The following is a 72089-nucleotide window of genomic DNA, read 5'->3' as shown; positions in this document are numbered from 1 at the left end:
AGATAGTGGTGATGGTTGTACAACGTTGTGAATGTAGTTAATGCCACTGAACTATATGGTTAAAATGGCATACTTTATGTTATGGACATTACCACAATAAAAGAAAAAATTTTAAGTATCTAATGAAAAAGAACCTACAGCTTTGGATTCCAGCTTTCAAGAGGCTACAAATAACCTCAGAAGAGTAGCTACAGTTGTTTTGTCTGTGGTTAAAATGTGGAGGAAAATGTTCATTTGTAAAGGTCTTTAAGGTCTGAAGATGGGGATGTTTGTGATCATCTTGAAGGAAAAAAGTGGAAATTTGGAATCATCATAGGGTGCATTAAGAACCAAAAAACTTGATCTATCAAGCATTTGTCTAGTAACATAAAACTTCCACCAACTAAACTACAGCTTGCTTCCCACACAAAAGCTATAAAAATATAGAAGAATCAGCACCTGTTAGCAAAATTATGAATTGAAATATCTTGAGTTCCGGTGTTAAGTTCCTTGATAATTTTATGATTAACATTCCTCCTCTTTAGAAATTTTGTAATATGATTTGCTTGCATATCTTGAACACCTCTATAGAAACACTGATTTTGCTGAAGTGGTCAGTTTTTAGGAAATGTTATCAAAATGACCACTTGAAAAATATCATTGGTTTATTTTAGACACTTCTAAAGCACATGGAGACGCGTTCATTTTATGGATATAAAATACTTACATGTTCTTCCTCCGCTTGGTGGAAATTACTTAAGAATTCACGTCCTGGTGTCTAAGATGATTAAAGTTACATAACAAGTACAGAAGAAAAACAGTTTTAGTGGTCAAATCAGTTTGACTAGCATGTAGTGTTACCTCCTATCATAAAGACAGAATTAAAAGATACCCAATAGTTCCATTAAAAAGGAAAGTTTTATTCATTTCTTTCTTCTCCATTCCCCTCTCTACTGCTTCATGGCAAACACTGAAGAAAAGAGGAGGCGTGTTAGATTCCGTGGTGGCATCTGCCATGACGTAGAGCAATGCTTTGCCGTCTGCTACGTATTTGGGGGCTGGTAGACTATCTAAACCTTGAATAACTTATTATCAAAATACCACAATGATGAGTTTCTCTCCCTCAAAGAATCTGATTCACTTTACAGTTACTAATCAGCAAAGAGCACAGGGAAACTTTTATGAAGAAAAAAGCTAGATATAAAGTGTATTATTTTCTTTACAAAATACATAGGCTAAAGCTTTGAATGGAATACCTGAAGGGAGTTTTGCAAGATATTTTAAATATTTCAAAAAGCCCAATGAAAATTCAGTAGATAATAAGAGCTACCTGGCTCTACTTTTGGCTTGCATTTTTTTATAGCATGCTGATTAAGTGCTCTAATTAGGGGTTATATATGTCTAACTAAGGCATTACATATGATTAAAAATGGAAAAGTATATTATTGCATATAAATATAGTTTGTTTACTAAACTTATTTTTTAAAAAAATAATGAGGGAAAAGCATAATGAAACAAATACGTGGTGATGAAAACGTTGGGAACCATAAATCTATACGAATCATTTGGCAATTAGTCATCTTTCTATACTGCTGCTGCTTTAGTGAGTATTATTAATTTGTGATTTATACCTTATATTTTTCTGAAAGAATTTAAAGTGTCTCATGCTAGCTAAATATTGTTCTTTCAATATTTTGGTTACTTTCTTATGCGTCCGATGAGATTATAGAATCCTTAAGGAAAAGAAGCACCAGTCTTAGATACCCTTATGAACTTCATCCTGTTTTTCTAGCAGGCATTTTCTGGCATAGAGTAAGTGGTTTCCCCTTGTCCTACTCATTGACCAATGGATTGTTGGTAGAATTTTCTAGTCAGATCCACTTGTTGCCCTCATTCAGCAAATACTGATTCAAAGACTACTATGTGTCAACTACTGTACCTAATGTCAAGTGTAATTAGGCAAAGGGAATAAACATAAAAGGAGTAGGCTGAAAGTGTTCAAGGAAAAGGGAACAGTTTATGCAAAAGCCCTGAGGGGGGAAAGAGCTGGGCTGGTCCCAGGAACTGAAAGGACAAGAGGTTTAAACTCTGTGGGCGAAGGAATGAGATGAGCTTGAAGAGGCTAGCGAAAGCCACATCATGCATGGCCTGGTAGGCCATGGCATGAAGTTCTTAAAATTTTACTTTCTGACTGTTTGGGTGAAGAGATTGGGGTCGGGGTGAGGGTGACAAGAGGTGTATCAGAGAAATCAGCACAGAGGCCAGGTGTTGGCTTAGACCAAAGTGGTAGAAGAGGAATAAAGGGAAATACATTTAAGATTTTTTGTGAAGGTAGAACCATAGGGCTTACAGATGAGTTAGATGTAGGAGATGAGGGAAAGGCAGAGGTTTCTGGCTTGCACAGTTGCATGAAACTGAATATACCACTGCCTGAGTTGGGAAGACTGGGGGAGGACAGGTAGAGCTGGGAAACTTTGAAAGAGAATCAAGAGTTTGACTGGGGCTATGTTGTGTTTGAGATGCCTGAGAGAGACTGAGAGAGAGGTGGCAAGTTAGTAATTATATTTACAATCTGGAGCCTACTGGATATATGGTTGATCAGCATATATAATATTTATATACAATGTATATTTATTTAATTAAAATAGTATTTAAAGATATGTTAGCGGGACTCCATATTTCAGAGATTGAAGATGATAGTGTAAGAAGATAGAGAAGGAACGGGGAAAGGAAATAGAAAGGAAACTGGGATGTGTAATGTACCAGAGGTCAAGAGAAGAGAATGGTCAACTGAGAAGTGTGCAGCTTGAAGGCTACTGAGAAGTGAGCGTGAGGATATAAAGTGACTATTAGATTGGACAACACCAAGGTCACTGGAGGCCTTAACCAGGTAGTTTGGAGAGCATGACAGAGGTGAGCAATTTGAGACAGTACAAGCAGATAAGTCTTTGGGGAGATCAGGATAGCATATAAAAAGGAAATTCAAAAAAAAGAGACAGATCTGGGGAAGGGAGATGGGGCTGAAATGAACTAAGTTTTTAGGTACGGTGAGCTTCAGGTTGCTATAGAACATCTGAGTGATAATATGTTACAGGAGGCTGGATTATGAATTGAGAACTTTGGAACCATGTATGTGCAGCCAAAGCTGGGACAGGCATCTCCGGCCCAGATGCCCTTTTAACATACCAGGTCCCCTCGTACTGTCCCTGCTCAAGGTCCTGATGTAAAAGAGATTTAGCATCTAACCTCTTTTCCAGACATGAGGCTTGAACTACTCACCTCAGCTAGTAGCCACTGACTCCATCCTCTCTCTAGAATCTACAAGCCACCTTAGCCCTTTCCGTGGCCCTTCAGTTTTTTTCTGTAAGCGAAATTTCTAGAAGTAGCATTTCTGGGCCACAAGATATGTCTTGATCTGACAGGTCAGAGGCATGACCGTGGCAGGTTGGAGAAAGCTGAATGAGATATGCTGTCTCTCTCTGTTCCTGCTCTGAGTGGTACCTTACTTCTGCTTGGTTTCTGTAGCCTTTGCTAAATAAATCAAGAGCTTCATCTTTCTTGGGTCAGTTAGTGTGGTCTCTTGAGCCATGCCATGGCCTAAGACTTTCTTTCAGTGTTGGGAAGGAAAAAATAGCTGTGAAAATCAGAGGAGGTGGGAGGACTTTTGGAAGTGGAGCCCATTATATATGATTACTGAGAACTTTTCTCAGCACTTTGGCTTAGACTGTTTTAAGATTCCTCATGGGAACACTTTCTTGTGAGAGTCGCATGCAGGTATATTTTACAGACTCCTTTTCCTTTTTTCAAAATAACTTTAACATACACCTACTCAAATAAGCCACCCATCTTATATGAACTGACTCATTTGTCAATAACAAGTGCAGAAGCCAGTGTGGAGGCTGACTGCTCCATCAAGAGCACAAAGTGTATTGTATTTCAGCTTAAGCATGTCGAGCAGTGAACTTTCCCTTGTTCATGGGACATCCATTGACTTACATGTGGGTCCTCAGTGTCCTGAGAGAGACTGTAAATTCAATGCAAAGGGGACAGGGACACAACATGGGTAGAACGTAATAGAGATGATGTATGGTACATCAAAAAAGGACCATCTCATTGTATTCGTTATTGTATTAGTGTCCTAGGGTGGCCACAACGAAGTACCACAAAGGGGTGGCTTTTAGAACAACAGAGATGTATTGTCTCCCAGTTCTGAAGGCTGGGAGCCCCAAATCAAGGTGTCGGCAGGGCCATGCCTTCTTCTGAAACCTGCAGAAGAAGTCTTCTTTGCTTCTTTCTAGCTTCTGGTGGTTGGCCAGCGACCTTTGGTGTTTGTTGGTTTACAGCTGCATAATTAGTCTCTGCCTTCATCATCACGTGGCATTCTGTGTCTGCATGTGGCTGCCATCTCTCAAGAACACTAATTATGTTGGATTAGGGCCCACCCTACTCCAGTATGACCTCATCTTAACTAATTATGTCTATTTCCAAATTTTTGTGACCCTATTTCCAATTAAGTTCACAGCCTAAAGTACAAGGGATAAGGACTTCAACCTATCTTTTTTTTTTTTTTTTTGAGGAGACACAATTCAGCCCATAACACTCATGTTCACATCAAGGAAGGGATGGGAAGGAGGAAAGGGGGAAAGAAAAGTGATAGTTACGGATAATGAGTTGGAAGGCTAGTTGTCCCCATTACTGTTTCCAGACCACTACTTCCCTACCCTCTTCTAACAAAAAATTGCTTCCAGGGGCCCCTGCTATTTGGCTAAACTACCCTCTCTTCCTTTCTTCTTCTTTCTAGATATTGTTATGTACTGAACAGTCTTCTGTTCTTTGCACTAAATACTGGGCAGTGGTTCTCAAACTCTTCTGGATATTCCAGATCACCTGGGAACTCGGTAAAAATACACAGAAGTCCAGGCCCTATCCTACTTCAACCAGCCTGTCTCTGTATCTTCTAAGGCTCCCTCAAGTTTGAGAACCACTGGCCTTGGACACGTGGCTTGCAGTCTTTACCCCAACCTTTGCCAATATCGTGGGTACGTCATCATCCACAAAGATGACTCTGCCAGCACCAGACCTTTCATTTCTTGACCTCTTCACCCTCAGTGACCTTCTACTCACTCCTTCAGAGCCAGCGTGTCCCACAGCCACAGCCTGGACCTTGTCGGCATTATCTCACTAATGTGAGGAAGCAATGTCTCTTGCCTCCTACCGGCTTCCTACAATTCCTTCCTCAGCCCCTGGCCATCTGGTGGCGGCTCCCTCCAGCCCGTCTTGAAATCTGAGATAGCTCCAGACTGCCTCTTCCCACAGGCCCCCATGTGGTCTAGGAGAAATACCCACCCCACCCCACTGCGGGGAGGGCGCTCCCAATGCAGCCTTACCGCTCCCCCCTCTCCCCTTTGGTCAGAACTTCTCTTACCAGTCCTTACACTTTTCAAACTTAAGGAGGCACATTTGAAGCTCTTCAGGTTGCTTCCTTAAAGTATCTCTCTCACTTGGTTTAAGAAGAGAGGAGAACCATTCCCTTCACCTGGGGGGGTCGGGGGTGGGGGAAGGAAGAAAAAGCCAAGGTATTCCAACAATTCTCCAAAGAAAACTTCTCTCAATTTTTCAACTCTTGTGCTTATACAAACTCCAGTTGGGTGGATTAAAGGTCACAAAACCAGTTTGACCCCTCTTTACAAGTTCTTCATTGGTGGTATAGCCCCTCATTATAGCACCTATTGTTTTCTTCTCAGTCTTTAGGGCTTCAGCCAAAACTAAAATAGAAAGAGCCCCAACTGAACATCCTGTTTACATAGAACACTGCTCCCTAATTTAGGAAATGGCTAGTTTGTTTGTTAAACAATTTTCACTAGGACCATTCCTTGACCTTAAGGGGACCCTTCCCTAATTCATGGTCCCATTTACTTTCACCACTAGCCTTCTCCCGCCTCCCTGCATCACAGGTTAGATTTCATGGTTCCTACTCTCAGTAATCCTCTTGCCAATGCCATAAATTTCCTTGTCTCCTTATCTTTTCCTCACATCAATCTGGAAAAACCTCCATCCTGGATGAACTCAACAGCCTACAGCCTCCATGCCTGCACCCAGGAAGCTGTGCACCACACTTTAGAAACACAAAAGGGCAAGTTGATATGATTATAATTTTAAGGTCACTAGCTCTAGGCCCTTACTGCCAACAATTCTGTTCTATTTCTTGGAGAACACAGAAGTCATTATACTGTAACACCTTCTCCCTAGCAAATTTGCCACCCAACCTTCAACTGCACCCATCCTATTCTCTTTCCCTCCTGTTAAAATAGAGATATTCCCCCTTTGGTCCAAGACCAATGCCTCTGTTTCTTCTTTGGATCTCATTCCCTCTCACCTTCTTAGGAACCATACACCATTAATTATCCCTTCTTCCATCTGGATTCCTATCGGTGTCTAAATATACTAAAGTCTCCCCTAGATTAACAAACCTGTAACAGCTTACACTTATAAAGTACTGTGCATCACTATTATGCTAAGTACTTCATATATGCAAATTATTTAATCATCATATTACTCTGTGAAGTTGGTAGTATTTTTATCTCCATTTTTTAAAGAGGAAACAGATTCAGAGAGATTACATAACTTGCCCAAGATCACACAGCTGATGAGTAAAGTGGGATTCAAACCCAAGGAGTTTGGTTCCACATCCTTTTCTATTCTCTGGATTCCCTGTTGGTCTGTTTTTGTTGTCTGTTGTTTCTCCAGATTTTCTATTTCATTGTCTTGTCTCCTCCATGACCTGCTTATTCCCCCCATCCCGCTCTAACTTTTATTATGATAAATTCAAAATTTACAGAAAAGCTGCAAGAATAGTGCAGTGGGCCCCTATATACACTTTATTGAGATTCACACACATAAATAGGTGTATACACACACACACACACACACACACACACACAGAGGCAGTTACACAATGACATGATTCAAATTTCAGTTACCATGGTATACTAACTGTAATTGCATAAAGACTTCCCTAACAGAGCTTCAAATAGCTACATAATGAACAGATGCCCATGATGATCGGTGACAGTGACCAATCATGACACTTCTTTCAAAAATCCATCAGATTGGTCACTGCACATCTGTTACTCAGTTCATGCACAGACAGCAAAGCATGCAATTGTGTTGCCTCCTTGTCTCTCAGTGATAAACTCACATGACATTTTATAAAAATGGATATTGGTCAAAAAAGATGAAAGTGCAGGAAAGAAATTAAAAGTGATAATGCTAAAAGTGAAATTCCAATCAAACATAAATGGAGTTGTAGAAAACAGAACTGGGAATATTGACACTGCCACCGTTAGAAACACTCTAGATATGCAACCAGAGGAACTTAGTGAAGGCAAATCTATAAAGATTAATGAGGAAAGTGGTTGTGATGAAAAGGATGAAGATGTCCCGGGGGAAGTGACATTAGCAAAAACTTCACATTAAAGGAGCTTTTGGAGATATTTCACAACATTGTAAGTGCAAATGATAAAAGGATACAAGCTGATCCAAACTTAGAAAGGAGTATGACAATTTGCAAAGGCATAGAGAAGATTCTATATAGTTAGTTATATGATCAGAAGAACTGTTCAAACTACTCTAAGTGTTTTACAAAGAAATAAAATATTTTAATCCTCAATGTTTCTAATGGTTTAAATTACAGTATACTAAATAAAAATTAGTTTTACTAGTATTTCATTTTCCTACATTTATAACTGACCATAAGAGTTCATAGTGTTTTGACAAAACTGTTTAAAGGTCATGCAATAGTGGTAATTTTCCCCATTGATTATTAAAAATAAGTTTGCACAGTTTCACTTTACACAGTCATTTTTGAGTCCTGTACTACCATGCAAAGTGAGGACTGCATATATGTATACATATTTTTTTTTTTTGCCTGAGCCATTTGAAAGTACTCTGCAGATATCATGATGCTTCATCCCCTAAACATTTCAACATGTATGTCTATCTCTTAAGAACAGGGGCATTCTTCTAGGTAATCACAATACCTCTCTTACCACTCTCAAGAACTTTACCATTGATACCATATCTAATATTCATTATGTATTCAAATTTTCCCAACTGTCTGAATAATATCCTTTGTAGCATTTAAAATCCAATGGCTACACAAAGGCCAAACATAGCCTTTAGTTGCCTTTAACCTAGAATAGTTCTGCTGCTTTTTTTTTCTTTTCTCCTCCTGACATTGATATTCTTTAATGAGTTCTGTAGAGTGTCCCACTATTTGGATTTGTGTGATTGTTCTCTCATGCTTAGATCTAGATATTTATGTTCTAGAACTTGTTTCCTTCACCTGCCCTCCTCCCATTTCCCAACCAGTGCCCAGGTAGCTATGGTAAGGTATGGTGAAATTTCTGTAATGTCCTTCCCTCCTTTTTATTCCTTTCTCTCTCCTTAACCAAGTAACCAACCAATCCTCTTCTCTCAAAAAAACAAAACCAAACTACTCTGTAAGTAACTCCCTCAACCCTCCCACACATTCTTAAGAATGACTGAAATTCCATCATCCATTCCCTTCATTCTGTTGTTTCTAGCAGAGTCTCTTTTCACCCCTTGGGTGCTCAAATGCCTGCACATTCTCTATCCCAATCAAAATCTACTCTCAAGAAAGGACTGAAAACCCTTACATTCAAAGCGAAATGACTACCAGCAGTTTAAAAAGGCACATCTCCCAGGGGAAGATGTGCCTTTTAGCAACGTTCTGTGGAGATATATGCCCAGTGCTCAGCCAGTTGCCAGGGCATAACAGAGTCTCTAATTTTTTGTTGAATTAAATTGCCGTATAGCTCAGCAGGCAAATTAGAGATTTCCATATCAAACTCTGTCTTCATTAAAGCACTGCTTTCAGTGGTAACTCTTTCTACTGATAAGTTCGTATAGGAGGGCTAGAGTCTTGGATGACCAGGTGGGCATTTGAAGAGAATCTTTGTAATATTGTTGTTTTATTCTTGGCAAACAAAGTAATTCTTGTAATATAATTTTCATGGATGGCTTGTCTCATGAACTAGTTTATAAACTTGAATTCAGAGAAAACAAAGTGATGATATCTTAAGGTCTCATTCTCCCACGACTCCTAACACATGCCTTACCTGTAATCAAAGTTCAACAGATGTATACATTTGACAAGAATACTACATAGAGGATGGTTTGTCCTCTTTTGTTCATCATATCACAAGGTATATAATGTCTGTTCATAGTCATTTAAGTTTTATCATTGGCTTAAGGTGGTGTGTGAGATTTCTTTAATTGTCAGATTACCTCTTTCTTTTAATTATTAATGAGTACTGTATAAGGAGATACTTAGAGACTATGTGAATATTTTATTTTCCAACCTTTCACCCAGCAGTGTTAACATCCATTGATAATCCTTCCCTTCTCAGTTATTATTTTGGTGGTTACAAAATGAAGATTTTCTAATCCCATCAATCCATCTACATTTATTACCTGGCATTTTTCTGTAAAGAAGAGCTTTCCTTCCTCTCTTGCACCCACCCCCACCCCTTGCCTGTTTTTTGAGTATTTTAATTGACTCATGGATCCTTTTTCATTCAATATGTTATAATGAATTGCCATCATTATTTTTATCTTTAAGATTGCCCTGTTTTGGCTAGTAGGAGGACCTTTAACCTGGCTTCTGTGTCTTTTGACATATCCCATTAGTTTGGAATGCTTATCTGGTTGCTTTTAATTGAGTGCCAGATAATTGCATTTGGATAATTGTACAAATAGTTGGAGGCCTACAATAATATTATCTTTCTCCAAGGAGGATTTATGTTTGCTTCTGGCAAGAGGTTAAGGCCACTAGCAATCCTAGATCATTTTAATCCAATTGGAGAACCTGAGAGGATTTGAAGCTGGGAGGGCTGGTCTATTTCTGGTTTACCCTCACTCCCAATGTAGTCCTTTGGGTCCCAACCCAAAACCTGGCGTCACTCCCTTTGACCTTCCCTGAACTTCAGTTTTTATACCCCTATCCCTGCTAGTCTGTCAAAAGTTCTGTTCAGCTTCTTAGCCACCTTTTTGGAAAAAGTGGCTTGAAATGTTCTGCTCACCTCTGAGTTTTCTTCTCTCAGGTCTTATTACCTTAAATCTTTATGTTAGCTCTTGGAGTAATTTTTACAATATTTTTTTTCCAGCTTTTGTGGGTTTTCTGGGTAAGGTGCTAGCCTGAATTACCTAATCCATTACTAGAAGTGGAAGTTCTCCTGACCCCAGAGTTGACTTTTAAAAATAAAGTATGGTCACATCATCTTTCTAATTTAAACACTTCAGTGACTGCCTATTTTTCTGCAGAATTCTTAATTAGGCCTGAAAGTCTACATCCCCAAATCATCTCCAGCCACTCTCCCTCTCACTTTCTACTTTCCAAACCCACTCGCTCTTTTTTGCATGCCACACCTTCACAATTCTGGCTTTGCACTTGCCGTTCCCATCTCCTGACCATTGTTCATTTCTCCCACCCATCTCCCTCTGAGCTAGTTAATGCTTACTTAATCATCAGAGCTCAGTCAAATGTTTCTTCACCAAGGAAGCCTTCCCTGGCTCTCCCAGCCTAGGTAGGTCTCAATGATGGCACCATGCTCTTCTGCAAAGAACTTAGTGAAATTTGTAATTTTAGGTTGTTCTGAGTGATTATTCAAGTAATACCTGTCATCTTCCATATCCTATATGAAGGCAGGGATCATGTCTGTTCTGCTCACCATTGCACACTCAGCGACTGTTTGTGGCAGGCATTCAATAAGACAGAAGAATGAATAAAAATAATTGTCAATCAGCAAGTCCTTTTCTGGGTCACTTATCTATGCAATTAGCCCACTTATTTTTACCAACAGGTCCTCATGTAGGGTTTCGTTGATGCAGCTAAAATTTCCTGGCTTTTAACTTTGAAGTCTGATAAAAAAACAGTTTCGGTTTCCATTTCTCTTACGGTCACATTGATTTCATGTCTATAGAACATTATTTTTAACCAAAGACACATTGTTTTTTTGACGACTTTACAAAACTTTGAAACCGAGAGTTTTCCTAGGTTCCAATAATCATCGAGAAAAAGCCAGTTCAGATCCTTGATTTCCAATTTAGTTAAGTCTTCAGAAAGTGAAAAATAAAAGTCAGAGTCTCAGGCAGGTGATGAAGTCAAAATAATACAGCAAATAATGTTGCAAATATTTTCTTTTGTTTAATATAGATTTCCCTGATAGAGTAAATTTCCATCTGTTTTGCATTTGAAAATAAAAGACAGCTGTTTTTTAAAGTTTGTAGGCAAGAAGTCAATAAATAATGGGAACTCTAATTGATACTACAGGTTTCTGTTTTAAACCAGACTTAGGCTTACATTGCTAGAAACTTGTATGCACCTGTACCAATTGTTAATTTTCATATTGTAATATGCTTGACTTGGACTTGGATATTCTTCTTTCTCTAAACTCATAGAACACACAAATGTCAACTGTTTCTTTAAACTCTAATTTCTTACTCAGCTTCCCCGAATGGGGTCTTCATTGACAAAGTTAGGTAATAGGAACTGTAAATTAGCTTAGATTTATAGGGATTACAGTTTGCCTCAGCTGGAGAAATATGAAATGAGTGGACACCACTGGGCAACACCTCACTTTCAGGCTTTGTGAAAATAAATCTCCCTCATCTACAAATGAAGAATGCAGCCCAGTACTCTTTTTAAAAGACACACATTTAGGGACTTCCCTGGTGGTCCAGTGGTTAAGACTCCGTGCTCCCAATGCAGGGGGCCCAGGTTCGATCCCTGGTCAGGGAACTAGATCCCCCATGCCACAACGAAGATCCCGTGTGCTGCAACTAAGACCCAGCGCAGCCAAATAAATAAGTAAATATTTTAAAAAATAAAATAAAAGCTAGCCCTAGTCCCACCAGGGTCCCTAAGTTAAAAAAAAATAAAATAAAATAAAAGACACATATTTAGGCCCTCCTAATTAACCTTTATGTCAAATGGAGGAACAAATGTGTTCACCATGTAGGTTTAGAAATGGGGAAATTCTTAGATATGATAGCAAACAGTCCCAACTTTTCTCCTAAACTCTAGTCTTCTTATCTGTCTACTAACCATCTCCTCTTCTTTTTTGCTGCGTTGGGTCTTAGTTGCGGCACACGGGATCTTTGCTGAGGCCTACCGGATCTTTCATTGTGGCGCGCAGGCTTCTCTAGTTGTGGCGTGCGGGTTTTCTCTTTCTAGTTGTGGCGCACAGGCTCCAGGGCGTGTGGGCTCTGTAGTTGTGGTGCACGGGCTCTCTCGTTGAGGCATGTGAGCTGAGTAGTTGTGGCGCATGGGCTTAGTTGCCCCGTGGCATGTGGGATCTTAGTTCCCCGACCAGGGATCGAACCCGTGTCCCCTGCCTTGGAAGGTGGATTCTTTACCACTGGACCATCGGGGAAGCCCCTAACCATCTCCTCTTAATGTGTCCAAAACTACACTCTTGCTTCCCTTTGCTCCCAAAAGCCTGCCTTCCGCAATCTTCACCATCTCAATAAATGACAATTCCATTCTCCTAATTGCTAAGCTGAAAACTGAGGGATCATCCCTGGTTCTTCAGTTTCCCTCATAAACTATGTCCAATTCAACAGCAAATACTCTCAGTTCTACCCTCATCATGCTTCCAGAATCTAATCACATCTTGCCACTGCCACGGTTAGTACACTGGTCCAAGCTGCCATAATCTCTTGCCTACACCAATAAATGATCTTCCTGCTTTTACTACTGCCATCCTACAAGGCTCTTCTACACCAAGTAGCCAGAGTATCCTTTTACAATGTAAATTATATAGATTTCTGTCTCAAGGTGGAGTCCAAAGTCCTTACCATGGGCCTAAAAGATATGAGATCTGGTCTCTGGCCACCCCTTTGACCTCTTCAGCAGAACTTCCTTTCATTCATTTCACTCCAATCAAACTGGCCTCTCTGATTTTTTTTCTAATATGCCAAGCTTGCCTCTACCTCAGATGCTATTCCATCTACCCGGAATGCTCTTCCCCTAATATCCTCATGGCTAGCTCCTTTACCTTCCTCAGACTTCCGCTTAAATGTTTCCCTTTAGGAAATGCCTTTCCTGAACAGCACGTCATTTTTATTTACTTATTTATTATTATTTTTTTTTCAGCACGTCATTTTTAAAAAGCACCATCTTACCCAGAGTGACTACACATCTCGATTTATCCAGGACAGTCCTGGTTTTATTTGCATCGTCTTAACATAATTGTGAATAATTACTCTCAATGTGTCCTTGTGTGATATATTATGTGGTTGTCCATCCTTACCATGTCTTTTTACAGCTTTCATCACTACCTGATATCACATGTCTGTCTCCTCCCATTAGAATATTTGATAAGAGTTGACCATTTGTTCTATTCTCTAGTATCCCTAGCACTTAGAAATGTCTAGAACATAAATACTCAGTAAATGTGTTGAATGAATGAATGAGTGAATAGGACATTAAGTACCTGATAATGTCAAGTGCTCTCCTGGGAACCAGAGAGAAAAAGTTAAATAAGACAGTCTATATTCAATGCACCAGCCCCACCTGAGATTCTGGTTTGACTGGTCTTGTGTAGAGACTGGAAACAGATATATACATACAGGGGGGGTGTGTGTACACATGTATATAGTCAGTGGCTCAAGTGATTCTCATAGACAGGCCAAGTTGCAAACCTATGGTCTAGGAGCTATATGCCTGTAGAGGAGTCAGAGGTGAAAGGCAGGTGCGCTTCAGAGCCATCTCTTTTCAGTGAATGGCTAGGATATCCAATCTGCCAAAATCACCATATTGAGTTTGGACATTAGCATTAAAATTTATGCTCTGTACATGATCTTGCCCAGTGTGGCTGGCCAGGGCTACTGATGAATTAAATTCCTAAATTCTGTTTTTGTCACTGGAAAAAGTGTTTACTATAGAGATAGAGTACTGGTTTTACAGAGCCTGAACAGCAAGACTGGGAACTATTTATGGTCCAGAATGTCTTAAGACAATATAAAAAGTAGGGACAGGGAAGTTGTCCATGGAGAACAGATTCTGGGACTTGATGAAAATGAGCACTTGGACACAATTTATTTGCTGCAGGGAATAGCTTTGTAATCAAACCTGTGCATAACCCTAATTATATCCTTAGGATAAATTTACACAGTAGAAATGCTGTTAACTCAGATGATCTCTGCATACAATTTTCAAGATCATCTTTAATTACTTGGGAATTCACTTTTTTAAAAAGTAAACTTTTTTCTTATTAAATTTAGGAGTACTTCAAGTAGAAACAATTGAGTTGCTTAACATTCTAAGGAATAATAATCCTAGATACTTCAAGAAATCTTGGTAATTCTCTCCTCTGACAATTTATAGTTAGGCTTAATTCTCCCTCACTATATAGTCTTAGCACTTTGCAGGTATGACTCTTTTATAGCACTTACCACACTATAGTGTATTTATTTGTTTTCCTCTTTGGCCATACCCTCCACGTCTCCTTTCCCTACCAGCACTACTACCCCTGCTCCAAGTCTACCTCCCCAACCCCAGAGTGTTTTAGACTCTGAACTCTTAAAGCAGCAGTGCCTAGAACATCTTCAAAGTGCAGAATCCTCTGCCCTCTGAGATTTTGATTCAGGAGGTCTAGGGTGGGGCTGGGGAATCTGCAGCCGACTTTCCCAGGTGATCTGGGTGGTCAGTTCACAGACAACTGACAGAAAGTGGGAATTATCTTAGTCATCATTGCATAACTAGTACCTGGTACATACACACCCAATAAATGAATAAACTGAATGAATGGCCTGGAAAAAATGTGGGACTTCTCTGAAGGAATCATTTCATATAGACCAAAACCAGTTACATCAGAAAGCACTTTGATTATGTGCTGTGTGAATTACTCAACAGGTCCAAAATGAAGGGGATTAAAGAGCACACTTGGCTGTCATGGATCCTGTGAAGATAAGAACAGTCCAGCAGATGATGAGGCAGTTTACAAATACAAATCTTGGCTAAACAGAATAGCTGGTGATCTGGCATAAGCATTTTAGAATTCATCCTATTCATATTTTATCTGTATCATTTTCCAGTAAGCCTTCACTTTTCCTAGACATAGGTACCTTGTTGCCTCATCAGAGGTGGAGAAAAGAAGTGAGTTTCAAGAAAAAGATTATAAATGAGAAATATTTTTAAAACTTGGAAATGGTCTGCAAAGCGAATATTCTATCACTTTATGAAAATATGAATCTTAAGTTTACATTTATCAAGGCATGTTCATGTCAAGCTCTAAACCAACCTACCTCTGAGCTTTGAATTAATTCACCCTTCATTCATGCTGACGAAATTCTCTACTTTTAGTTGCTGTGACATATTCTCTAGTAGCTTTTTCCAATCTTCTCCCACCAACACCATATTTAAGACCCACTTGAGGTAAACACATTTCAGCCAAAATCTTTTCTTACTCTAGGATCCAAGGGTGCAGAAGTGCCTCTCAGGAAACTAGGAAATCTTCCTTCAGATACATTCCAGGAGTTGGCCCATTAGTAACAACATCAAGACAGAATTTTCAATAATAGATTTTATGTTTTAAAACATCAGTAATTCAGTTGCATAATAACAATTTGGCTTTTCTTTCACTTTGAATATAGTACATACATGCACTTTGAGTTAGGAAATAAGTTGTCCTTATGTACATAGAAAAAATTATAGCTTGGACTTAGCACTCACAGATAAGGAATTGTCAATCTGCCATTTATGCAAATTGGCTGTGTTCTCAGAACAGCATTGCTAAGAGCCAAGGCCTCTGCTTTCAAATCTCAGGTCTTTCATTGTGCTCTCTGAGTCATGCTAGTCAGTTTCCTTCTTGCTGTGGTAACCAGAAATGATTATCTTTCCACCAGAAGGTTGTTGGGGAATTAAGTATTACTGATAATTGTGAAAAGAGAAAGCAAGAAAGAGATATTAATACTTTGTAGCATGTATTCTGTTAATAAAAATGAAAACAGGAGGTCTTTGGTCACTTGAAATTTCAAGTGGTCTCAGCTTTTACGTGAGTAAGTTGTTCATTGGAAGTGCTATACTGAACTGATCAGTCACGCTAAAGCAAATCCAGCAGACAAGGATAACAGAAATTATCAATAAAAGAAGTACATGGAAAGGTAATTAGAATATTTCAATCCTATAAGCATATTTAAAAGCAATTAAATGGCTTAGGGCCACATACAGAAAGTGTGCACATGCATATGCTATATATGTCGAATGTTATGTTTTGTCTTTTGTAGTTCTGAAGAGCATTCAAATAGGAGCCACTTCTTCATGTACATGTAGTTATAATATTTAATCCAGTGACTTGAATGTAGTAGATACTCAGTGAATAAATGATTTTTTTAAAAAGTGAATTAAGTTCAGTGACAAGAAACCAGTTAGGTAAAACTTATTATAGTTACTTGGAATGTTAAACAGCTATTTGTTTAAAAGCTATTTGTTTCCATGTGTTAACATGGAAAACTGCTTATAATATAGTGTTAGGTAAAATAGGAATACACTGTAATGTTATTGTGAAAAACCTGTGAATAAAATAAGACAGAGCATAACTATAGGAAAATGTTAAAATGGGACTTGAGAAGTTTCAACTATGGGTAGTCTTATGTCTCCTCTCTACTTTCTATTTTTTCTTTAATAAACATGTATTTCTTAATCATATAATTTGGCATATCTGGAATTGGCACCAAATCCTATAGGAGTTGATGTATTGTTTTGTGGTAGCTCTTATATTTCTGACATACTAGGTCATGCTGCTGCTGTCTAATTGGTAGAGCCTGCAAGCAGGAAGACTAGTTAGAAGATAACTTATGACAGTTTATGTATTAGCCAAGAATATGTTTAGCTACACATAACAGAAAACAGTTTAACCAAATTGGGGTTTATTTTTCAGACTTACTAAGTCCAGGGGTAGCCACTCTAGGACTGCTGCAGCAGCTTTAAGATGTCCTGAATGACCCAGTCTCCTCCTATCATTCTGCTCCAGGATCCTTAGCTTATAGACTCCATCTTCATATTTTCCACATCATGTTCACCTTCATTTTTGTCATGAGGGTCCATCTCCATCTTCATGTTAGTATTCTAGGAGGAAGAAAAAAAAGGAAGAAATGAATTGGGGTTTCTCTACATTAGGAAAAAAATTCTTTTTTAGAAATCTTCACCGTGTGTCTAGAACTATATCCCATGGCCGCCCAAAAGTGTACGGGATCTAGGGAAAAGCATTTGCGGCTAGGCACATTGCTAGCCCTTCTCCTCAAAAAAAAAGTGTCAGGATCTTTCTAATAAGAGGTAACAAGCAATGTCTTTCCCTTCTTCTCATATAAGGAATACTCATCCCCTCCCTTAAAGAAAGAAAAAAATCCCAAAGTCTCTGCAATGAGCTTAGAGTCCAAGATTCAGAGTTCCAATGATGTGGAGTACTCCCCAGTAAGAGTGTGGATCCTCATGCACCGGCACCAATTAAAAAAAGTTATCTGCCTCAATACTCCTATTAAGTATGATGGATAGACAAGGTACATGATGTTGGTAAAACTCCTATTCAGAAAGGCGAAGATGGAAACACACAGTGGTCACTGGCCCACAGAACATCTCAAATCCTGTTGGAAAGAGCAAAGATTCCATGCCCTTGCTTAATCAGTCAATTCCTGGTTCTGTTCTTTAGGAGGATCTTACTACTCCATTATGTTCCAGGGATCACGTCTGAGGCAGACAATGTGGAAGATACATTTTCTGGAGCAGTAAAATTTTAGCAGTCTGAGAAGTCTAGATCCAAGAGTGGTGAGTCCAGAATCTGGTGTCATTTTTCCGTTTGGGCCAATTGACACTCTGAAAGCAGTAATGGAGAGGTTGAGAACTAGCTAGAGTTCTCTATCGCCTCAAGGGGAGTAACTGGGGAGTGGAGGGTGAAAAATAAGTTGGATTCCAAAGAGCTACATCCTGGGAGTAACTTTTAATTATTAATCCTTGATTGGGGATTAAGGTGATCTTCTCTTAGTCTAAGCATCTCCTAATATTCATGGCCTCAAGCAGTCCCCTCCCACATAGACTTTGAGCCTGGTAGTGTGACTTGCTTTGGCCAATAACACATTATTAAGCATGATGTAAGCAAAGGCTTGCATGCTGAGGCTTGTCTTCTTGGAATGCTCCCTCTTGGAACCCCGAGAGGGGTCCATGCTGTGAGGAAGCCCAAGTTAGCCACATGAAGAAGCCTTGTAGAGAAAAACCAGGGAATTCAGCCAAGGGCCAGAACAGAGGTCCAAGACATATGGCCCTAGTTGAGCCAGGCCTCAGCCATCTGAGACACCCCAACTGAGACTTCAGATATCATGGAGCAGAGATGAGCCATCTGCACTACGCCCTGACTGAATTCCTGAGCCAGAGAATCCAGAATCATAAACAAACAAGGGTTGTTGTTTTAAGTCATAAGTTTTGGGGTCATTTGTTCACAGCAATAAAGAACTAAAACACTACTAAAAGAATAAAGAATGTATAACAAATAACCTAATTGTTGAGAGAGAACAGAATTTAAAATACTTCAAAAGAAGGCATGAAAGGAAAGAAAAGAACACAGAACAGATGAAACAAATAGAAGCAAACAGTAAAATGGTAGATTTAAACTCAGATACTTGCTTCTAGGAAATTCCATATGTGAGTAGGCACACATCAAGATTTTGTCTCAATACAATTTGTAAAGCCTGGAAATTCTTGACTTTTACTTAGTAGTCTCTGAATTCTGTCCATATTATTCTCACCTTAGTTTAAATGGCATCAAGGCACCTGCCCTGATGCCATTTGTAATAAGCCTGCTGGGGGAGGATACTACCCTTAATCTATTCTTTGCTGATGTGTCACTCAGTTTGGTTTAGAACAGTTTAAGAAAGGCTTGGAACCCTAATATTTATTACTACCACCTCTTATTTTTTACAGGCTTCCGTGTTTGGTAAGGTAATAGCTGACTTTTTCAACCCAGAATGGCTCCAAGTTACAGAATTAAGTCACTTTACATTTCAGGCCACATGAAGAGAGTATCTCTTTGCGAGCTGTGTTCCTTTTGCTGCCAGCTGTTGGGGATACAGTCGTGATTAATTTTCTTTGATTTTGACCAGGGCCTCTTCCCCCCGACACACACACATATATGGCGATTATATGAATTTAACGTAGTGTTTCTTCCTCCACCGCTGAAAAACTATTCAACAGACTCACCATCCAGGGCATTTTACAATCCAGAAAATATGGCAAATTCACAGGCGGTGTATATTTTAGAGGTGAGTACATGGTGCCCCAAAAGCTCCATGAGGACAGGCAAGGTGTCTTGGCTGATCAGGCCTGTAGTCTAAGCCTCCAGCTCACCCGGCATGCAGTAGGCACTCGACAAATTTGTTGAATGAATAAACAAGTCACTGCCGTGTTTGTGGCCTTTAAAACACATATACGTGCTTCTACCGTCAAAACCCAAAGCTAGGTTTCTCTTCTGCAGTGGTGAGAATGTTTCCCGTGAAACAGGAATGCCTGCAACCAGGTCGGGCAAGCGCAGGCCGTGGTGCGCCGCAGGGGCTGCCCTGCGGAACGGGGCGGGCGACCCCGTCTGGCCGCAGCGGCCATAGCAGCTGATCGCCTCCTCTCGGGGTCGGTGGCGTCAGGGGTAGGAGGCCTCTGGTGAGGAGGCAAATAAACAAAGCCAACCGCACAGAAACGGGTTGTTCCGTTTCACATCCTCCCTCTCCTCCCTCGGGTGCCTGAGTTTCCTCCGAACAAAGTGACCCTCCATCTGTCTGCAGGTAGGTGGAGCCCGCCGCACGGCGCGAACCTCCCCTTCTCACAGCCACGCGATCCCAGACGCTTGCGGACGCAGACCCTCCGGGACCCAGCTGGCGGCGAAAGGACACGCCCCCTCCAGGGAGCACGGGGCCGCTGCACGCACACCTCGCGCGCCTCCCCGCGAGTGAGCGCGCATGCGCATGCGCACGCGGGGCGGGCCGCCTTCCCGTCACCCACTGAGCTCCCGGTCCCCTCACCCCACCCCACCCCCCTGCCTCTCAGGCTCCGCCTCCGCGACGGGGCTGCCGAGAGGAGGCGACCGGAAGCCACTTTAAAGCAGAGCTCGAGGTGACAGGCGAGCGAGCCGGGTCGGGAGTGCAGTCGCGGATTTCTGCGCTCCCGGCGGCGGAATGGCCCGAGCGCCGCTCGCCGCGTCTCCGGCCTGCGACCCCTAGACGCCCGAGTCCGTCCCCCACGCCCATCCCCACACACCCCCCCCTCCCCCCACCCGGCGCGAGCACTGTAAGCCGGCGGCTCCGCGACTCGGCTCCTGTGGTCCGTTCTCTCAGGCTGCCCGTTCAGGTAAAGGGCTCCGGGTGGGCTCTGAGGGGCCGTTGAGGGACCCTCTCTGGGAAGGCGGGCGCGGAAGGGGTCGCCGGCCTCGCTGCCGGCGCTCACGGATCTGGGGTGAGTGATGTTTAGACTGCCTTTTTGTACTGAATTCACTCGGATCCCGTCAGTATCAGGACGGTATTGGTTTACACTTCTTAGTCACTTCGGGCCTCTGGCAGGTGTATAAATTGGAGTAATTCGCTGAAGGGTTTAGTCTGGGGCGCCGGCGTCTCCCCATTCCCACTGGGTCGGGGAGACTCGGGGGTGCGTCTGTGCGGTTGCCCCCGCTGGGCAGACCCTGCGCGCTCTGGGGCGCAGATCGAGGGGGAGGGCACGGCCGCTGAGAGGAGCCTTCCGGCGGACCCGCGTTCCGGCTGCAGCCCAGAAGTTTGAAAGCTGTTTTCAGTTTAACTTTGAAGTCGTCGCCTTCCTCCCTGCCGGCCCGAGAAGCGCCCGCCGCGTTTCCTCGGCTCTTCTTGGGTCGAGCCTCCGAGACTCGCAGGACGATCTTCGCGGGAAGGTCGGTTGAGGAGAGAAAGAAATTAACTGTGGAAGGCGCCGCGAGTGGCTTCTGGAAGGGAGGGCAGCCAGGGCGGGAGTCTCTCGTTGGGTGGGAGGAGGCTGGCCCGGGGGTGTGAGGGCAGGCGGGGGCAGGATGCTCGGGAACACACGGGATGGGCCGCGCTGCGCGGAGTTGGTGCGGCCCGGGGGGGGGGGAGGGGGGCCGAGCTGAGCAAACTGCCGCGGGCGGTAGGAGGCGTCGCTCGAACCCGAGCGTTGCGCTACGCCCGGCCGGAGTGCTGAGTTTGGAGCGGGCAGTTTCCCCGGATGGTGCGAGGGGTCGGGAGTGCCCGAGAACCGGGGGCATCACGAGGTGAAGGGTGGAGCGGTAGGTCGCCTACAGCGGGGACTGGAGGAAGTGTCCTTCCAATCTTTATTTTTCTGTTATGCAAACTAATTGAGGAACTAGATTCTAGTGACTTCCCCACTCCAGCCACTCCTCCAGTTCTCTGCCCCTTTCTCGGTTTTATTTCTGAGGTTGACAGAGGGCAAAAATAGGAAAAGTTGTGGCGTGTGTGTATGCACCCATGTAAATGAACTGGGTTTCGTCTGTTTTGCCTTGATTGGGTGTGATAGGAGTGGTGTGTGTGTGTGTGTGTGTGTGTGTGCGTGCGTGCGTGGGGGAAGGCACAGGCCGGTTTGGTGTGGTGAAGAGGGAATACCACAATCTGTGCCAATTGTGCCTTGAGGCAAGAGCACCAAATGATGAATAATAACGCCTGGTTTGGCTGCTTTCCAGTTGATTTATGTCTTATGTCAAGTCCCTCCTTCTTCATGAAGCTTTCCCTAACAATGCCAGCTCACACTGAACTCTCCTTTTTCTACCTTTTCTTTTGTACTTACTGTGTGCATTAAAACCTTGCTATATCTGTGTTTTTAATTTTTTTGAGTTTGATCATTATGCACTTTTTACACATGTACATTTATGAATCTCTCTAATTAGTTCTTTAATATTCACTTTTCTGGGTACTCAATTTTATCATTTTGTTGCTATTGTTGACCCATAAAGCCTCACAGAACTAGGCATTTAATAGGTGCTTTTTCTTCAGTAATTCAGCAAAAAATTATTGTGGAGCACCCACTATGTGCATTGTGCCAGGCACTGTACTGGGTACCTGGGATGCATACTTGATGAAGTCATGAGGCCTTGCATCAAAGATTTCTTTCAGTCTGTTGGACAAGGGAGAAGATTAATTGCTCATCACCACCCCTTTACCACCTGGCACAATGCTCAGTAAATATTTTCAGAATTAGTTAATGAATGCTAGATTGTGGAGGAGACACCATTCATCATTTTACAAAGTTTTCTTTGCTTTTTACTTTAAGTTCCAGTTTCTTTCAAGGGGTCTGATTCTTTGAAGAAAGCACTTTTTTAGTCACTGAGTAGTTCATTAGGGATCTGAAATTTGTTTGTTTTTTTTCTTGTGTTAGTTTTCTATGCCTTCATTTGTCTTTTTGAAAAAATGCATATATGTAACTTTTCTGAAGACAAGGAGGCCCCTTTCTGTATTAGGAAGTTGTGTTTGGTTTCTAAAACAGTGTGCAGTGGTTGTTGCTGATGTAGCTTCTGTTACTAACAAGCCCTGATATTCTTCCTCCAGTAGTGGTAATGTTTGGGGATTGCAAAAGTAGACCCTTAACATCCTTGGGGAATATATTGGAACTTTCTGAATCTAGAAATGCTTCAGTAGGCTTTCTCCCATATAATATTTCGATTGAGAGCCCCTGTTTCCTGAGTATATCCTCACACCCCAAATTCACTCACAATTAATTAATTAAAAACTGCAAATAACTTTGCAGTTTTTCCTACGTTTGACAAACTTTTTTTTTTTTAACAAAGAAATAGTTTTTGTCACCTCATGAGATGGGCAATACATAAACAACTGTGAAGAGAACCACAAAGCAGTAGAGATTTGGTTTCCCCACTATCATTAGATGCACTTATTTCTACCCCTCACCCTCCACCCCATCCTAGACTTACTGTAAAAATTCATACCCCAGCAGAATTACAAATCATATATTAAGTCCACAAATAAATGTGAAGAGCGTATTGGAAGATACTATCTCTCTTTCACCTTTATCTGTTGTGGGCTTTTGAATAACCTTGGCTGCTTTGGAGCCTTGATTTCTCAGTAAAATTTAAAACTGACCTTATACAGTATAAGAGGAATGATTTCAGGGACTTAGAGACTAGAACAAAACACGTTGATGAATGTATAGGATTCGGTTGTTGTCAGCTTGTAAATGATCTTCTTTCCTTTCCTGGTAGGATTTTTTACACTGAGGAGCAATTGGAGCTAATCCACATCATGGAAATGGAAACCACCGAACCTGAGCCAGACTGTGTAGTGCAGCCTCCCTCTCCTCCTGATGACTTTTCATGCCAAATGAGACTCTCTGAGAAGATCACTCCATTGAAGACTTGTTTTAAGAAAAAGGATCAGAAGAGATTGGGAGCCGGAACCCTGAGGTCTTTGAGACCAATATTAAATACTTTGTTAGAATCTGGCTCACTTGATGGGGTTTTTAGATCTAGAAATCAGAATGCAGAAGGGAGCAGCTTACATGAACCTATGGTGAAAAAACCTTTGGAAATCAATCCATCGTGTCCACCAGCAGAAGACAATATGTCTGTCCTGATTCCTGATGGAACAAATGTTGGGGGCCAGATACCAGAAGCCCATCCTACCCCTGATGATCCTGAACAAGTGGTTCCAATCCAGGATCATAGCTTTCCACCAGAAACCATCAGTGGGACGGTGGCAGATTCTACAGCAGGGCACTTCCAGGCTGACCTTTTGCACCCAGTTTCAAGTGATGTTCCTGCTAGTCCTGACTGCATAGACAAAGTCATGGATTACGTTCCAGGGGTTTTCCAAGACAACAGTTTTACAATCCAGTACATTTTGGATACCAGTGATAAGTTGAGTACCGAGCTCTTTCAGGACAAAAGTGAAGATGCCTCCCTTGACCTTGTGTTTGAGCTGGTGAACCAGCTACAGTACCACACTCACCAAGAGAACGGAATTGAAATTTGCATGGACTTTTTGCAAGGCACTTGTATTTATGGCAGGGATTGTTTGAAGCACCACACGGTCTTGCCGTATCATTGGCAGATCAAGAGGACAACTACTCAGAAGTGGCAGAGTGTATCCAATGATTCCCAGGAGCACTTGGAAAGATTTTACTGTAACCCAGAGAATGATAGAATGAGAATGAAGTACGGGTATGTATTTATAACTACTTTAAAGCTATTGTTAAATCCTATAGAGAAGGTAAAGAGGCTTTAGTAGGGTGGTTTCTTTCAGTAGTAACCTAACAGGTTTTATTTTTTTTGTCTACTGTTATTCTTTTGGCTGTATGCTATTCTGATTTTTCATGGCAGTTGAATGCAGGCTATTTATCTAACCAGACAATGAAGGTTTTATGATTTGAACAATTCAAATGTCACTCTGTGCAATATGTGTGTGACTGAGAAGTTGCATATACATTGAGTGTTGTGAATCAAATACTATTTTAATCACACAGGAGGGCTTGCTTTTGAAAGAAAATCCATGGAGAATCTTATAAATTACGAATGCCTAATTTATCTAATTTTAAAGTTTTGTATATTGAGTAGTTCCTAGTTTTTAAAGGAAAATAGTATTATTTGGAGATTTTTGTGGCCCTCTTTACATTTTGAATGGTCCAAACAATTTTTCTGTGAATGATTCCGAAGTACCTCCCAAACTTCTGAATCATGCCCAAACATGTTAAATCTCTTTTTTAGTTTCCTTAAAGCTTTTTACCATTAATTTTATTATTCTATTTATCTTACAGATAAAATAAATTGTTCCACAACTCAGGGTATTTTTTTAAACCTGAAAGAGTCTTTTAACAATGAGTGAAGGGAAAATTTATGTTAATGGACATATTTGTTTGTCATTTACATAAAAAAAAGTTATTCTCATGTTTTTGTAGGCAAGACATGTATATAAATAATTTGGTTCTTTTATGGATGTCCAAGCATTATTCACTGATAGGGAACTGAAATTTCCACATATCAGTTCTTCTTTAATGAACTTGAAAGTGGAGAAAATAATACTTGACACATGTAAAGTTGCTAGTGCAAAAATGGCTGTATAATAAGCATTGATCTTTATATTCCTAAGTTGTTTCTCCTGTAGTATAAAGGGACTTAAAATAGTAGGCTGACTATCCTAACCCAGAAGTTCAGGAGAAAAACTTTGTGGAGAGTCATCTTTGTTCACAGATAAGTCAGGTTACACTACCCAAGTGTCTGGAGAGTTAGAAGGCAAATGGTGGCAGTGAACCATTTTCATGTTGTCTAATTCTATTAGTTTTGATGTTAACCTTCCGTGTTCTAACAGTGCCAGAGCGTTGTTGGCATTACAGTAACCTGGTCTTCATTTAACTTCTCTTGCTCCCGTTTAGTATTAGCTAGGTGGTTTTCTTTGAATATTTCAGTTGTATAGTACACAGATCTATGTGTCTTTTTAGCAACTTAATTGCCATGAGACTGGAATTCTGCATCTTGTGTTTCAAAAGGGACATATGGAACAAGATGAGAAACGATATAAAGCCCAAGTTTAAAGGCGTTATTATGTAGAAGACCTCTTCGGATAAAAGTAAAGCTTATATCAAAAATGTCGTTTTCCTGATCATAAATGCATTCTCTTGATAATGTAATGCATTCAAGATTCTGTCTTGCTTGGGTAGCAAAATTCTCAGATCCTGTAACAAAGCTAAGTACTTCTGACTTATTTTTTTTAGCCAGCATTGGAAGAGAGAAAAATGTTTTCCATTTTGTCTTAAAAATCTTTTTAATAAGGTATTGTCCAAAATCTCTGTTGCCCATGAGCTAGCAATTCTGATTGGTATGTCAAGGGTAATTAATTTTATATACTTTCAAAGCCACTCTAATCCTTCCATCTCTAGATTGCAAAACTGTGCAGAAGAGTGGCCTCCCACTTCACTGTTATAAAGCAAATTTCCAGTCTGCTAAGCACTTCAGCATCTTGGTACATTAAGTTTCTATCTGTTTGAATTGCTTAGGAAGAAACTAGCAGGATTATTGTCCAACACATTACGTTCTGTTACCTTGAGCAAGGCAAGACAGGTATTTTGATTCCCAGAAAATCCAGGAACTCTTAGGATAGCAGCACACTGAGTATTTTATCCTTTGGTAAAATTTCTTTGCTGAAGAATAGACATAGATAAAAGCCCATACGCATTCATTGTTGGATCAGTTATAAAGTAGTTGCAGTGAGTGCTTGATTTCCAGATCAGTTTTAAGGCAGTAAATTAATGTTTATTTGACACTTGAGAGAAGTATGAGTGAATTATTATAAGTGGTCCTGCCCTGATAAAAATGGCAAAAAGTATTAACAGTTAATTACTAGTAAAGTGAAGTTCTCTGTGGACTACAGTAAGAAATGTTATAAGATTGTAGATAGCTAAATGTCAAAAATTAGGCTTTTGGGAAGTTGACCTGTAGTCATTGCAACCTGGTTTTCCTTGTATTCCAAAGCGATGTTGTGTTTCCTGGCAACAAGATGCAGATAACGGCATGTTGAGCCTTGCTGAGAGATTCACAAACAAGCTGGAGCAGCCCAGGTTCACATGGTTACCACATTATTTGGCTAAAGCTATTAATCTCTGTGGTCAGGCCTGTAAAGCTGGTCTATCTGTGCAGATTGCACATAACCAGGAAGTGTGTGTTCAGCTGTGTATATGCCCAAGTCGAACCAGTCTTTGGATTCAGGAATAATGAATGGCAGTTGTTTATCCCACTTGTTTTCAGCAGTTTATATGACTTGGTAAATCATTATTATATACTATACCCATAATAGTTCATTGTGTGGAACTTGGGGAAAGTTCATAGTTCTGAGTCTCTAGCAGAGACAAAAGTTCATAGTTTCAAACTGTGTAGATAAAATTCTTTGGTTTTTGCAAATGGATTTAACATCTAACTTAATCCAAATTAGATGTGCAGTGTTCATTTTATTCTCAAGAGTGAATGGAAGGAAAGTTGAGCTAGATAAGTTCACAGGTGCCTTCCAACCCTTTAGTCAAGATGCTTAGATACTAAAAACACGTGTAAAAACAGGATTTTAATAATAAAAGTGCCTGCTTGGTTCATTATAATGAAATTAATTACTCTTTTCCAATTTTGCCTTCACCCCAAATTATACCATTCCACTTTGCTTTCTCATTCCTTTTGTACATCTGCAAAATCAACTGGAAACTAGTTGTATGTATGAACTCCCCATATTTAGATGCTAAGGCTTTTGCACACGGGATGGGCTTTGGAGAATTTCCAAATTCCAGATAAGCAGTTAAGAAAACAACATCGAATGTTGTGTTTTCCATTAAGAAAACATAGTCTCTGACAGTTTAGGCACTCATCCTTAGTAGAAAATGATATTAAATGGCAGGACTAAGCAGTTTTAAAAGGGTCTCAGTAACTGTGTGGAATACTGTTGTGGATAATTGAAATTGTGGAGGATGTGCAAATCTCCCTTCAGCAACTGCGATCACCATTGGTTTTCACATTACATTCATTTTAAAGTGTGCCAGGATAGTCTTCTAGTTATTATCGCCCATAAGGAAGAGGCGCTGTGCTGACCTTATTTTGTAGGTAATTTCACCTACAGTGAAAATATGACCAGTGATTATTTCTAATTCTGAATTTCCTGCAAAGGGGGGAGGATGAAGAAGAAAGTTGCAAACTGACTCCATGGTTAATTTTTCTCAGAAGACAGTGTTCTTTTCTCCTCTTTAGAATTAAAGCTTATTGATAAAAAAGGAGTTTAAATTTTATAGCTTAAGCCTAGAGTGTTGTCATAGCCTTAGCTAATTAGTTTTGAGTGATTTTGATTGCTGGTGGCTCTTAGAAGTTTGTTTTTGTTTTTTTAAAAACTGTCCAAGGGACAATACCATTAGAAGACTTCACAGGAACTCTGTGAAAGAAGACAAGGAGAATTGCGTATTAGTGATAATAAAGAGCATATGCTGTTCTTTTCTGTATGACTTGCAGAGTGGATTATCTGAAGTAGAGCAAGCTCCTGACTGAACTCTACTGGAATAGTTAAATTAGCCGAGTTAGCTCTGGCCTGCACAGCTGTGATGATGTATGAACTAACTCATTATGTGTTATTGATAATACTGGAGAGAGGAGAACAGCTGAAACTTACTATGCCTTGTGACTTTCTGGTATTTCTTGAATATACACAGCTGGATGAGTTTGAATTTATTTAAAAAATTCCTGCCTAAGAGAAAGCAAGAGCTCCATAAGCAAGAACTGTGTTTGAAGTGACTTTCAAAATATGTGCCTTGTGCTTTAGGAGAGAGCAATCCAGTGAATTATTTTCTGTACCTCTTTATGATGCTATTTACATATGAAATAAAACTAATTGGCTTCTGTCTATACTAATCCAGGGAAGTTAATGGGTCTGTGTAGAGCTGTCATGGGAATCAATAGCAATCATTCATTTATTCCCTTTCTAAGCAGATTAGACTTTTTGAAGCAGCTGTCACCTGGCTTCAGGTTGGGGTCAGTCTGTTCCTGATATATTCATGGTAATGAAAATGAAGCTTGCAAAGATGTGTAACTTTTAAATCAGACAGTTGGAGGAAATAACTTACAAGGTTATCTCACAGTTCCTAAAAATAATTGCATGATACATTCATTATACATTTTCTCGTTGAGTTGACTCTAAATCTTTTACTTTTTATTGTAAATAAACAGAAAAAAATAATTACTCCATTCAACATTTAAAACTTCATTCTGCATATGTGAACATGCAAAAAATGCAACTTTTGACCGATTACTGTGTTCCTGTAAAACTACTTCCATTGTTACACTAGAATTTCTAGATTCTAGATTTGCATTCTACCGTAAAACAAAGGTAAATTCGTAAATTCCATCTGGGTGCATCTTTGATCTTAGTGATCCTTAGTTTCATATTGGGTTTGGGGGGCTATTTCTAAAGGGTGAAAAGCAGTATGCAGCCCTTACAAACCTTGACTACTTACGGAATTCTACTAAAATCCAGCCATTTGAGATTGTGACTGTTTTCCTGTGGCCTCTTATATCTCCTCCTCTGATTTGAGACCACCAGATTCTGCATCCTTTTTCTGATGGTAATAATTTTGATCACATTTAAAATAGGACCTGAGATCCTCTTAACCTAGGTCATCAACCTTTGATAATTACCAGTATCCTGTTTGTGAGTTGTAGTTGCCTTTTTGTGGAAGGAAAGCTTAAGTACTTTTGAGTTACAAGATGATTCTTGATTATCCTGGAACAGCTTTCTGTAAGGCTGGTTCAAATTGGACACTGGTAAGTTTTGCAAGAAACTCCCTTTGTAAAAGCAGTAGAGTTTCTCTTTTAAATAAGTCTGAGAGTCTTAAGCTAAAAGGAAGTGAATATGAATGATATTTGTATCTTTGGAAGATACCAGAGTGCTGAGGATTGAGCCATTTTATGTTTCATTCTGGGCTTGAAATCGTTAGGTAATAGCTTAAGCCCTTGAGGTGAACTGTACTTTGCAACACCATAAACAGAAACTGTACAAAAGAATAAAATATTTCTAATTAAAGTTCATTTCTAGGAGCAAATAAGTCACATTTTTAAATATGAAGGAACTCCCTTAACAAAACCAAATATTATTTTTGTATTTATGGCAGTGCTTTCTAGGGACCAGGGATCATACTGCACAGACTCGCCTCTATTTAAAATCCCTGTAAGTGTTAAACATAATCCAGCCCAGTCCCCAACACATTAACTGAAAGCCTCAAATTTCTAATGTAGATGAATTCCTTGTTAATAGGGGGATTTTAAATTACAAGGGATAGTTTCTGAAATACATTTTGAAATCTTTGAAAATAAAGGATTTTACGTAAAAATAAATTCCACTTATTTAGCTTGGTAGTTTGATATATATTTGATTTGTGCAAAAGATAGTATTGCAGTCTTGTTCTAAATAAATATGACTAATTCTGTGATCAGGCACTCAAAATTTAGAAGTTGCTTATATTAATAAACTTCTGATTATGAAAATTCCAATTTTCCTTGCTGACCTGTCCAGTCCCTGTTGCTAAGACAAGCATAGAAGGGAGTTAACTGAGCATTCCTACTTGCCGTGACCACACCGCAAAATGTGTCTGTCTCCTCCATCTTTCTCTGCTATTGCTGTTTACTTACTGGTAACACCCACTTGACCAGTAAAGAACCTTTGCATGGTCATCACAGTGAAAGGATAAGCATGTATGAGAGTGGGAATGCTAGAGCAAGTGTTTCTTTTCACATTCTACAGAAACCAGTGATTTGCGAGTATGTGTGCCACAAAATGTTGTGTAAGGAGTGTATTAGAATCCCTCGTGACTAAGTTATCTGAGAAAGAGATCGGGAAATTTGTATTCTTTATGCAAATAGATATCCTTTGTTTTGGTGCTATTGCTTCTGAGCTTAAGGAAGGATTTGTGAATAGTCTTATGTTGAAACCTAGCACTTCTCATAATGATTGGAAAATGTTTAGTTTAAGCCACATTTACAGGAATTTCTCTTTATTACATTAATTTTTTGTTTCCTTTTTTGAATTAAGAGATTCTTAAACTGTCCCTCTCATTTGACATACAGCCATAGAGTTTGTGTGACTTTCTTTGCTCTAGGTTTTTACCAGCACTGAATAGTCAGGGAAGAATGGCAGGGGTAGGGGTCCCAGGGTGAACTTTGCTTGCAGTGTAGTACATGTGCTTTCAGAATCTTGCCTGCACCCTGTGATCTTCAAAGCTCCTGCAGCTGATCTGGGCATAGGGAGGGCAAATGGCACAAAATACTTTAAGTAATTTCCTGCTGCGGTTGGTCTTTGGTTTCTGACTGTCACCTGGCTTCGCTCTTTCATTTCCAGGCATTGTGAGAATAAAAATAAGCACAGGAGAAATACCAGGTTTGCCTTCCAAGGTAATAAAAGAAAGACATCGTTGAATGGGGGGGGGTAGAGTATGTGAAACAGGAGGAACTTTGCTTGGTTGCCTTCTGATGTTCGGTTTGTCAGAAATGCTGCCACACATCAGAAACTTTGTGTAAAGTCTTCTATTGATACAATTAATTTGTTACTAAAAATTAATTTAGACTGTCTTAACTGATTGATAAAATTGAAAGAGAAACTTGGCTTTGTAGAATCTCTCTCCCCTAGGAAAAGTTACTGACTTAAGACCCTTTTGAAAGGTTTTGTGGTCATAGTTTACAAAACCTAGACAATAAAAAAAATTCTCTTAATATGTTTTCTGTAGGAAGTCTTTATTTTTCTTTCGGAAATTTGCTTCAAAAACTCTCAGACAGTGATAAATTCTTTATATAGTTTGTATACATTTAAGTCTCTCATGCTAAGAGCCTCTTACTTATATCTGGGTTCTCATGATAAGCCTTCAATGAGTATATTTTTAATTTGGTCACTAATCAATTAGTTTATCTGTACTAATTGGGGAAGAAGACAAGGCAAATTTTTAGATAAAAAGGATTTGTTTATAATTTTAAAAGTCAATTCAGAAATAAGCTAAGAGATTGTACCTTACTAGGGGTTATTAGGGGATATATTTTATGGTAATTATTTATAATTAGTATTTCATTTATGTGTAAATGAGTTCCAAATTGTTTGAAGTTATTTGAAAACAATTATTTTTAAGAAATTTCAGCATTTGCATGCAACTGATTTTATAATTATGTAGAAAAGTTTTATAAGTAAATATATTTCAGACCACTTTAGACATTGTCAAATTTCATATACACAAAATTTAATTAATCAGCTGAGAACACAGCAGACATTTTTTATTGTCTACTTTGAGACAAGTAACTTCCTTTCTTGATAGAAACCTCTCAGTTTTAAAAATATTTCACTTAAAGGGGATATTTGCTCATCTTCATAAAAAGCAATAACTGCATAATTTAAGGTAGTATAAGGCATGATACATTTCTTTTTAATCTGTTGTGTTCTTTCTATCCCAGCTGTTCTTGTAGAAGTTGTTTCACTTCCTTTTCAGGCCATGGTTGATAAGTATGTCTCACTTAAGTTACCTTCTAGGAGTCTCAGGACATGTGACTGAACTGGGATAAAAGTTAAGGCTGTATGACATTTTTGATGTCTTCAGTGTGCAAAATTTAAGCCCGTGCCTCCATAAATAGATAGCAGTGAGATCTTCTGATCTCATAAGCATAATTTTTATTTATGAAAGATTTTAGGCTTATCCACATTGTATTAAAAAGTTCTTTTGTATTCTTTGCTTTGAACTTACAGTTTTGTAATAAAAAAAAAAAGCCCAACGTAACAGTGTTTTAGTAGGTTCTCTTCCTCAGGTGGCTATTGTAATTTGCTTTAAGTGGTTGCATGGGGTAGAGGGGACTTCAATGTGTGATATATTTAGGGGTTTAGGAAACAGGTGTACTCAGATGGCCGTGTCTTAGTACAGGGTTTTTTGAGAATAAACTGTTATACGTATTTGTTTAGTTCCCCACATGCTTTTGGAGAATATAGAATAATAAAAGCTTAAAAACAAGTATCCCTTCATTTAGGAAGCCTACCTGGCTGCCTTTTTTCTCCTATTTCTTATCCTCTTGTTTTTATTTCACTGTGTTCACTTCTAGAATCACTTTAATACCACAGATTGTATGTCTGACAAATTGTAAATCAAACATGGGGTTTACAAATAAATGTGGTTCCACACAGCATCCACTCATTAACTTACTGCCGTCTCATTCACCTGCTTCGAAGATGTCCTAGGAGGGACCAAGAGAGCAGCACACACAGCCAGAAGTTTGCCCTAAGAAAGTTGATCCCCAGAAACTCATTGACTCTTAAAGTAAGGAATATTTTTACCTACCCAAAAATCTTTTGAGGTAAATCCATGAACCAGGTTTAATGTTAATTGTTTTACGGAGTGATCTAAATCTCAGCAATCCTGCCTTGAATAGGTCAGGTCTCCTTAGAGGTGGGCAGGTTTAATTGTGAGTCAACATTTGATTCTTAGTCTGCTCATAAGTACTGAGGGCCATATGCAAAATAATTTAAAAAAAAAAACAACTCCCAATTTTGATTTGTACGTATGTCTGTGTCTACAACTACTTCTGGATACAAGGGGGAAAACCCAGTTGTTACCAAGGCCCAATGTCATAGTGTAGAAGTTAAGTAGAGAATTTTAACCTCTGGTACATATTGAAAGATATTGCTTTGTATATAGGCAACATACAAAGATAGATAATTTTATAGATAATTTTTATTGCCTCCCCAAATAGCTTTGCGCTATTTATTCGAGTCAGTGTTAGCAAAAGTCTTAATTAGTAACAGAATAAATGACAGTTACTATGCTTCTAAAGCAGAAAGAGTACATAGTCCTCTGAAGTTTAATAACTACACTGCTGTCACAAAGTATGTTGGTATTATATATGCCATGGCTTTGATTCTCATCACCTTGTAACATATTTGAAGGGATCTATAAGCTGCCAGATATTCCAACATTGCTAAATGAGTTCCTGGAAACATCAAAGCCAGGTATCAAAAGCCAGCTAATATTTCGTGCGCCTGTGAAATTTCTTTAGCAGCAGCAAACATACCCCATCTGTCATGCCTGTCTCAAGTCTGTAGCAGAAGAGCCTAAATAGTCTCCATATTGCATTTGATCTTTATCCTTCTATCATTATGACCCTTAGTTTGGGGAGACATTTTCACTTTACATCATAGTAATAAATAATTGTGTCTGATTAATCCAGCTGATTAGGGTGGGTGTTGATTAGTTTGAGGTCACAGGTTTATCCTTGTAGAAACCAGTTAACTTTTATAGGCAGGAAGCCAAGGTTCCGAAGTCTAACCCACCTGGTTAAAACTGTACAGAGTAGCGTCCAGAAAACTTTATACTTAATTGACCTTTGCTGAAGTCTGAGTTCTATATCTTATTTGCATCATCTTCCCACTTAAATGTTTTCCGTCTCCTGTGACTCCTGTTTCATTCAGTGGCACCATTATCCAGTCTTCCAGATCAGAAACATGGGACACATCCTGGACCCTTTCTACTCCCTTCAGCCCCTCTATGCAGTTAGAGTCTAACTCTTAAATACGCTCAAATCATCCCCACTGTTAACCTCCTGAGTTCTCTACCATCATTTGCCTTATATGCAGTTCTAGTAGCTATAGGTGGCTAAGCATAGAATAATAAATATTAATAATAAACATGCTGATAAATATTTAGCAAATAAGGGCCTGTCTCCACCCTTCCCCCACCTTCCTCTACCAAAAATAAACAAATCAGTCCTCCATACCACTACTGTTGGAGTGACGTTTATAAAAGGCAAGTCTGACCCTTTTTGAAACCCACCAATGATTCCTGCTGCGCACAGAATCAAGTCCTAACTTCTTAACCTAGCATACAAAGCTCTTCGTTATCTGGCCCCAGCCAGCCTATCCAGTCCAGTCTCATCTCTTATCATCCCACTCACACACACATACACCCTGACCTCCCACGTGAACTGCATGTGCTGCTCACTCTGGGTCTCTTGTGCCTCGCTTGGTTGGCTTCTACACATGTCGGTCACTCTGCATGTGGTGTCCTGCCTCTCATTGTCTGCCTGGTGGCTGGCCAAACTTGGCTCCCGTTTCATCCATTCTGGGACACCTTCCTTGACCACCTTGCGTGACCCCTTTCCCAGCAGAGTTAGGCCCTCTGCCTCTGGATTGTTCCAGACCACCTTTGTGCCACATTTCACACTGTGCCACAGGATTTGCTTGTCTCTCTCTCTCCCCACTGACTTTTGGGTATTTTGCCTTTTTCATCTTCTTATCCCAACATGTAGTCCAGTGCCTAATCAGTGTGTCTACTTAAGATTACCTTTGTTTGTTTTCAATTGTCACATTTCTTTCTTGGTTTCAAACAATTTATAGAGAAATTGCCTAAAACGGTTACACTCTCCTGAGCTCCCAAATTCATAGTCCCAAGAACTATTTATCCAGTGAAGAGATCATGTCCTGACTAATTTCTGTTTCATTCAGCAACTATTCTTTAATAGTTTTGGTTTTCATTACAGCTCTATTATTTATATCGCAAGCCCTTTTTACTTTTTAGTATCTGAAATATACATAGAAGAAATGATGGTGTGTGGGGCAGACTTTCTGACTTAGTGTGGGTGTTGGTGCTCTGTGTGTTGATAATATATGTTGGAAATGTTGGTGTGTCAAGGTATTTGTTAAGTAGGAAAAAAACCATTGTTAGCATCTAAATTATGAGAATGGGTGTCCTTTTCAGAATTTTTAATTAGTTTTGTTTCTGGATTCTTGTATTGGTATATGTGGTGGTATGTTTGTTGGTGAAGCATGTGGACACAGAATTGTTAATATTTCAGCAGTTCATGTTCATTCTTCCCATCAAAGCAAAAATCAGCAATCTGTTCACAATATTTTTTTTAATTCATCATGATAAGGTTATATTTTGGGTGAGTCCATATTGATTGATTGTAGCCACATGATATATTTAACCAAATCTAAATTCTGCGCAGTGGCTATCTCGCATACTCACTCTTTTCTGGCCATCCCTCAGTAAGGCTACCATTAAGTCAGATAGGGTTCTCATCTGCCAGGATGATTGCATATTGCCTTTACGAAACCCTATCCTTCCCACCTCCACCCCCATCTCTAGCACTGTCTCTGTTGCTCAGTTTTTACACATCCTGTATTTACTACTTTGACCTTTTATCACAATCTGCTCAATACTCTAAATTCCAACCTTTATTTAAGGCTCTGAGACCCTGGACTTATCTCCTTAGCTCATGGCCTGACATCTCTCACAGTGTCTGTTATATACCCTGTTCACATTTTCTCATCTCTTATGTACCCTTGTTTAGGTTTCCTTTTCCAGCTCTCTGTTCCTGTCCATCCCTGTCCCTACCCTTCAAGCAAAATGCTTGAAGAACTCTTTTTTTCTTGTTCTTCCACACAACCTTCACTTACTGGTAGTTATTTCCTATTAAACTATTCCTAAAATTCTTTCTCTTACAGAAAGCTATCTTGGATTGATACTGGAAAGCCTCTTACTTTTCCTGACCTTTATCCATTCCTGGAGGAGTAGCCATCTCCTCTCCCATAATGCTGCATTATTCTATTCTTTGTTCTCTCATTCTATTCTTTGTCCTCCCATTCTTTGTCCTCTCATTCCCAGAGTGTGCTTGCCACCGATGAGTTTAGATAGGCAAGTGTACTGCTTCTTTGGTTTTAGATTTTGTTAGTTATTTCCCTCTTGAAGCCCTGGAAGCCAGGGGCTGCATCTGCTTAATTATTTGTGTATTGCCTTACAGCCCACCATCACCATTTCCACACACACGACTCATAACTGCTTTCTGGTAACATGAAACAATGGCTTGATAAGAGTGGTAGATGTTGAACATTTGGCATTCGTGTTGCATGAATTTTACACTGATGCACATTGAGGAGAATAAAAACTCTTGGCTTTGGTTTTTTTTTTTTTTTTTTGGCTGCATTGGGTCTTTGTTGCTGCACACAGGCTTTCTCTAGTTGCGGCGAGCGGGGGCTACTTTTCTTTGTGGTGCGCGGGCTTCTCACTGCGGTGGCTTCTCTTGTCGCGGAGCACGGGCTCTAGGCGCACAGGCTTCAGTAGTTGTGGCACATGGGCTTCAGTAGTTGTGGCTCACGGGCTCTAGAGTGCAGGCTCAGTACTTGTGGTGCACGGGCTTAGTTGCTCCGCGGCTGTCGGATCTTCCCGGACCAGGGCTCAAACCCACGTCCCCTGCATGGGCAGGCAGATTCTTAACCACTGCACCACCAGGGAAGTCCCGGCTCTGGATTTTTTTAAGGATTCCCTGTTTAAGGGAGAGCAGGTGGTAAAATTAATCTTATAAAAAGATAATTTAATGTTTTTCAGATTTGTTGTTTTGTCTTTGTCAAGGCTACTAAAGCATATTGAAAATCAAATAGCGCTAAAACAGTACTTTGATAACATCAATCCACAGAACAGTTGATTGTAGTAAATTAGGATTTGTCATAAAAATTTCATAATGCCCAAAGGACTGAAGTACATAGAGAATGTAGCAAAAGCTGCAGTTTTAGATGTCTTTCTCATGCAAATCATTATCTATGAAGTCTTAATAATACAGGAGTAAACAGAAATTGCTAGAGAGATGTCCAGAATAAAATCTGATACTTTAATAGCAAAAAGCATTGGCTGTTTATATTATAATGTATGTTATTAACATAATGACTGCTCTTCTAAGAACTCCATAAAGAAAATACTGAGGATTTGTTAACTCATAATTAGGAACAGTTACTGGGAAATAAACTTAAAACAGGAAAATCTGTTTAGAAACTGGACATGATCTTAACAGGGAGAAAGAGGTTAATATCTCTCCACTCAGTGATAACATCAGATTCTCCTAAAGTTAAGGAAAAATTGTTTAAAGCAACTCGATGTGAAATTTAATTTAGGTATAGGAGTTCCAGTTTTCAATGTTTTTCTTTTTTGAAGAATTTCCCAGAAATGTTTTTTAAAATTTTGGATTACGTATTCCTTTTGACCATAAATAATTTTAAACAAAGTAGTGTTCAAATGTGATGTAAACTACATTTTATTGTCTTCTTCCCATTTCACACTTAAAATTATATGTTCCATTTAAGACTACATCCTACTAGTTAGGCTGAAATTAGGCATCCTAATCCTAACTTGAAATTAAGCAAGAAATTAGGGCTTTTGGAAGCTTTTTAGGAATCTTTAAAGGAACATACTGCTGTTTTACAAGTTATGTGCTCCATGGCACCATCAGTTGTATATGACATTTTTTTTTTTTTCTTTTTTCAAATAGAACCTGATTCACAAATTATGAACATTGGCGTGGAGGGTGGGAAATATTTTCTTTCCCTCATATTTGCCGGGGTGTTTAGTGAGAGATGTTAAATAGGTCTTCATGGGTAAAAGGGAGAGCACTGTCATAGGTTTAGAAGAGTACCTTCTAGCCCTCATCATGGTACTTCAATATCTACCTTAGCATATTAAAGGGACCGAGGAGTGGCTGCAGTACGTAAATTGTTTAACTTTGTGTAACCAAGTTTTTCAAACTTTTGACTACAGAATGCTTTTTGCACAGAATAACTATTAACAGTCCTTGAAACAAATGTTCTGAGAGCAGTCTGGAGCGTCACACTAACCAACAAAACCCATAGATCAAAATTAATACCTTTTTCAAAATCCTGATTTACTGAAAGGAAATATGTTAATTATTGGGAATATCTGTCCAAACACCTGGATTTCACCTGAGCCAGTTTTGAGTGCCACTGGATCTGGAGTATTTGGATGTGTGTTATAGACAGTCATTTAGAAATCTGTGGTTGAAAGAATGTATTTGGAAGCTTAGTCACTCTGCTTATATCTGTGATGTTATTATTTTATGTTTTCTTAGGGAAATTTTGAAATATACATGAAGAGAGAGAAAAATAAAATGAACATTTTGCCATTAATGGCAAACACTCAGATGTTTCAAACACTAGATGTTTCAAACACTAGATGAAGTTCCATTAAAAAAGGAACACACGTTTTTTAGACCACCCTTTATAAATTAATTTTTTAAGTGATTCTGATTTATATAGCAGAACCCCCCCCCCCACACACACACACACACACGTGTAAAGTGCTTATTCAGCAGCAGCAGACCAGATAACAGAATGACGAAACTATTCTCATAGCTGAACTTTATAATAATCCAAACTATTTTTTCTCATGTTTCGTCAACTTTTTTTTCTACCCACAGGATAAAGGACAATATTGATGTTGGGTAGATTAGCAGTACTTGCCTCATCTGGGGTCATTTTATTTTTCCTGTCTTTCACCAGACAATATTGTGTATTCCTATGTTGACTTAGGAAAACTGATGCCTCTTGAAAAAGGACAAGCTTCAAGAGAAGTTCATTTCTCTGTCTGCTTTCTGTGTCAGCTTCATCCTAGAGCTGACTCCCTGATTGGTTGAGACCAGGTTTGGCTCATCCCACTGTGGTAGGGAGGGTGGGACTGTGTTGATTGGTTTAGGCCAGTGATGTTATGGGATAGAATCAATCCCTACTCCATGGCTTGCACGTTTTGGTCTTGAGGCATATACGAAATGGGGAAAAAACCAGCAATGATGTCCTTTTACTCCAAACAAGACAAGCTTTGAAAATTCTACAGTATGCTATACTAGATATTTGTAATGTCACATGAGATGTTTAGATATTTCCATTATTTATTAACAGTTCATTTTTTTCTTGGGTCTTTTTAGAGGACAAGAATTTTGGGCAGATTTGAATGCCATGAATGTGTATGAAACAACTGAATTTGACCAACTGCGAAGGCTGTCCACACCACCCTCTAGCAATGTCAACTCTATTTACCACACAGTCTGGAAATTCTTCTGTAGGGACCACTTTGGATGGAGAGAGTATCCTGAGGTATTTACAGGTTCTTTTTCCCAAAAGTGCGTTTAAATTTTTTTGTCTTTCACTGTTCCTTTTCAACGATGACTAGACAGAACCACAGATCAAAGAGCTTATGGATGTAAAATTGAGTCTTGTTGATATGAGTAACGCTTTTCTCTCTTGATTTTTCTGAAAGTATATTTTTTTCCATTAATCTGGAACCCATAAATAGAATACCACTATTATCAGAGAGAAAATGGTTTTCCCGGTATCTTATACTACAGGAGCCAAGTATTTAATGTGGTAAGTACTCAGACTCAGTGCCGCCTTTGGAGTAATTTTAATGAGATGAGCACTGGTGTAACTATTGGCTATATCTGGCTCCTGGTGGTTGGATCTTGTGTTACACTATTAGCGTTTTAGAAGTCTAGGGGGAAACAATCACCCTTAAGCCCCTGGAAGAAGTACTTGAAAATGTTTACTGAACTGTGGTCAGGCAAATCAGTCATTTAAAATTCTATCACATGTGCACATGCATCCTCAGTCTGAGATGGTAAGAATAGCTCATCCATCACAAAGCGAGGTTTTAAAATGATGGTGGTTTATTTTGCCTGTGAATGAGAATTCTGAGTCACATTTAATAAGTGCCCTGAAATGGACTTAAAGATTAATTTCACATTCCAAAGATCTGACTTCTTCAATTTGATTAAGTTCATTTCCAGTATTACAAAAAGGGAGAATTGACTTATCTACCTTAGGTTTTCTTTTAAGGCAATAGCAAAAGAAAATGACCAAGTATGTTAATTAGTGTAAAACACAATATTGAGTTAAAATTTCTGACTCTTAAGTAGTCACTAGGATCTAATACCTTTCAAAGAGAATGAGAGGCTGTTTAAAATGTATCCTCAGAATAGTTGGACTGTCCCTGTGTTTTTCCTCAGAGAGGTTTCTTGGGTTTGGAACTTAATTGGTTTATTTGAACTGTATATACTACCATCTTAAATCCTGTTCTGAAACTCCCTTAAGAAATATAAAAAAAAAATCTCCAGGACATTCTTAAAGCCTCAAAATAGAATAGACTAATCCTTCACATGTTTCATAAGGTGGAAATCCATGTTCTGAACAGGAAGCATTTTTCTATTCTGCATCTTTAAAGAAGATAAAATTCCTACGTGTAACAGGAGGTAATTTGACTCTCTGTACTTTATTGAAACACTTCTGATGTTAACAGCAAAGTTAACTATTTTTACCTTTAGTTACATTAACATTTTTCATAACTTATAGTGACTATTTACCATTTATTGCTTTTTTAACTTGCTTTTTTTTTCCTTTACCTTCTGTTTTCTACTCCATAGTCTGTTATTCGATTGATTGAAGAAGCCAACTCTCGGGGTTTGAAAGAGGTCCGATTTATGATGTGGAACAACCACTACATCCTTCACAACTCATTCTTCAGGAGAGAAATAAAAAGGAGACCCCTCTTCCGTTCCTGTTTTATACTGCTTCCATATTTACAGTAAGTGTCCAGCAGAAAGTCTCACCTTTGCTTCCATTTTATGTAAATGTACACTTAATGCCAAAGAGAAAAAGACTGTAAAAGACTAACTTGATTATTACCTCTAGAATATAAAATTCTGAGTTATTCTTTAGATTTAATTCTTCAAAAAATATAGTTCAGATAAGCTGCAATTAACCCAACACTAAAAGAGTGCGTATCCTATTGGATTTTTTGAACTGAAAAGCAGAGTTAACATTTTTCCACAGCTAAAAGTACTTATACAGTATCTGGAATAAGGCAGAGTTTGCATTTGCCTCCTTCATGGAAGATTGAGATACCCTTCTATGTTATGGGACTATTTCCCAGCCCAGGTAAACTGTCTTGGCAAGTAGAGAGAGAGTCCCTCAAGGTGGTGTTCTCTATTCTTCTTCCTTGAGTGAATTTGCATGGGAAGAATTCACCTTTTCAAATAATTTGCATTCTCATTTGCTCAGTAAGCCCCATCTTCCTATAATACGCACTAAAATTACCTGTCATACTTTTAGGTCGAGACTGAACTCATCCTTCTGAATTATAGGTGAGCTCTCCTTCCATTTTCCCAAGTGCCATTTTTCTTTTGCCTCTCTAGAGAGCCCACTGGCACATCTCCATAGGTCCCAAAAGCTGGGGCACATTACCATTAGCAAGGCCATGTCTGAAAGGTAGTATCTCTAGGGAAATCATTATCTACTCTAGTCAGATACACCATATTTAGAGCTTGATTTTTAAAATGCTACTAGGTTTACTTGGTTTTATGAACTGGGGAGGTCTAGGGTAATATTGGTTGGTCTCTTTTGCTGATCTTTGAGGTAAAAATCTTCTTTTATATTCTTACTAGTAGTTTTTTATTCCAAGCCCAAAGTGTGTTTTTCCCAGATCATTATGGCAGAGTGTTAATGATTCTAATTCTGAGATTGCAAAGGGAACATTAAAAACAAAATATAAACAAAAATCCCTGAAATGCTGGGTACCCAAAAACAATTTGTTAATAAGGCAGATTTTAGAAATATATATATTGACTTGAGGTAAATATGTGCTTTCTTCTTGGTTCAAGTGTAGTTTTTTTTTATTATTATTAGAAACTAATAAAAATGCCATTTCACTAGCACAGCTGGAGATAGTGTCAGCGTCCAGTAGTTAGGAACATATTGTCCTCCTAGGGAGACAGTAGAACTCATTAGTGAGACCGGCAGCTTGGCATGCTGAGCCAATCGAGTGAGATGCAGCTTCTGTGAGAGAGAGAGAGAATGCTCATTCACGTGCTGCATTGTTGGGGGAGGTTTACAGAAGAGTGAAACTTGATTTGTTTCGATCCTATATAATTATGGAATACCCTCTTCCCCCCACCTTTTTTTAAACTTAGGCTTGTTTTGTAAAAGTATGAACTGTAAAAATAATATGAGCAGTAGTAGAATTAATGCCACAGATATGGCCTTCCTATTTATGACATAGGCTTACAAGAGAACAAAGAAAGTCACTCTCTTTTTCTTTTTAAAATTTCCTAGTTTAGTCTTCTTATCTGGAACAGTGATCATCAGGTATAAAGTAGGAGCTTAGCAAACCAAAGAGATAGTGCAGACATTTCAAGAGGAAAAGAGCAGAGAAGCAGCAAGTTCACCAGGGTGGAATGGGTAAATGCAGCCTTCAGTTCCTGTCTGCCCTAGAGTCTGGGGCTGGCCTAGAGGGCAGAAAGAGGAGGGAGACTAATTACAAAAAGCAGATTTCAGAAGTAGATTTCTAGAGAGACTGTGATCTTAGCCAGGAAGAAAGTTTTGTTTTTAAGTGTTAGCAAACACAAAGGGTCAAAGAAAAACACAGGTGTCAAAAAGGCCACAATTATCAGGGAATCAGAGAGGCCTAAGAAGTGGGAATGCTGGAGCAGGGAGGCGGAGGGTGAGGCGAGGGCTTCGTTCGTGAGTTACGGCAAGCTTGGCTCTTTTTAAATGAGGGTTTCCCTGCTTTTTTTCCCCTTCCAGTTTTATTGAGATATAATTGACATAAAACACTGTATAAGTTGAAAGTGCACAGCGTAATGACTTAATATACGTATATGTTGTAAAATGGCTACCACAATCAAGTTTAGCTAACATTCCTCATAGTTAAAATTTTTTTCCATGTGCTTGCTGATTTTTAATAGGGCTGATAAAAAGGATCTTATTCTTTCATATTCTTAGAATACTTGAGCTAAGGCTGCATAAGCACACAAATATCAGATTTAGAGGTTTGGAAGTCCATTTCAGCTGGAAGGACATCTGTCCTGTGCAATCACCTCATGGTCATGAGAAGGCCTGAGAGGAGTTCTTTGACTCCTCCCCAAAAAGGATAAAATTAATTTTTACTTCATCACTGAAGTTAGGTTAGGAAACGTCTTTCAGAATGGCCAGGGGAGGGAAGGAGAGTGATAAAAGGTGACCTTGGATTAGGAAAATTTGTTCTTCAGAGGCCCTTGAGTACAAGTGCCATAGCCTTTGACTTTGCCTCTCTAAAGAAGGCTGGTTACAGTGTGGGAAGCTCGCAGTATGTCACTGGAATACCCATGAGCTGAATACAGACTCAGCATTCTTGGAAAATAGAGCTACATTTGTAACTGTGCTTAGAATATGTATTTTTAACCCATGGCAACCAGAGTGTAGAGTTCCATCAGACAGATGTCTATATACATTTTTATGTTTTAGCCCAATTAAGATGTTGGCTTATTGAAAGTAAGCATCCATGGGTAAGAATGGATGCTTAACCAAATACATAAAATCTGATTGAATGTCTTAGGATAGATGGGATTTATTTACACAGGCTCATCTTCAAGCATATGTAAGGAAATCATAGACCCCCCCAGTCCCCTGAGAAAGGAAAGGAGACATTTGAAGCTTTCATTTTGTGAAACTGATTTCTAGGCAGGAGTGCTAGCGGAAGGAAAAGGACCAGTCTCTTCTATTGTCAGTGCCACGTTTTCAGTATGGCTGTGACAGCCTAAAACCTATTTTGGGCAGAGTGGTTGGGAGAATCTTACCTTCCTCCTTCAATCCAGAAACCTCTGCTGGTAACTTCAACCCCTAACAATACTGGGAAAACTGGCGAGTTAGGACTTACACTCTTTGCAGAGGAGGGATAGAGGGAACAGCTAAAAATAAGGAGCTTATAGTCTGTGTTTCCTGCCATTCCTCTAGAATGGTGATGGCTTTTTAAGGAGTTACAGACCTATCAGAGTCTGATTAAAGCAGTAGGGGCCTCTTTTCAAAAAAATGTACCAGTGAAGGAAGGCTCTGGAGGAATGTCAGGGCTTTGTGAAAATGCTCCAGAAGACCAGAACTGTTGTGCCCTCTGTCATGAAGGTTGGGGAAAACAGCACCCCTTTAGATCTCCTGAACTTAAAAGCACCTGGGGGATTCTGCAAGCCCCGGATCCACCGAGAACTCTGTCTAACAAAGGGACTTTGAGGCACATTAATCATAGGCACAGCTACTTGAAGGAGGTGGGGGATAAAGGAGGCAGGTTGTACCTCTATAGCAAGCCATCTCTTAAAAGTCAAAAGGCTGTGGGGTAGTGGCAATGGTAGTGGGAATCAGGCAGACCTGAATTGCAATCCTGGTATCCATCCATCACTTTCAAGCCTTGTTTAAAGAAAAAAAAAAAAAGAAGACAAAGAAGAAGAAAATATATGTACATGTGAATTGTGAAATATATGGAAATGCAAGGAGTATGCGCTTAGAAACTAGATAGGCCTGGGTTCATATCCTGTCTCTGTTCTTTACTAGCTGTGCTGGCAGTTTCTTGATTTGAAAAGTGGGGATAACCAAGCCATTGTGTGGGGTTATGACAAGTAGTGACACTGGGTGTGAAGTGCCTGGTCCACAGTATGTGCTTAGTAGTGTAAGGTGGCTGATGGTAAATATCCTCCTGGAGATTAGATGTATGTTCACCTATTGTTGTAACCTCTGTGTCCCAAAGCTCTTTTGAAAATTTCAGTTTCCTAATCCATTTGGCAGACTCAGGGCTTCCCCGTGACCACTGTATGCTGATGAGTGGAGTAGTACCCCAGCCCTGAATCTGGGTCTCAGGGTCAGGATTATCTTTCTCTCTGCTTCTTCCCTTTTGCTCTGTTTTGAAAATGGCTAAGAAAAATGATTTAAATCATTTAATCAGGCAGGAATAAGTAACTGCTTGTCTAAACTCATCCTTCAAAGTAACAGACCTGAATTTAAGGTTCAAGGATATTCTAGTGTCTAGGACTTAAAGTAATTAGCTCCATCTTAAGCACATCTAAAGCTATAACATTTGAATTGTATTGACGGTTTTGTTGTTATATGTGATACTTAAAACTGAAGCAAATGCCAACTTTCAATGCCTACTCCATGATTTGTTTGTTTTTACACAAAAACCAAAGTATAAGCTTTTTATTTTTAATATTTTGTCATCTCCCTGTTAGCTCCCTCTTGCCCCACTTCACTTTGCCTCCACTCACTATGCTTCCCCATGTCCACAGCCTCTAGCAATGATACGTTTTGTGCTTAGTACAGCAAAGTTTGAGGAACGTATATAAATTGTTGCTCCCTTGAAACGGAGCATAACTATACAGGCAAAAGAGGAATCCAGGATTCAGAAGGTAAAGATACTTATAAATTGGCATTTGCTTGCTTGCCTTGCAGCAGTACATTCCAGAGTTTTCTCCACAAGGAGGAGGCCAGGGGAAGCTAATAATAGGTTATCTCTATACAGGCTGTGTTAGCTCTAAGATTTTTTTTTTCTTTAGTTGATAGCATTTTCTATATTGTTTTTTTAAACAAGCACTGAAGCTATTCAAATTATAATATTAGATACTGCTGTAGAGCAGTGTATGTGAGATGGAGGTTTTGATGTAGAGCACCTCACTGCTGAGGTTTTACACTGACGTTCTCCCTCTCCCTCGTAGGACACTTGGTGGTGTTCCCACACAGGCACCTCCGCCTCTTGAAGCAACCTCATCATCACAAATCATCTGCCCAGATGGGGTCACCTCAGCAAACTTTTACCCTGAAACTTGGGTGTATATGCATCCATCTCAGGACTTCATCCAAGTGCCTGTTTCTGCAGAGGACAAAAGTTATCGAATCATTTATAATCTTTTTCATAAGACTGTGCCTGAGTTTAAATATAGAATTTTGCAAATACTGAGAGTCCAAAACCAGTTTCTTTGGGAGAAATATAAAAGGTGAGTCAGCAGTATGAAAAGTTCGAGAGCTTTTCTTGATGTAGCTAATGACAAATGCAGAACATAATAGTAGAGACTTGCATAGAACTTAATGTCATATTTGTTCATATATTAACTCACATATAATTCTCATAACAGACCTACAAGAAAGATTATTACAATCTGCCTTTTACAGAAAGGAAACTGAGTCACAGAAAAGCTTGGTAACTTGCCACAGGTCATACAGCTAATACGATACGGTGCTGGAATTTGAACCTGGGCAGTCTAGCACCAGAGGCCTTGTTCTTAATCGCTTTACTATGCTGCCTCAAGTCAGCAACAAATTAATGTAATTCAGAGGGGATACATGTAGATTTGAGGAACCTCAGAATTAAGAGACTCTCAGGTTGGTGGAATTAGGTAAGGAAGTCACCCTGAGAAGATGTGAGAACTAGATTTGAAATGGAAGAGAGAGCAAGTGAACAAATGGTTGATGGAGAAAAAAGGGAAAGGGCTTTTCTTGTCTGCAGTGGAAAAGATAAGTTTAAACTTTTAGTATGATCTTTGATGACATTTTGCCCTTGGTAGCTATTTTAACATTTCCTTCCCATTGAAACCATAAAAAGAAGTTTACGACTACATCATGCCTATTAAACTGATCTATACCTTCATTTTTCTGAATTCCCTGTCCACTCTTTGCCTTAGGAAAAAGGAATATATGAACAGGAAAATGTTTGGCCGTGACAGAATAATAAATGAGAGACATTTATTTCATGGAACATCCCAGGATGTGGTAGATGGAATCTGCAAGCACAACTTTGACCCTCGAGTCTGTGGAAAGCATGCTACAATGTTTGGACAAGGCAGTTATTTTGCAAAGAAGGCAAGCTACTCGCATAACTTTTCTAAGAAGTCCTCCAAAGGAGTCCATTTTATGTTTCTGGCTAAAGTGCTAACTGGCAGATACACGATGGGCAGCCATGGCATGAGAAGGCCCCCTCCCGTGAATCCCGGAAGTGTCACCAGTGACCTGTATGACTCTTGTGTGGATAATTTCTTTGAGCCTCAGATTTTTGTCATCTTCAATGATGACCAGAGTTACCCTTATTTTGTTATCCAGTATGAAGAAGTCAGTAACACTGTTTCCATTTGAAAAATCTTGGTACTGCTAAATTATTTGTATAAACTCAATCCAGCATTTGTAGCAGGTTTTGGATGGGTGGGCCAGAGTGGGGAACAGCATTGACATTAATAGGGCACTTTTAAGACCCATTTTTTTTTTAAGTTGCTAGAAAGTGAAATTTTTTTTTAAGGAAAAATACAAGTTTTAAAATGACCACTTATTCTTTAATTATTTACTAATTGTTGTTAGTGTACTCAGTGTGGAAAAGACTACAGATTGCATATTCTTTTCATTCACACCTGTACATATAGGCAGCAGTGTTATTAGAAACATTTTTTATAAAGAAACTGAACAGCCTAACTAATTACATGTGGCTTAAGCCTGGTAGAAGTTTGGCCAAATGAAATGGAGGCTGTGAGCAAAGTGAGGATTCTATTTATTTACAAAGATTAAAACTGACTGAAACTAGTACTACCATATTTAATCCCTGTGCAAAGCATCACTGCTGTGGTGTAGGATAAGTTCATGACATTCTGGTGGGTGGAAAGAAATTTCTATTTCTATCAGTAGGACTGAAATATGTCACCCAACCAGAGAACATCAATGACTTTAACTGTTCTGCAGAGTTTACCCGAGAACTCAGAGTTCTGTTTAGAGGAAGTAAGAAAAAAAAAAAAAAGGAACCATTTGAAAAGTTTGTCACCAGCAAAATTTTTCATTAACTAGCTACATGAAATGTGATTCTCGTGTTAAACTTCAGTGTTGGAAAAAACAGTCTCTTTCATTATCATCCCACCCCAGTTTGAAGGAGTTGGGCATCTAGTTTGGTTAAAGCCAGTCCCGAGAATTAGAAGTATTACTTTATTTTAGGGTTCCAGACCTAGGCCCTGACCGAAGGTTTTAGAGAAAGGAAGTACATCTGTAACTGAATTGGTCAGGTTTTTTACTGTGCTTTGCACAAAGTAGACCCTCAAAAAAAAGTCTTTGTTGACATGGAAATATTGTTAAAGATGGAGCTCCCACCCTTCCACCTGCTTTGCCAGATGCAGCTGGGTTCCCTGGCCAACTCTGTATTTTACACTACTTCACAGAAACACACACTTGGAAATTGTGCCACTGGCCCAGCAGGAGCAGTGTTAGGTGAACATGCCACTGCCTCAGCTCAGAGAGGTAGCAGCTTGGTGTACTTCGCCTTAAGTAAAGCAAATGGACCTGGATTTATAAAAGCAGTAGTGGTTGTTCACAAAAGAATTCACCACGGAATTCTTTCAGGTACCAAGCTCCCCTAGTATGTTTGTGGTTATTTCATTTACACACAACCCTTCAGGAACTTCTCTGTTGTTTAAAGCAAGATCTATCTATCCTGATGTCACAGTGACTCGGCCTGTTTAAGCACTTACCAGGGCTTCCACACAGTAATTTATTTTGCCCTAGTAGATCTTGTTGTTTGCTGCCATTGGCATGAAGCAGCCCACTGAGGCTGGTACAGTTGTCCTTTCATTCAGTTGTAACTTGTAAACCAGTGATTCCCAATCTTTTTCAAGTTAAGACACCTTACCGTTGCTTATTTGATTTTATGAAACTTGTTCCGTTTTTTCTCCCTAAAGGAAAAAAAAAAGCTTTATGACATATTTATTTTTTTAATAAAACTAAGCAAAAATAAAAGTTCTGGTAATTCTTTAAAACTTTTTCTTGTGGTTTTGGTTCCATTTAAGACAACTGCATTCGACACGTAGTGGGTGATCTGTAAATGCTGATCGATTGCTTGAATGAATGTGTGATTGAATGACTGAATGAACAGACCTAACCAGAAACTGCTGCCTAAACACTTGTGCTCTGAGAATCAGCAAAAAATACATTATCTGGCAGTCAACTATAAGTCACAAGAGAATAGTGAATATTTTATTTTGCAGGTAAGTGCTTGAGGGAAAGGGACAAGTTTTATTTCAGCAAACTGCTGTAGTAAAAAATATGACCAGGTTGTCCCCTGCAACAAGTGCTAAAGGAAATATAAAAAGTGTAAAAATCTCATCTGCTCTCAAGCACCTCCGCTTTCAGCTAACCTAAAGTGACCCAATTGGTAAACGTGAGCCTCTCTGACAGTACTTTTCTCTCCAGTGTAATGATTTTTAAATTCATGTATAGTATTGTATGTTCTAACTAAGCAAGAACTATGGAATCAGACTAAATTTTGTAATGGTTCCATAGATTTAAAACATACTGAAAAGCATTCAGTAAATCTATCTCCCTACTGGCACAGCTGTAATTCACACCATTTCAGAAAGCTGGAACTCACTCTTAAACTATGGTTAAGATTTTCAGGGGGAGTCTGCAAACTAAGATATTCCAGTGTCATACAATTCTGTAGACAGGAAGGTTTATGTGTGCAAAGTTAATAAATATTGGGCCTTTGTATTTATAAATTCCAAAACCCAACTCCACCTTTTGCTATAAACCTCTTTTAGTAAATGACTTAGATATAAAAATAATTATTAGGGCCTGAAATCCTGGTCTTTGAGGATGAATTTTTGTTATACTAGGTCTGAAAATGACTTTAAGAATATATGCAATACCCAAACAGTCCTATATGGTCAGTTTAATAAATCAGAGGGTTTTTTTCCCTCCTTTATTTAAGGAAGGTAAGATGGTTTCATGTGGTTAGTTTACTCATCTTTGTAGTTATTTTCTGGTTTTTTAAGACTACAAATGATAAGAATGTTCCAACTTTGAGACCCTATAATGCAAATTTTTGTAAAGTGCTGTACAAATCAATAGCGTTTATTTATAAATTAAGAGCCAGAAGCAGTATGGAGGCTCCTCAAAAAACTAAAAATAGAATTACCGTATGATCCAGCAATACCACTCCTGGGCATATGTCCAGACAAAACTCTAATTCAAAAAGATACCTGCACCCCTATGTTCATAGCAGCATTATTCACAATAGCCAATACATGGAAACAACCTAAATGTCCATCAACAGATGAATGGATAAAGAAGATGTGGTACATATATACAATGGAATATTACTCAGCCATAGAAAAGAATGAAATAATGCCATTTGCAGCCACATGGATGCAACTAGAGATTATCACACCAAGTGAAGTAAGAGAAAGACAAATACCATATGATATCATTTACATGTGGAATCTAAAAATATGACACAAATGAACCTATCTACAAAACAAACAGACTCAGAGACATAGAAAACAGACTTGTGGTTGCCAAGGGGGAGGTGGGCAGGGAGAGGGATGGATTGGGAGTTTGGGGTTAGTAGATGCAAACTATTACATTTAGAATGCATAAACAAGGTCCTACCGTATAGCACAGGGAACTATACCAAATCTCCTGGGATAAACCATAATGGAAAAGGATATTAAAAAAAATGTATACATGTGTGTAACTGAGTCACTGCTATACAGCAGAAATTAGCACGACATTGTAAATCAACTATATGTCAAAAAAAAGAAAAAGCCAGAAGCATTTTCCTTAGAAATGATAGTGCTGGGTTTTAAAAACAGACCCATCTAGTTTATTGATTTAGGTACTCTTATTGCAGGCAAGTTAGAGAAATAAAACAATACTTTTCCTTAGCTTGCTTACCTTACTCATAAGCTATCATCATCATAGGTAGAAAAATATGTTATCGAAGAGTTTCATCAGCATTATTAGTTGGTCTTATTTTATTGCTTTACTCACTCTTCAGCATATTTTTTGGGAGACTAACGCCTGAATAGAACTCTCATATGGCAGCTCTTTTAAGGCTTTAATCTTAACATGAATGTGGAAGATTTGTGTGTTAGAAGTGTTTCATGAACACTGCTAAATCCTCCAAACCAGAGCAAAGATGCCCACCCACTTTGATGATGTCAGAATTTTATGGGCTTAATTGTTAAGTACCCCATTAATAAGATGAAAAATGACCAAAAGCTTCTATGAATTCAGTGATCTTTTAAAGCAAATTCATATTAATATCACAACAGTATCTACGTTTGATATGTAGGATATATTTAGTCTACAGGCAACGTTTAGTGCTCACATGGATTAATGGGCTCCTTACGATAACTCCCATATGCTGCTAAAGTTTACAGCCAACAGGCTGGAAACCACTGGGCTAGACTATTTCTATATTCAAGTTTTATGTCTATCTCAATTATATCCAGTCCTAAAATAGCCTTAATCAAATCAGCTAAGAGGCTCAACCCAGTGTTCAAGAGCCTCTAACCCCTTCTAAAATAACAAGTTTTAGGTGCCAAATTGTCATTTGTGGGGCCTTATGTCCACATACATCAGCTGCACTTCAGAGTGTTTCACAGCACATTAAGGACTGCATCTAACAGATCTGAGTGGCAAGAGAACACTAAACAGGTACTGTTGAACTACATGATAATGCAAGACTCTTCAATGCTAATATGAAATTCTTGTGCAACCATCAGTTTATAAATCTTTTTGAGGAACAATGATGGATTTGGGGCATTAACCCACACTTTTCTGACAAAGGTCCTACTTGAAGGTTTGCATTTCATAGTATCTTGGTTAAGGATTTAAATCATAATTTCTAGGCTGAGTTCAATGAACTGTTCCACTTAGGAGTGGCAGCCATAAATCTAATGAGAATTACTCTCAATGATCTAAGCCAACTGAACCCAGTAACTACAAGCTTTAGTTCCAACCACTCATAAATGTAGCTGAAATTTCTTCTAAATGTAAATTTCTACCCATATGACTACATTTTCTAAAAATACAAGTTTGTGGTCTCATTTATAATTAACTTGTAGGCATATATAAGTCAGTGCTGGATAGGAGTAGGAATGCAGATTTTGTGAATCATTGTTACTCAATTTTGCAGTGAATTACTGTCATCAGAGAGCAGTGGCTTAGTCACAAGTCTGTTTGAGAAAGTTACACGATCTTAGTGTGTGGCTTGTGGACTGAGATGAAGAATGTAAAGCAGCACAGTGCCTGGCTCATGGTATGCAATCAAATTTTAGCCAGTGGTAGTAATAATAGAAGTAGTAGTAGGGTAGCCTGAATAACGTCCCCAAAATATCCAAGTCCTAATCCCAGGAACCTGTGAATACATTATATGGCAAACAAGGCTTTGCAGACATGATTAGGGTCTTGAGATGGGGAGATGATTCTGGATTATCCTTGGATGCCCAATGTAATCACAAGAGTTCTTGTAAGAGTGAGGCAGAAGGTCAGAAAGAGATTGGAAGATGCTATGGTGTTGACTGTGAAGATGGAGGATGAGGCCATGAGCCAAAGAAGGCAGGTGGCCTTTAGGAGCTAGAAAAGGTGAGGAAACATGCTCCCTTAGAGCCTCCAGAAGGAACGCAGCCCTGCTGACGCCTTGACTTTAGGAATTCCGGCCTCCAGAACTGTAAGATAATACATTTGTGTTATTTTAAGCTACTAAGTTGGGTAATTTGTAACAACAGCAATAGGAAGCTAATACAAGTAGTAAATATATAGAAATTATATTGAAGAATCATCAGGAAGCTGTTCTAATATAAATTAGTAATTAAAAAGAACACTACAAATATGAAAAATTCCAACGCTTGTTGGAAATTTTTAAAGGTTATGTGAAATCCCAAGAGAGTAGACCACCCGTGGCTTCCCAGGAGTGGTATACATGCATACCAAAGACAAACCTCACTTAAAATAAGGCTGCTTCTAAGAGGTATTTAAAGACTGAATAAAGACAAGCACTGTAGTTGGTCAGATAGCCCAGTCTTCAAGAAAGACGGGAGACAAAGCAAATTGCTTTTGAGAAAGGGTTGGTGAAAAAGATGTAGGGATGAAAAATGTTAGCACTGAGATTGTCCAATAGTGGGTTCACTTTGAAGATTCAAGCCTCTTTTGAGTGATCTTTTGTTCCTACTAGGAAAGAGTACACATCTATTTAGAAAACATTTGTTGACTAGCTCCTAGAACCCAGGGAATTCCTCCTTGAAAGGGCACTGCTCCAGGATATAAAGTAGCTTCCTTTAACTTAGCAAGGTACAGAATTTTCCTCAGCCCCTTGTTAAGGAATATCAGAAACCCTTGTCTTTTTACTGCCTCAAACTGAAAGATTAACTCCACTCCTAACCAGCTCCTATTTTTCTGTAATCAGGAACTTCTTAACAGAGGACCTCATTTGGAGCTTTGTTTTGAAGGAATGAGCATCCGCTTAGCTTTGCTTTTCTCTGTTACACCTTCCTCCAAAGAGTCTTGTGGACAGGGTCAAGGTAATCAGTTTGTTGTGGTAAAAATACATAAAGATGTCTTAAATCATAATGAATACAATGAATTCTTTATCTCTCATAACAGAAATCCAGAACAGGTTATTCCAACACTGATTAATTCAAAGGTGCAACAGCTCCCAGGATTCTGTATGATGCTCTTGGTTCTCCCCTCATGATTACAAAATAACTGCTCTGGCTCCAAGTACTACAATACATCTCATTTGTGACATCCAAAAGTAGGAAGAGATGATCCTCATCTAGTGCCTTTTATTTTTTCTTTCAAGAGTTAGTAAATCTTACAAAAGCCTCCTAGTTGACTGCTATTTTTATCTTTTGTCCTGGGTTGCATCTGGTGACCATGCTTAAACCAATCCCTGGCAAGGGGGACAGAATCACTATGAAAGATGTGGACTAACCAACAGTCACTCCCTAGGGCAGGGGACTAATCCATTAAGCAAGTGATCACCCATACCTGAACAAGATTGGGGTTTTGTTAGGAAAAAGGAAAATGGCCATTGGGGAGAAAAACCAACAATTATCTATCGCAAATATTGTTTTTCAAGGTTAAATGAAGGAATTGTATTAAAGAGCACCCCTTGGGGAAGTTTTTCAATCTATTTAACAAAGACCCTGGGTACCCATTTACTTAAAGACCAAATGGTTATGGAAGAAAAACATTACTTCAGAAAGCTTATAAACTGACTTAAAGCTGGATTTACCACTGTCTGGTCTGTGAAACTTCCAGATTCTAAGTGGAGCTATTTTTAATATGAAACTTTGGCCCTTATAATGGACGGACATCAAAAAGACCGTGCAGCATGGAACGCAGAAACAACCTTAGCACCATTATCTCCACGTGGGGTAACTTTAGCAGGTTAGCATCAGTTTCCTTATAATAACCTCATGGGCTGTATAAGGAATGAGAGAGAATTCATGTAAAACCTTTAGCACAATGATAAATAAATAATAAAGCTGACTTCTTGTTACTTGAGTCCAAGGACTCAAATGAGGCAAACTTGAAGATCTATATTTGGGAGTAGGGATAAATCCCTGTAAAGTTAAAGTATCCAGTTTCCTTGGTTTTAGACTCAAGATCTCCTACTTCCTAATCACAATTTTTAAAACTATAAACTACAAACATTAAAAAAATACAGCTAAGTAAAATATAATGAAAACATACTTCAATTTAAAAAAAAATAGAATTGACCACACACACACACACAAAAGTTAACTGTCTACCCCATCTCTTAGCATCAATGCCAACCCCTCAGCTTTATGGAACTGCTACAGAAGACTGGGGTTCTCACTCAGAATTTGGGAGGGGAGGTAGGATTGGCAATGGGCAGCATCAGAAATGGACACCCATCCCTCAGAATTTGCTGGGACACTATAGGCCTTGAGTTTGTGGCAGTGAGATAAGCCTACTTGGAGACAATAAAGTTAAATTATCTCATTATCAGCAAGCAAACTCAGTAGCTTTCTCCATTAATGCACACAAACATATCATGGAATTAAGATATTACCAGGCAGTATCTGACTGAGAAACTCAGGAATACCCCATCCTTGGTGTGCCCCGTTCTGCCTTGGACCCATCACTTCACCTTCCCACAAGATCTCTGAGGAGGTATTTGCCCAAAGGAAGCAAAGCAAAGAGACTCTTTATTATCATCTGGGGTCTTAACTGCAATCTCTTAATACAGTAAACTGGACTGAGGGTTGGAAGATGGAAGGCTACTTTTTCTACTATTAGTTAGGACCAAATGCCCTCAGATCTAGCAGGATATATAGAAGCCCTGCTTCAACTACTCCCTACTTCCAATGCCTTAACTGGGGTTAAGCCTTTACTTCTATGATACAAAGAAAGACCAGTTTAATTCACTTTCCTGTCAGCTCTAAGAAGAGAAAAGTATTCATTATTTAGAGCAAGGGTTGACAAAATTTTTCTATAAAGAGCCTGATAATAAATATTTTAGACTTGGTGTGTCACACAGAATCTCACAGCTACTGAACCCTGCCATCGTAGCACAAAAGTAGCACCAGATGTTGTCTAAGTGAATGAGAATCGCTGTGTTCCAATAAAACCTTACTACTAGCCTGAGGTCACCTATGCTGTATACCACTTTTCATTCAATGTAAATAATTGAACCATAGTTAGTTTATTTGACTTGTTACTTGAGATGTCCAGGTACTGTATTAAATTTTTGCTTCTCGCTCCTACTGTAGCTGTGCTCCTAATTACAGGGAATGTATTATTATTACTTGTTAATATTTTATTTTCTTTCCCTCCCTATCCTATATTAGACTATATTCAACTCAAAAAGAAAACTGAAAACCTTTAAGAAGTCTAAGCCCTTGTGGCTGACGTTACTTGTGAAGGCATGTTTTTCACTTTGGGGTCAGTGGTGGATCATGAGGCCACTATGAGAAGGCTTCCATCATTGCACTGATAGACACACCAGTTGAAAGGCAGTCCCATCCTTGCTGTTCTGGTTCAATAGAAACCTCCCATCAGAGGACAGAATAGATGAGAATCCAATTGGATAAAATAGTGGCAGATGGTCAGTCTCTTACTGGGGTTCCAAGTGGACGGAAACCTTTTCTGACTTTGGAATTTTCTGTCATAGGGTGGCCAAGGGCCTAAAGAAGTCCCTAAAGGCAAGAGGTCACTTATAATAATCCCCATCCCCCTTTTTCAAGAGTTAGAGTTGTCTGGATGGTGGTGGGGTTCCCCAGAGCCAAGAAATAGTACAGGGCATTTCACTGGAGACAATGAGAGACAACAGGATGGAAAGGGTAGAAACTATATTACAGAGCTATGACCATATATTTGACAAGGCTCAGGATCAGCCCCAAGTCTGAAGAGGCCTCAATGTCAGATATGCAAGAGATCAGCACTGGGACATGGGTTTTATTCTAGTCTTCTCTCCAGAAATGGGAGAAAAGGGTATCTGATGAACAAAAATGTTAGAAGCTGCAGACAGACATACCCAGAGACAAAATAAAGACCTCTAGAGAGCTTTGGCAGGTTTTCATAGAATTGCCACAGGACCTCAGAAAAGCCAGCGAGGTGGTAGTGATGGCTATGGGGGTAGTGATTATGATCATTGGGGTGATGATGTCGGTCCTTCATGTTTTTGTTTTTGCTTTGTTTTTTTGGTCACGCAGTGTAGGTTGTGGGATTTTAGTTCCCTGACCAGGGACCGAACCTGGGCCCTTGGCAGTGAGAGCATGGAGTCCTAAATACTGGACCTCCAGGAAATCCCCCTTCATGTTGATGTTAACTGTGATGATAGCAGTGGTGATGTGGTGGTGATGGAGATGATATGGTGGTGGTGGTAGTGGAGTCATGCTCATCGTCAAGGTGGTCATGTAGGTTATGACGGTGGTGCTGGTGATGATAGCATTGTTGCTATCAGTAGTGGTGGCGGTTGAAAGAGAAAAGAATAAAGACACCTAGTACTTGATCTAGAAAGAAAGTAGGGGTAATAAATTATATAGTGTCCAGCTCCACTATAAAGACTCACAAGGAAAGTATAAAAATTTTGACCTTGAGCCCTGCCTCAGAATTCAATCTGATAACTTTGGAGCAAGAAAAACAGTAGATTCAAAAGCTTCTATTGATTGTTTAGTGAGAAATAGAGACCTATGGTGAATGGTTTTCTTCTTCTTCTTCTTCTTTTTTTTTTTTTTTTTTTTTGGAAGATATGTTAATGGATTCTTGATTTTGAAAGTTTTTCACCACCTCCACTCTTGATGGCTTGATGGAGAGGGTCAGGGCTGCCTTATTGTATAACTCCAGGGAGTGTTATTCACGCATCTGTGTGAATAGCACCCTGGAGGAGTTTAATGCTCAGACTGCAGCTATGCTTAAGGCCTTGGCATGATAGAGTAGCCTGTAGTTGTCTGAGAAACTGGGGCAGGAATTCAATGAAGAGCTAAGAAGGCAGAAAGTTCTCAGAAAGGAAAGAGTAGTGCCAACAACAGGGAGACAGGCCAGGCCCAAAACTGTACAGAATCGATAAGATATTCCCAGAAGTGGACAGTAGTCCATGAACTTAGGAAGGGCATTGTGTGATACCGAAATTTTAAGTTGATTCCTGTTCAGAACAGTATTTACCCTGTGTTATCCACACACATAAGTCTTAAGGCTTATGATAGCCTTGAGTCTCAAGGAATGCTGGAAATGAGATTATGTCCACTCTTGGGAGTCATGTGGAGAAGGAATAGGATGGAAGACTACAGGTGATGGACAACTGAGCGAGGAAAGAGATATCAAGCAACCACCAGGAAATTGTAACCACCAAAAGAATTTAAGAACCTTCTGCAGAAATTCAGGGGCATGTGCTGGCTTTCTCATAAAAAAGTGAGATGGGAGGAATTGAATTACTTCATTGGAATATTAAAGAAAAGGGTGACCCTGGAAGGCTGGAAATGTTTATTGAATATTTATGATATTTACTGAACATTTATTATGTGCTACACTATGTATTAAATGCCAGGCCTTATCTCAATTTACAGTGAGAAAATAAGACCTATAATAAATTATTTAGATCAAGAGAATGTAGCCAGTGAGTGGCAGAGCCCCATTTAAACCTATCTGCTAAATTCTAAACTCACACTCAAAAACCACTGGTCTCCAAACATTGTGATGATACATTCCTATCATTAAAAACTTTGGAGGCATGCACCACAATCTTTGTATATTTATTTACTCATAAATTATATATAATGTACATATCTCCTTCTCCACTAATAAATTATATGCATTATAAAATAGACATGAAAATAGAAAAGAAAGAGATGAAGTAAATAATTTTTAAAATGTTTTAAAAACAAGAAATGTAGTGTTTTTATATTTATTAAATGTACACAAATATTTTTATTCTTACTAAAAAATAATAATAGTAGCTGGAAAAAGCATATCACGAATATATCCAAATGGAAGATGTCCATCACCGACTAAGCTTACTAAATCATGATAGTCATTTTTTCATTCTTAACTTCCTTAGTTTTGGAAGTCCTAACCATGGCAATCAGAGAAGAAAAAGAAATAAGAGGAATCCAAATTGGAAAAGAAGAAGTAAAACTGTCACTGTTTGCAGATGACATGATACTATACATGGAAAATCCTAAAGATGCTACCAGAAAACTACTAGAACTCATCAATGAATTTGGTTAAATTGTAGGATACTAAATTAATAAACAGAAATCTCTTGCATTTCTATACACTAAAGATTAGAAAGAGAAATTAAGGAAACAATCCCATTTACCATCGCATCAAAAAAGCATAAAATACCTAGCGATAAACCTACCTAAGGAGGAAAAAGACCTATACTCTGAAAACTATAAGATGCTGATGAAAGAAATTGAAGATGACACAAACAGATGGAAAGATATACCATGTTCTTGGATTGGAAGAATCAATATTGTGAAAATGACTATACTACCAAGATAATATACAGATTCAATGCAATCTATATCAAATTACCAAAGGCATTTTTCAGAGAACAAAAAATTTTTTAATTTGTATGGAAACATGAAACACCTCGAATAGCCAAAGCAATCCTGAGAAAGAAAAACAGAGCTGGAGGAATCTGGCTCCCTGACTTCAGACTATACTACAAAGCTACAGTAATCAAGACAGTATGGTACTGGCACAAGACAGAAATATAGATCAATGGAACAGGATAGAAAGCTCAGAAATAAATGCAAGCACCTATGGTCAATTAATCTATGACAAAGGAGGCAAGAATATACAATGGAGAAAAGACAGTCTCTTCAATAAGTGGTACTGGGAAAACTGGACAGCTACATGTAAAAGAATGAAATTAGAACACACCCTAATACCATACATAAAAATAAACTCAAAATGGATTAAAGACCTAAATGTAAGGCCAGATACTATAAAACTCTTAGAGGAAAATATAGGCAGAACACTCTGACATAAATCGCAGCAAGATCTTTTTGGTTCCACCCCCTAGAGCAGTGCAAATAAAAACAAAAATAAACAAATGGGACCTAATGAAACTTAAAAGCTTTTGCACAGCAAAGGAAACCATAAACAAAAAGAAAAGACAACCCACAGAATGGGAGAAGATATTTGCAAATGAAGTGACCAACAAAGGATTAATCTCCAAAACATACAAACAACTCATGCAGCTCAATATTAAAAAAACAAACAAACAACCCAGTCAAAAAATGGGTATAAGATCTAAATAGACATTTCTCCAAAGAAGACATACAGATGGCCAAAAAACACATGAAAAGATGCTCAACATCACTAATTATTAGAGAAATGCAAATCAGAACTACAATGAGGTATCACCTCACACCAGTCAGAATGACCATCATCAAAAAGTTTACAAACAATAAATGCTGGAGAGGGTGTGGAGAAAATAAACAATAAATGCTGGAGAGGGTGTGGAGAAAAGGGAACCCTCCTACACTGTTGGTGGGAATGTAAATTGGTACAACAATTATGGAGAACAGTATGGAGGTTCCTTAAACTAAAAATAGACCTACCATGTCCCACTCCTGGACATATATCCAGAGAAAACCATAATTTGAAAAGATATATGCGCCCCAATGTTCACTGTAGCACTATTTACAATAGCCGAGACATGGAAGCAACCTAAATATCCATGGACAGAGGAACGGATAAAGAAGATGTGGTACATATATACAATGGAATATTACTCAACCATAAAAAAGAATGAAATAATGCCATTGTAGCAACATGGATGGACATAGAGATTATCATACTAAGTGAAGTAAGTCAGACAGAGAAAGACAAATGCCATATGATATCACTTATATGTGGAATCTAAAAAAATGATATAAACTTATTTACAAAACAGAAACGGACTTACAGATATTGAAAACAAATTTATGGTTACCAAAGGGGAAAGATGGGGGGAGGGATTAATTAGGAATTTGGGATTAACATATACACATTACTAGATATAAAATAGATAACCAACAAGGACCTACTGTATAGCACAGGGAACTCTATTCAATATTCTGTAATAACCTATATGCGAAAAGAACCTGAAAAAGAATGGATATAGGTATAACTGAATCACTTTGCTGTACACCTGAAACTAACACAACATTGTAAATCAACTATATTCTAATATAAAAATTAAATTTAAAAACTGTTTTAAAAACAAGAAATGTAGTGTTTTTTTATTTATTAAATGTACACAAATATTTTTGTTCTTACTAAAAAATAATAATAGTAGCTGGAAAAAGTATATCATGAATATATTCAAATGGAGGATGTCTATCACTGACGAAGCTTACTAAATCATGATACCCATTTTTTTCATTCTTAACCTCCTAGACAAAGATTTCTGTTGAAATTCAGCTAGTAAATATTCATATTTCCAGATGTCAGTCATCTTGCGAACTAATAGAGAAGTGTTGTATTTTTATATTTTTAACCTATGCCTTCAAATTCCATCGAAACTCTTCATTTAGATGACTTTTAAACGGAAAATTTCACTTCCGAATGTTTCTAAGAATGCACGAGAATATTTTTATGTGATATCCTTTTTTTAGAAACAGAATCACATAAAATGGAAACACATCAAAATATTATTTTTCAAAATGTTCTCTCCAAAGTATGTGTCTTGTGAAATATATAAGTATTTCTTATGCATAGTTTAAAAGTGAAAAGACAGTGTCACTTGAAAAGACAAAAATGTTTGTTTCGTGTTTTTTCAAAAATGTCTTCTAAGTCACTAGCGTCAGCTACTTGTCATCAGAAGAAAAAGTCAGAAACTTTGAAGCATCAGTGTTTTCATAAAAATAAGAATGTATAACTCATCTTTAATGTTACCTTTCTTTTAAGCATTTTATCATGAGATAACCAGTGAATCTAGGTAAGAGACAAAGATTTTCATGGTCACAATCCTCCCATACCTATCTTATAAAATTTCACAAAAATGAAACTATTTAGACAGGGTTTGGCAAATGTTTTCTGTAAAGGCCTTGATAGTAAATATATTAGGTTTTCCAGGCCATACAGTCTCTATTGCAACTACTCAACTCAGCTGTTGATGATACTAAATAGATAATATTAAACCAAGGAGCATGCTGTGTAAATAAAATTTTATTTACAAAAACAGGTATCAGGTGGGATTTGGATGTGGCCATACTTTGCGGACGCAAGACTTAGGGTGGTATAATCCTTAAATCCACTCAACGAAGCGCAGATAACCTGCCGTATGTTACTCCAAAAGGGAAAAGAGTGCTAGTGCCTCCGTCTCCTCTGGGAACCTCTCACTTTTTCCCGAGGGTACTATGTCTACTGTATGTGATGTGTCCCCATCCAACAGACAGGCCTGATGAGGGTGCCAGTGTCAAAGTTCAAAGTTGGAGAAACAAGATTTTTCTTAAATATCTTTAGATTAAAAATGAATGTAAATAGATGTTCCAAATTTTTGTCTTTCATCTCAATTGATCATTGTTTGCACCCCACTTTGGAGGTCTTCACTCAAAACTATTGCACATCTGGCTGTGAAAGCAGGTCATTGGGATAAAAATGGGAGGTGAGGGCTTCCCGGGTGGCGCAGTGGTTGAGAATCTGCCTGACAATGCAGGGAACACGGGTTCGAGCCCTGGTCTGGGAAGATCCCACATGCCGCGGAGCAACTGGGCCCATGAGCCACAATTACTGAGCCTGCGCGTCTGGAGCCTGTGCTCCGCAACAAGAGAGGCTGCGATAGTGAGAGGCCTGCGCACCGCGATGAAGAGTGGCCCCCGCTTGCCACAACTAGAGAAAGCCCTCGCACAGAAACGAAGACCCAACACAGTCATAAATAAATAAATAAATAAATAAATAAATAAATAAAAATAAAGCAAGACACAAATTAAGCAATATGAATACCATCAAGCTTTCATCATCATAAAAAAAAATGGGAGGTGAAGTGAAGGAGCAGGTTGTGGGAGCTTTACGGCCTCTAACACTAGCCAACTTTCAGATGGTTGAGTGTGGGGGGCGGCAATGTGATGGCGGCCTTCAAGGATGAAGGTCAAAGACTACAGAGGTGAACCAATGGAAGAAGAAACCGAACAGGGCTTGGGCTTTGGACAGACTTTCTAATCACCATCCATCCAAAGTCTGTTGTGTTCTTACCACACTCTGTTGTTATGATTTAATTAAAGGTATGTCTCTACCAGTAGACTGGGAGCTAGCTCCATGAGGGTATGTTTATATTGTTAGTACCCTTTTTTTTTTTCTTTTCTTAGAAACCAAGTGTCATGAACATTCAAATAATGTTTGCTGAGTGAATGAATGCAGAGGTAAAGAAGAAGTGCCACAAGATTTGGGACTCTTTCTTAAGGAATAAGGTTAATTTAAGATTAACTAAAATCAGACAGACACATAAAAATATAAGGCAGTGTATGTCTCCAAAGTGTCCGTGTGCATCTCAGCACCACCCCAAGTGAGGGAGGGAGGAAATTACTATGACTCAGGAGAAAGGGATATTTCGCCATCACCAGGAGATGTGCTACATAAGGAGATGCAAGGTAAGCAACCAGTTTTTTTAATTGCGTTTTTTCCACAGATAGCCAGAGTGGCAATGATTTAGTTGATTTGATCAACACAGACTGCAGAACTGGAAAATTCTGGTAAAACACAACCTACTTCATGCCAAATTATGTGGTTTGTTCAGACTTACTGAACTGGAAAAGGCCAAATCACTTTTCACTTGGCACTGCATAAATATTACCTACAATGATTAAGGGCAGAATCCCAGACCATGTCAAGATATCAGCCAGCGGATGACATGTAGTCCTCAAGCAGGCATGGCTTCCCCTGAAAACAAAGGCTAATCCTATCTTTTGTATTTCATATGTTTGAGCTGGTATCATTTTATATATCTCAAGTGTTGTTAAACCTGGATATTATTTGTCAGTTAAGATTCTTCCGGTCACACTAATCTTTGTGAGCCTTATATATAGGTTTGTGCTAGCTCTCTGAAAATTCCTGCTGAATCAACATATTCACTTCTCTTTGGGATAGGGAAATGGACCACACAGTTTGAAACGGAGTGAACAGAGGTGTGAGTAAAATGTAAAAGTAGGAAATTAATGTTACTTTTCAAGTAGCAAAGGACTCTGCTTAGAGAAAGAAAAGCTAAACTCTAGTCCCAGCTTTGCTGATAGCTTTATCCAAGTTACCCAGCCCTTCTAGGCCTCAGTTTCCTCATCTGTAAAATGAGTAGGTCAGATCTCTACTAAGACTTCTAACTCTATGATTCTAAGACAAATGAAGAATTAATAATCTGTCTTTAATACTGAAGACCTTGACCTTAGTGACATAATATGCTTCATCAAGAAAGTCATCTGATTCCAGGCTGACTGCAAAGAGGGATCTCAAAAACAGAAGATGGAAAATACAAGTCGAAACTCAAGATTATTCACACTCCTGCATCTCCACAGGACTCTCAGACATATTTACTGCCTCTAAGAGCAGCCATTCTTTGTGACAGCCAATCTCAGTCTTGATTTCTAGAGTCGTGTGAATTATTCTTTCTCAGGTTTCTCTCTCTCCACCTCCACTAGCCAGGGCCCACACCACAACCTTTCCCCTCCCTCCTCCAAGAATACCAGAGGGTGTGTGTCTTCAAGGGCCACCAAAGCCTGCCCTGAAACCTGATCACGAGGACAGGGGACCCTGATCTGGAGTCAGCCCAGTCCTCTCCAGTGACCCACATTTTAATGGATAACTTGCCGGCTGGAAAGGCCTCCCGTGATATTGACTCTGGCCTTCTTCCCTGGGGCTCGTGCTGTAGTGCAAGCCCAACGGCCTGGGAGTCCAGAGTCTTTTCGGAAACACCTCTCATCTGTACCGGCTTCCCAGAGCAGGGAAACTCTGCCAGGAATGGATGGCATCCTCTTCTTGAATGGAGCATTCAAAGCTGCTGCCACGTGTTGAAGGTGAGCCATTTCTGTCTCGTGTGCCCCTCCTTGGTCAGGCTGTGCTCTGACTCAACTTCACATGCAGCTGTTCCCTGGGGTGTTATCACGGTTTTTTCTAATGAGCCATTTCTCCTTCCTGCAGCCGCACTGGGACTCAGACCTCAGGTCACTCTGCCAGTTCCCCAGCCTCTGCCTCAGCCTGCATTCTCACAGCGACCTTACAGCTGATGGAAATTCTGCCTGCAAGCAAGTTAATTCCTCATGCTTCTACTAGATATTTAATGCATTTTTAAAATAGATACTGAATGTCATTTCCATGGCTCTTGCAGATTATCGATGGCAAATTCTTTTCAATAAACTTTTATATGCATAAATGATTTATTTAACATGGGGCAGATTTTATTACCATGAGGAATAGAGGTTATAAGTATTATTTGCTGTCCTCCGTGGCACAGCAATGTAGGAAACCACAGACTATGCTCCGACCACAGACATCTGAAAAACATTTGATTTCCATCGTATTTCTTAAAAATTTTACTGGTTGCTGAAGACCCTTATCGGGCCATAATTATAAATGGACCAGAACATGAAATAGCTGTGAGAGCTAAGAAAGACCTTCCTGCTGGAACAAGTTCATTCTTGGAAACCAAGGCCTCTTACAACTTAGAAGAAAATTGTAATATCGTATATGCATTAGACAGTATTTTTCAAGAAAAGTCTTTTTCCAATTCTTTATCTGAACATTGGTCAGGTTAGTTGTTCAAATCTTCGCATGGATTAGAAATGAGTGCCCTGTCTTCCAAAAAAAGGAGGTCCATCCTAAGAGAAAATGCCTTTCCTGAAACAGTTCCTAAACTCCCTTACAGAAGCCATATTTAAGCCTGACTAAGAAATGCCCACGTATTGAACCAGCCAAGAAGATGATTATACACTGATTTTAGGAGCTTTTCCACTTTTTTTTTTTTTAATAAATTTATTTTTGGCTGCGTTCAGGCTTTCTCTAGCTGCGGTGAGCGGGGTCTACTCTTCGTTGTGGTGCGCAGGCTTCTCATTGCGGTGGTTTCTGTTGTTGTGGAGTATGGGCTCTAGGGCACGTGGGCTTCAGTAGTTGTGGCACGCAGGTTCCATAGTGGTGGCTCGCGGGCTCTAGAGCGCAGGCTCAGTAGCTGTGGTACAGGGGCTTAGTTGCTCCGTGGCATGTGGGATCTTCCCGGACCAGGGCTCGAACCCATGTCCCCTGTATTGGCAGGCGGATTTTTTTTTTTTTTTTTTTTTTTTTTTAACTTTTGGGGTTTTAAAGATTTATTTATTTATGGCTGTGTTGGGTCTTCGTTTCTGTGCGAGGGCTTTCTCTAGTTGTGGCAAGTGGGGGCCACTCTTCATCACGGTGCGCGGGCCTCTCACTATCGCGGCCTCTCTTGTTGCGGAGCACAGGCTCCAGACGCACAGGCTCAGTAATTGTGGCTCACGGGCCTAGTTGCTCCGTGGCATGTGGGATCTTCCCAGACCAGGGCTCGAACCCGTGTCCCCTGCATTGGCAGGCAGATTCTCAACCACTGTGCCACCAGGGAAGCCCGGCAGGCGGATTTCTTAACCACTGCACCACCAGGGAAGTCCAGAAGCTTTTCCACTTTTAACATTTGAAATTAATTCCAGCCAGAACTGTGATGTATAAGTACACATGAAAAGAACTTTGTATGAAGATTATATATAATTATACTGCAATGCTCTATTTTTCAACATGTTTATCAAATAGCTAAGACATGCACAAGTAAAAAATGCAAAAGTTACAAGAGAATATATAGAGTTTCCCTAATTCTCCCCTAACCCCTGTTGAGGCAAAAACTTAGTTTCTTGTATACCCTTCCAAAGATAATGTGTATATATATTATTTTTCAAAGATGATAGCATGTTGAACATAATTCTTGCATGTTTTTTCCTCGCTTAAATTTATCTTGGAGCTCAACCTCATTCTTTTTAATGACAAGAAATTTCTCTCATATGAATGTTCCATAATTTACTTAGCCAATCTCCTAGTGATGAACTTCTGGGTTGTTTATGGTCTTTTGCTATTATAAGCTATGCTGTGGTAAATATCCATATATATAGATATATAGATAGATAGACAGATAGATACCCATGTATCTTGGGTCTAAGGATAATTCTTTTTTTTTGGCCATGCAGCTCAGCTTGTGGGATCTTAGTTCCCCCACCAGGGATCGAACCCAGGCCCCGAGAGTGAAAGCACCAAGTCCTAACCACTGGACCACCAGGGAATTCCCAATAATGTATTTTTAATTTTAGTAGATATTGCAATTTTGACCTCCTTAGAGACTGAACCAATTTACAAGCATTCCTTGCATACCTCCCCCAACTCAAAAAAAAAAAAAAGTATGAACGAGCAATGCTCTCCTAATCAGTCTCTTTGCTCTATTTGAGTTTGTGTTTGTGGAATTGCATTAAATATAGAGAATATCAGAATATAACACAACTGACATAATATTATCACTCAGGTCTCAACTCAAATGTTGTTATTCCCTCCACAAAGCTTCCCTGACCACCCAAAACACACATCCCCAAGCACACTCTAGCCCACTATCCTTTGTGTATCACCGTCACTTATCGCTATCAGAAAATTACCTTGCTTCTTTGTTTATTCTCTCTCCCTACCCTGCCACCCCTCACTAGAGGGTAAGCCTTGGGAGAACAGGAAGCATGACGACCCAGTACTTTGAACAGAACCTGGCACGGAATCGACACTCAACAGTGTGTGTGTTGAGTGAAACCCTGGCTTCAAAGGTACCTTTGTTACCCATGGATGTGAGTTTGCTCTGGAATAACTTTCCAGAGCCCTCCAAGAAAGGGGATGGGAGTTGCTCAGAGGAGTTTCTAACACATTCTGGGAATACTTTACAGGCCTCAGAGAGAAAACAGGCTCCCTCAATTTTGAGGAAAACAAATGGGGCTGGTAGAAACCATCCAGTTCTTTGATTTGGGCCCGAACAAAAAATCACATTATCCTTAGCTCTGAGCAAACTATGGGTCAAAGTGGAACAGAAATTAATATTTGTAAAGTGGTTTGAAGAGTATCAAGCACCATTGCTATGGCTATTAAGAGAATAGAGAGATATTCTTAATGAAAAATAAAGAAGTGGTTTTTGACTTTCAGTTCATAAAGTGCCCTCTTTTGAGGAAGTTCTGTCAGGTGGTATCTGCTGTAGAGGTGATTCACTGAATACAGGTGGTAATAAATGAGTGATTGTCGAAAGGGTGTTTCTAAATCCTCTGTGGGTTATTCGCTGGGTCCCCGGTATGGTCGGCAGGCTCGGCTAGGCCTAATTAATTAGATTCAGCTGTGTAGGAAACTTTAGTAATGACTTGGTATGAATATTTCTCGCTGCCCATTAACTGGCTTGGCATCAGGAAGACATGAAAATGCCATTTGAGCTTTCTGGACGATATATATTCTGGGAGATCCAGGCGATACCATGTGAATTTTCCCATTGGAAAAGATTTTTCAGTCTTAATACAGGAAGTAGATTCATCTTCATTGTCCAAGAAAGTACGTTTCTCAGAATTCTTAGAGAAGCCTGCTACTCAGTTCCTTATATAGAACTTGCATGTAGGCTTTCATGAGCCAGTGCCCTGTCAAGGGGAGGCTTCTGGGGTTTAGACCCCTTTAATCCTCATTGGAGGCACCTTTGCCAATTCTTTAAATGGACAGCGAGGGTTTTCTCAACCTTCAAGTGTTATAAAAGTGCAGCTTCCTAGACAAGTCTCCCAGCTGGCCCCCACCTCCAGCTGCATGGCTGGCCCCGCGCACCCCCGTAGAGCAGTCCTGAAGGCACCCTTGGGCCTGGTCCTCTAGATCTGAAGGCCCTGGAGAAAGCAGCCCTTGCAGGGCCATCTGTCCAAAGACAGCCTCGATTGTCAGCTCACTACTTCCTCCCCGCCAGACATACCACCTCCAGGGAATTCATTCTGGGTGGCCTTTCATAGAGTTCCCTGCTCTGATCTCAGCAAACCCAGGGCCTAAGTGAACTTCTGACTCTGGGGAAGAATGTTGTGGGACTGGGTTGTCCTGTGTGGAACAGAACCAGCGGTACCAGGTTCAGGAGAACTTTGCTGAGTCCGCCAAGGGGTTTCTTCTCAGGCCCAGGCTCTACAAGTGGAAACTTCCAAATATTAACTCTTAGTAAAAGGGCCTGGTAGTCACACAAGACCCTCCCTCCGAGAGCTGCACAAAACCCTGACCCCCCTAGACTGGGCCATTTGAGCAGGTGCCCTCTCCAAACCTGGGAGGAAAGTACAAAGCCAAGTTGGGAGTGACTAGAGGCATTCAAGATTTATTTGAAACACATGATTTCTAAGATGTAAGGACCAAAGTTGATCTGAAGGATTCAAGATACTCCTTTTCATACCATATATTTTCCAGGCCTTTTGTAAAATACCCTCCAAAGAAAAATGAAAGATATGTTTGTGTTTAAGAAATACACAAGATTTTGAAAAAAGGTTAATGCTAGAATCCTGTCCCATTTAAGATTCTCCAATATATTTCCTTACAGGTTATCAAACATCCGTCTGCCTGCCTTAGATTTTCTGTCCAGGAAATAAGAATTTTCCCACAACTAACCTAAGCTGCCTAAGGGGAAAAGGTGGAGAGACACACATACTTCCTGGCATGTGGAATGAGGAGTGATGTTATGATTCCCACTCATATGATCCACTGAGATTGTGGTTGAAACAAAATGCCCTCTAATTAAGAGCGCTGCCCCTTAGAAAGGCTCACCTTGCCAAGCCCTGCTTACAGTCCTACCGATGTCTGCCCTTTGAATGAGTACCTAATAAGAACCTCAGTTTTGCAGAGATGCGGCACAATGGAAGGACATGGCTTTCTTTTTTCCCTCTTTTTTTTTTTTTTTTAAGTCCTGTACAGAACTGTTCTGTCAAGGACCTGTGGCCGGGTGACCAGCGTGGCTATGAATAGCCTAACCCTCAGTCAAGTTTGTATGAGAAAAGCCGATGTGGGGTATTATCTTAGTCAGCTGGGGCTGCCATAGCAGAATCCCATTGCTCGGTGCCTTAAACAGCAGAAACTTATTTTCTCACCGTTCTGGAGGTTGGAAGTCTGAGATTAGGGTGCCAGCTTGGCCAGACTCTGGTGAGGACTCTCTTCCTGGTTTGCGAATGGCCATCTTCTTACTGTATCAGAGACAAAGAAGAACGGGAGAATATGAGGGACCCACCCAAAGGCCACACTACAAATACCATCACCCTGGGGGGTGCAGGGCTCACAAAGGCACCAGCCAGGCAAGGCCCAGCTATCTGCACTGAAGGCTAACAAAACACACAGTCCAGATTCCTTCCTCCTTCGTCTAGTATTTATTGAGCCCCTACCGTGAGCCAGGCACAGGTCTAGGCAATGGGGATACGGCAGCCAAGAAAGTACTGACATTCCCTGCCCTCGTGAGGCTTCCAATTTATATATTCCACCAAAAGCCTGACCCTCAATAATTCTGATACAGAGCTAGAGGCTTTGACGAGCTAAGGTCTGAACACTCAACCAGTGCTGCATTTTTAAGATGTAGATTGCTTCACGTTTCTTCCCTTTGTCAACTTTTGAGACACCCCAGGAGCACATATGCTGTTCAGAGGTGGAACCACCCAGGGTGGGAGCAGAAGCCCGTGAGCCTCACCCCGTGAGTACTGCTTGGCCCTGTGGCTAACGTGCTTGCTGCCTGGCTGTTGGGCTGCACACTGCAGACCTGCAAGCCTTGTAGTCGTCCAGCCTAGAGACTGAAGGAAGAGCAGAGACATCAATGGCTTACCAGACAGGGGGACTCTCACGCAAATGTGCGGCAGACAGAGAGCAGGACACGACAACCATCCTCACTACCGCTGGGAGAAGGAGACTACCATTTATAGAGAGGAATTAATGTCAGGTGGACTCAGTTACCAGGGACTAATTAAGCCCTATAATTAAGAGAACTGGGTAGTCACGTGAGAGAAGCAGGACCTGGTTGAGCAGGGGATATACAGAAGGCAAAAGAATAGCCATCGTGAATGGCCTGATCTTAGAGTGGCCCTGGACCAGACGGTTCCACCATGCACCCATTTCTTCACTGACAAAGAGGGGATGCTATTTACCTGTGTCCTAGGGATGTGTGTGAATTTCACCCACCAGTCAGAGATTGGAAAGCCCGCTTAGGTGGAAAGACAAGTAAATGAGCTTTACAACTTGCCTTCACGCAGCTAACTTGCTGCCTGCCTTTCAGGAGATCCACGTATAAACACAGGACCGTGTAAGTAACCTGATGTCAACACCAGCTGAACAAAGGCACAGGGCTGAGGAGGGCCAGGTGGCCCAGGAGAGACACATTTGGGCAGGCTTTGGGAGAGAAGGAGCCCTTTCTTCTGGTTCCTTATTCAGATCCCTTCAAGGGAGGAATGACCTACCAAACGTGAGCAAACGGTTCCCAGAACTGCTGAGTTTCATTCACACAGAAAAAAAAACAAAAAGTTACCCCTGGCAGGCATTTATTTTCCAAGAAGCCATGGGCAGCCAGCGGCTGTGGGCACTTGTCCAGATACTTCAGGTGGAAGCTGCCATTACCTGATATGGTGATGTCTGCTGGGCTAAGTAGGGCGTGGAACGTGAACTGCATTTGGTCCTGTGACTGCTGACAGAGATGGGGGCGGGGTGGGAGTGAATGGTTAAATTTCTATCTCCCATTTTGTCCAATGTTTTTCTTCACGTGGGGAAATAACTAATATTGTCATGAGACGATTTATAATGAATTTAAAAGGATCTATAATACCTTTAAAACACAAGGCGTGAGAGAAAGCCATGTTGTCACTATAGTAATAAAAAATGCAAAGGTAAACTCTGTATGAAGTTAAGACATAGAAACCACAATGAGATATCACCTTACTCCTGTCAGAATGGTTATCAAAAAAGAACATAAATAACAAATGTTGGTGAGGATGTGGAGAAAAGGGAACCCTTGTACAGTATTGATCATGGGAATGTAGATTGGTACAGCCACTTTGGAAAACAGTATGGAGGTTTCTCAAAAAACGAAAAATAGAACCACCATATGACCCAAAAATTCCACTCTGGGGTATATATCTGAAGAAAACGAAAACACTAATTCAAAAAGATACATGAACCCCAATGTGCATAGCAGCACTATTTACAATAGCCAAGATATGGAAGCAACCTAAGTGTCCATTAACAGATGAATGGATAAAGAAGGTGTGGCACGTATATACAACGGAATACTACTCAGCCATAAAAAATAATAATAATAATGCATTTGCAGCAACTTGGATGGACTTGGAGGGTATTACACTAAGTGAAATAAGTTAAAGACAAGTACTGTTATGATATCATTTATATGTAGAATCTAAAAAATAAAACTAACTAGTGAATATAACAAAAAAGAAACAGACTCACAGATATAGAGAACAAACTAGTGGTTACCAGTGGGGAGAGGGAAGGTGGGAGGGGCAAGATGGCGGGGGTGGGTGGGGAGTGGGAGGTACAAACTATTATGTATAAAATAAACTACAAGGATATATTGTACACCACAGGAAACATAGCCAATATTTTATAATAACTATAAATGGAGTATGACCTTTAAAAATTGTGAAGCACTATGTTGTACACTTGTAACTTATACACTACTA

General features: G+C 39.6%; 1 protein-coding gene and 2 long non-coding RNA genes across 6 annotated transcripts; 2 read left to right on the top strand and 1 right to left on the bottom strand.

The window, feature by feature from the left end:
• Positions 1-16915: 16915 nt before the first annotated feature.
• Positions 16916-20054, bottom strand: LOC309629939. 2 transcript variants are annotated; one of them, XR_014245303.1, is made up of 2 exons: positions 19253-20054; positions 16916-17131 (listed from the first exon to the last, which is right to left on the bottom strand). It is a non-coding gene; the product is annotated as an uncharacterized lncRNA (long non-coding RNA). The 2 variants fall into 2 exon arrangements; XR_014245304.1 differs by having other exon boundaries at positions 19054-20005.
• Positions 20055-20146: 92 nt separating this feature from the next.
• TIPARP (TCDD inducible poly(ADP-ribose) polymerase) lies at positions 20147-48932 on the top strand. Of its 3 annotated transcripts, none has more exons than XM_082394367.1 (6): positions 20147-20389; positions 23250-24206; positions 39285-39453; positions 40776-40936; positions 45864-46142; positions 46827-48932. In XM_082394367.1, exons 2-6 carry the CDS (start codon positions 23290-23292, stop codon positions 47272-47274), a joined length of 1974 nt encoding a protein of 657 aa, XP_082250493.1. In that variant the 5' UTR covers positions 20147-20389; positions 23250-23289; the 3' UTR covers positions 47275-48932. The 3 variants fall into 3 exon arrangements, with proteins under 3 accessions (XP_082250493.1, XP_082250495.1, XP_082250494.1); XM_082394368.1 differs by lacking the exon at positions 20147-20389 and adding an exon at positions 20509-20939; XM_082394369.1 differs by lacking the exon at positions 45864-46142 and having other exon boundaries at positions 20151-20389.
• Positions 48933-58272: 9340 nt separating this feature from the next.
• Positions 58273-65360, top strand: LOC309629952. The gene is made up of 2 exons (XR_014245321.1): positions 58273-64418; positions 64543-65360. It is a non-coding gene; the product is annotated as an uncharacterized lncRNA (long non-coding RNA).
• The last annotated feature ends 6729 nt before the right edge of the window (positions 65361-72089 follow it).

Source organism: Balaenoptera borealis (assembly GCF_965194805.1).
Source record: "Balaenoptera borealis genome assembly, chromosome: 5".
Lineage (NCBI taxonomy): Eukaryota > Metazoa > Chordata > Mammalia > Artiodactyla > Balaenopteridae > Balaenoptera > Balaenoptera borealis.
Note: the sequence above shows the minus strand (reverse complement) of the source record. Positions and strands in the feature narration are given on the sequence as shown.

Coding starts and splice junctions, on each gene's coding strand:
- TIPARP (XM_082394367.1), top strand. CDS start 23,290: ATGGAAATGGAAACCACCGAACCTGAGCCAGACTGTGTAGTGCAGCCT. Junction 40,937..45,863: donor ATACTGCTTCCATATTTACA/GTAAGTGTCCAG, acceptor TCTCCCTCGTAG/GACACTTGGTGGTGTTCCCA. Junction 46,143..46,826: donor CTTTGGGAGAAATATAAAAG/GTGAGTCAGCAG, acceptor TCTTTGCCTTAG/GAAAAAGGAATATATGAACA.